Source organism: Zosterops lateralis (assembly GCF_965231275.1).
Source record: "Zosterops lateralis genome assembly, chromosome: 9".
Lineage (NCBI taxonomy): Eukaryota > Metazoa > Chordata > Aves > Passeriformes > Zosteropidae > Zosterops > Zosterops lateralis.
This window is the reverse complement of record NC_139769.1, coordinates 28,858,413-28,918,448: the sequence shown is the minus strand read 5'-3', so window position 1 is coordinate 28,918,448 and position 60,036 is coordinate 28,858,413. Positions and strand designations below refer to the sequence as shown.

Genomic DNA, 60,036 nt, shown 5'->3' with positions numbered 1-60,036 from the left:
GTGAGGGTCCTGATTGTCCAGGAGCCAGACAGCAGAGGGCTAATGGTGTCCTGGGCTGCTTTAGGGGAAGTGCTGGGTTAGGGTGATCCCGCCCCTCAGCTCAGGTGCAGCCACACCTGAGTGCTGTGTCCACTTCTGGGCTCTCCAGTACAGGAGCTCCTGGTGAGAGCACATTGAAGGGTCATGAAGATGATGAAGGGATTAGAATATCTCTCTTGTGGGGAAAGTTTAGGAGATGTGGGATTGTTCAGACTGGAGGAGGCTGAGGGGGAATCCTAGTAATGTGAATAAATAGCAGGAAGGAGGGTGAAAAGACAGCACCCGTGGTTGGACATAGACAAAATCTGGAAAAGAAGAGTTTCCCTCTGAACACCAGGAAACATCTGCTGGAAGAGTAACAGAGCACTGGCACAGCCTGGTCAGAGGGGTTGTGGAGTCTCTTTTTTTGACATATCAAAACTGCAGAACTTCATGGGCAAGTGGTTTGAAACAACCCCATTTGAATAAACTGAGCTGCCAGGAGCCTTCCACCTCAGCCAGTCTGTGAATTTGAAATATTTCTCAGCTGGGAGAGGAGCTGGTGCCAGCTTTATCCCTTCTCCTGAGTTTGGCTCTAAGCCATGTCCCTCCTCAAGGGGACTTCCAAACTGCTGCTGCTGCTTTCCTCTGCCAGTGCTGGTGCTGGAGCTCTTGCAGGTAAAGATGATGATGCAAAAGCCTGGTGGCCCCAAGCATCAGCATGGTTTTGGTCCTGAGCATCACCACGGTTTTGGCCCTCACCTTGTCCAGCTGGGAACATGGGAAGGTGCAGTTTGCCTGGAAGTCTGTCCTCATGGAATGTGAAGCTTGCTGTCCTCATCTCTGAAAATGACAGGGCCAGGCCTTACCTGCACCCCACCAACCCATCCCGTGTGTGACTGGTTTGGATTGCTTGCCCATCTCTGGTTATTCTGAGCACATTTCTCCAGATGCTGAGGGCAATATGAGCCAGGCCCAGCATGCCCATTTTTCCAGGCCCTGCAGAGCAGCCAGGACATGTCCACCTGGGCAAGGCACTCCCAAAGCTGGCCCAGAGGGTAGGGCAGGTCAGAGGCCATGCTCCCACGACACGGGCTGGGGTTTTTTGTGCCCCAGGAACGACGGCCTCCTCCTGGAATGTGGCAGCTGTGGGGTGCCTGCTCTCTTCCACCCCAACTCTCCCATATCTCTCAGAGCACACAGACATTCTGGAAGCTCAGACAGCAGGCTGGCTGACACCCCTGCCTTCCATGTAGCCCCTTCCCTGGATGCCCTTTGTACCAAAAGGACACGTGCCAAGGAACAATAAAATTTATTGATATGAGCCTTGCAAGAAGATTCCTAAAGTCGGCTGCTCCTGGCAGGAACTTTGCTGAGTTTCACAGAGATGTCTGATGCAGGGACATGCTCTGACTGTCATATTTAGGGAGACAGATTACTGGCCTTTGGGATGCCTGTGGGCCCTGGGAACACCTTTGGGAGAGGTGGCAGAGGGGACAGGCAAGAGAAGGAAGGCATAGGCAGTGGAGGAGCCCCTACCACAGGAGCCTTTGGTGGGCTGAGGCACCTTGTGACTGGTTGTCATCCTGGAAGGAATTCACTGCTGTCTGGATGAAAACATTCCAACTGCCATTGTTATCCAGCCCCTTCTAACACCTGCTCCTCTTCCAAGTGTGATCCCACCAGCCTTGGAGGTTCTGAGAACTAAGGAACCCACTGGGCCATGGGCAGGCACTGGGCACTGTCACCTTACAGGGACACATGGGCAAAATGGTCACCCATGTTAAGAGGAAAGCCAGAAATTCACAGAATTATAGAATATCCTGAGTTGCAATGGATCCACAAGGATCACCCAAATCCAGCTGCTGGCCTGCACAGAATCCCAGAATGGGTCAGGTTGGAAGGGAGCACAGAGGGTCACCTGGTCCCACCTCCCTGCTCAAGCAGGGCCATTTCAGAACATGGCATTGCTTTGTATGCAGGTGGGTCTGGGATATCTGGGAGACTCCACAAACTCTCTGGGCAATCTGTTCCAGTGCTTGATCACTGCACAGTGAAGAAGTTCTTCCTTCCATGCAGGTGGAACCTCCCATGTATCTCATCGCAGTGGTTGGCACAACAATGGTTGGCTCCATCATCTTTGGCATCTCCCCTTTAGATATTTATACACATTAATGAGGTCTCCTCATGCCCAAGACAGCCCCGGAATCACACCATGTGCTAAACTCAGGCCCACTGAGAAATGCATTACCCACTGAGAAGTGCCGTTAATCTGGAATTATGGAGGGATAGGGGGACTAGGGAAGTGCTCATCCCTTTGTACTCAGCATTGGTGAGGCTGCACCTCCAGTGCTGCCTTCAGTTCTGGGCCCCTCACTTTAAAAAGGACATTGAGGTGCTGGAGTGTGTCCAGCCAAGGGCAACAAGTCTCGTGAAGGGTCCACAGAACATCCCTGAGGAGCGGCTGCGGGAGCGGGGGGTGCCGGGCCCGGAGGAGGCTCAGGGCGCTCAGCGCTGTCCGCAGACACCGACAGGAGCTGCGGCCAGCGGGGCTCGGCCTCTTCTGCCGGGAGGACGAGAGGAGATGGCCCAGCCGAGACCGGGGACATTCAGATTAGGTATTAGAGAGAAACAATAAATCACTGTCAGGGCGGTCAGGCACTGGGACGGGCTGCCAGGGAGGTGCTGGAGTCACCGTCCCCGGCCGTGTTTCGGAGGCGCCCGGGCCCGGCGCTGGTTTAGCGGCCCCAGCGGCACCGCCGGCTGCGCGATCGGACCCGGTGTCCCCTTCAAAGGCCTCTCCCGACCCTGGCGGCTCTGACACCCCGGCAGGACCCGCGGGGCCCCGTGCCGTGCCGTGCCGTGCCGAGCCGAGCCGAGCCGAGCCGAGGCGAGGCGGGCGGGCCGGGCCGCGCTGAGGCGGCTCCGGGGGCGGAAGGGGCGGGCGCGGCTCGGCGGCGGTTGGCGGGGCCGGGGCCGCTTCCTGCGGCTGAGGACGCGCTCGGGCGGCGCTGCGGGACCGCGGCTCGGCGGTGGCGAGGAGCCCGCGCCCGGCGTGAGTGAGGGGCTCCGGGGGGCGCTGCCCGCGGCCTGGGCGGGCTGGGGCAGCGGGGGATCCACGGCTCGGCCGGGCCGGGCTGGGCCGGGCCGGGCTCGGGGTGGCCCGGGCTGGGCTTGGGGTGGCCCTCGGGCCAGGCCCGGCTGAGGGGAGCGGTGCCGGTCCCGCCGGCAGAGCCGAGTTGTGCCGCGGGCTGCAGGGCCGCGCTAAGCCGGCAGAGCCGACCCTCAGCCTGTTGCTGCCCCGCCGCAGAGCGGAGCACCGCGGTTTAAACGCCTTTATTTTGTGTATGTGTTTTCCCCTCCTCCCCGGCTTTCAGCGTGGGTTTAAGGGGATTAAATCTGATGCAATCCGGGGGGGGGCTAAGAATAGCCTGGTCCACGTTCCCTTGCATGTGCCAAGTGCTCCGAGGGGCGGCCGGGCGCTGCTGGGCACACGGGACGGCCGCACTGCCCCGGCGGGGTGCGGGCAGGGGTGCGGGAAGGGATCCCGGCAGGGATGCGGGCAAGGATGATGCGGGCAGGGATCCCGGCAAGGATCCGGGCAGGAATGCAGGCAGGGGTAACGAGCAGGGATCCCCGCAGGGCTGATGCAGGCAGGGGTGCGGGCAGGGATCCCGGCAGGGATGATGCAGGCAGGGGTGCGGGCAGGGATCCCGGCAGGGATGCGCGGCTCCCGGGGAGCCCGGAGCTCCCAATTGGTATGCGGTGCCCTAACCAGGAGGAATTGCCTTTTTTTATTTGCAGGGAGCTGTGAACCTGAGTAATTTGCAAGTGCGGCAGACAGCAAGTCTGAGCTTATTCTTCATTAGCTAGCTCCGCTTGTGTGTCTGGGGTAATGCTCCCAGAGAGTGCTGCCTGTGAAATAAGGTTCTTCACGTAGCCAAACAGAGCTATAATAGTTTCGTAGTTTGGTTTAAATTGTGCCAAAAATATTTTGCTTATTGTTGGATGCAGGGCTCCAAACTGACAGTCTCAGTCTTCCAAAGATAATCTTGTTCTTCCTAAATTTATGTTGTTGTTTTTTTCTTTTTTTTTTTCTTTCTTGAATGCTACTTTTGTTTATTTTAAGGTTTAATTCATTCTCATTCTGTCGTTAGTTTTCCCATAGTTCAGTGGTTTCCCGTTTCTCAGTCTGTTTCTGGAGGGGTAGAAGCCTGTGACTATCAGTGTGGAAGCAGAACACCTTTCTGTTCTTTTAATAGATTTATTTATTTTTTTTTTAACACAAAGTTAGGCTTATTGCTTTGAATAATAATTGAATTAAATGTATTCCTGTGTGAATAGCTATCGAAAATGAAATTGGAGCAAGCAATGCCCTTGTAAAAAGGGTTAATTTACATTAGAATTAGAGGTTGCTGATTGAATATGAAAGGCCTGTGCAGTTTGCAACTGTTATTACTCTCAGAAAATGAATATTTGGAGTGGATGTGTAGTGAACATCAGGCAGCATCGTTCATCTTTGCAGATGTAGTAGCATTATTAGCATCCCTCTTACCTCTGGGGCACAGTTATCTTCAATTTCCAGACACAAGTTTTATCTTCTATCAAATTCTGGCTCTGCAGTGTAGCTGGTGAGCAGAGCTGGGCTGTTTATTTGGTGCCAGCCTGCCTTAAATCTCTGCTAAATGTGTGAGGGAGAGATACCTCCTGCTTCTGAGCAAGGAGTGAGAGTGAGCACCCTGTTACTTCAGATATTTTCCCTTTGGTAGAATAGTTTTAAGGATTCAGGGAGGCAGGCAGTTTGCTGACTTTATAATGTGTGTGTATTCTGTTTGGTAAGGAATCTGGGAAGCCATGGTGAAAATATTTTTAATGTTGGTGATGTTTTTTTTCTGCTTTATTCTCTGTACTCCAGGTGTTGCTAATCTGGGCTGTGAATTTGTAACTGGATAAAAGCCTAAAGGCTCATTAGTACATGGTTGTGGCCAGCTCTGTTCTCTTAGAGGGAGACTGAAAGAAGGTTCTTTTGATTCAGAAATCACCTTTTTTTTCTCTTTTTTTTTTTTTTTTTTTTTTTTTTTTTGCCCATCTTGGATCAGGTCTTGAAGTGTAGGGTGAAGGTTTCTCTCCACGGTGCATGGACGGAAAGCCAATGCGCAGGTAAGACACAAAAACAATTGTTCCTCTCTTCCCCAAATAGGATAAATCATCTGAGTTGGTTGTCTACGTGCCTGGACTGTAAAATGTTGTGTGGTTTTGGATTTTTTTTAAAAAGCCTGGCTACGGGGAATTGGGAAATAAATCATTCCTCTTTAATCCTTTCTTAAATGTATTTAGTTTTCAATATTTACAAGACCAGATGTCTTTCAGGAAGAGTATGGGAGATAAGTTACTGTAATTCTCCATCCCCTTTTCCACTTCCCCCATTTACTGTCATATTTAAAATTCAGTATTTAATTACTTAGGTATTGAAACTGTGGGAAATAAACTGCCTGGGAATAAATTTAAGCTTGATTTCCAAGGGACATTATTTTTCCCTTTACAAAAGGCGTTTGGTGAGGTCTTGGGTGAAAAGGAGATTTCCTTTTCTAATTATGGATGCCAGCTGCCTCAGTTCTAATGAGCTGGAGATGCAGCTGAAGTTTAATTCAGGGGAGTTCTTGCTGTGGTTGTGTCAAAAACATTCTCTCTCATACAGAGAAAAAATTGTCACAGTAATTCAGCACGATGACAGGTTTGCAAACAGGGTTCCCTGCTAGTTCTTGTTGATTTTCCTTGCTTGATGGCAATCCCACAGCAAAATTTAACAGCAGATACATTTCTGTACGTGATAAAGGCTGTGTGGAAGCAAAGTTGCCTGAAGTTCTTTACCTCGAAATGAATTGGAGAGAACTCTTGGTCTGTTTGTGCTCTTTGGGATGTTGGAAGAAGGAAAACTTTATTGTGGGTGGATCTGTAAACACTCATGTAAGGAGAAGGCAAGGCTTTTAACCATGGATAAATACATAGAGCATTTTTAGCCACAGAAACCATTAGCCTGGGATCTGTGCAAGGAGGCAAGAGGTAAGTAGTCACTTAAACCCTTGAAGAATGGCACGATGGTGTTTTAATTAAATGAATTTTCATGAATTTAGTTTGCTGTGCTGCTGCTGTGCTTCAGCTGTGTGTAAACCTGGGACATGACAGGGGCATCACTGAGCCTGGGTGTTGTGCTGCAGTTTTGCCAAGATAAGAAATGTGGTTTGGCCGATGAGAAGCTGTATGTGACTTTTATAGTGAATTCCTTTTCCTCTAAGATGGATTAAACAGCAGATGAGCTCTCTTTCATTTTAGTGGAGATTTGTTTAAATCTTAACCAACATAAACCCACAGCTTTTTAGGTTTTGATGTTGTGCTGCATTTATCAAGGTATTTTTGCAGAATGACATAAAATTGATGACTAGCTTGGCTTGTGTTCTTGTTCTCTCCCTACTTTTCATGTCCCTGATGGGGAAATTGAGGTTCTAAACTCGTTTCTGTGCCTTCTGTCTTCTGTGTGTCTCACTGAGGCAGAGAATTCACATGCTGGAGTTCGTGTGTCTGTTTGTGGCCTTGGACTTGCTGTTGTGGAAGTTCTGTCTGCCGCTCAGACAGTTTTAGTTTTTGTGGTGGGCAGCAGCACAGAGCTGAAGAAGTGGAGAGATTTTTTATTATTGCTGCAGCCTGGCCTGACAAGCACATCTCTGCTGTGAGCTGTGGACTCCAGTTCTTGAATACACTTGCCAGTTTTAAGTGCCTCGGTGTGGGTTGTTAAAATTTCTGTTTGTTCTCCTCCTCTTGCCTGTCTTAGCAGAAAATGATAAAAGGTTCCTGATGGGATTTTGGGCACAGATCTTCCTATGAACTCCAGCTAAGCAGATGGCACAGCACTTTCTTTTATCCTTTTACTCAGGGCTCTGAAGCCAGTTTAACAGCCCCACGTGAGGGTTGTGGGGGGTCCTGCACAAAGGGGGAGTGAGGTTTGGCCAGTAGTGGGTTAATAAACATGGTGAGATGGTATCAAATGTGTACAGCATTCAGAGGGGAGGAGGAACGGCTTGAACAGACAAGGAATTCCAGCTATTCCTGTCAAGATTATAGTAGGGAACAGGAATTGCTGCTGCAAACAGGATTTACTCTGCATTAGGAATGAAGGGGTGGTTGGGGCAGGCTGTTCTTGCTCTCTCAGGGAGAAGCAAGAGAATGGCTTTGCTGAAGGGAAAAACAAAGCAGCAGGGGCCTCTCAGTGTCCCATAGCACCCAGACAAGGAGGGCAGGGCAGATTTGGTGGCCAGGGCCAGCCAGGAGTCCTGGACTCCTCAGGCAAGGAGGGGTGAGGAAGGAGGCAGGGAAATCAGCTCAGAATGGGTGGGTGCACAGTCAGGTGCAGCTTATCTTCAACACAGCTCAGGCCTGAGGGCTTGAGCAGCTCCCAAAGAAACTGGGGAAGCTCTCCCAGCTCTTTCTCACCCAGCTCTTTGCTGGCAGCCTTTTCCCAGCTTACAGCAGTGCTGTGTCAGAGCAGGCTTGAGCAGCCAGACCCAGCAGGAGGAAGGAGGCTTCAGATCCTGATCGTGCACTCAGGAGCAAATCCAACTACCTGGACATAGCTCTTGCCCAAAACAAACTGCAGAAGGCTCAGGAAGGTTTTGGAAGACTCCAGTAATGACCTCCTCTTTCAGAGCATGGGCATCCTCAGTTTCACCCTGACTGGGATGTTTTCCTCAGTCAGGGTGAAACTGAGTTCTCTTGGTCAGTAAAAATCAAACAAGCAATGTAAATAGGGGCAAGTACACCAGATCTTTGCTGTTTTCCTTTTGTGTAACTTAAAATAGTATTTCAGTCAGGTTTATCTGTTTGTTTGCATAACTTTGGTTGAGAAAGCTTACTGAAACCTTGTTAGCTAGGCAAGAAAATGAATCAGTGGTATTTGTCCTGGTAATCAGACTTTTAGCTAACTTAATTCCTGGAGTACTGATGCCACAATAAAGCATTTCCATTTACTTGGTTGGCATGTTGTGGTGGTGACTTTTGTTGCTAAAGGCTGGGCCAAATCGATGGCCCTTGTTCTTGCAGCTCTGCAATTAGTATAGGAAATATTTCTTTATTTCAAATCAAGGTGTTGATAGAAATCACTACCCATTTGGTTTGTTATTTTTACTTGCTACTAAAATCTTTGGCTACTGAAATCCACTACAGCAATGCATGACTTTTGGATTTCAGCTGATGTTTTTAGCCTGAGATGTGTGTTTCATAAGCCTCAAGTCAGCTTGTTGTTTTCTGCTGAACTGTGTTAAAGTCTGTTTGTAATCTTGTGCTAAAACACACATTGTCTTAAAAAATGCAGATTTGAAAGTTAAGATGCCGTTGTGACAGCCTGGGAGAGAATTTTCCCTAGGTGTGTGTTATTAGGTGTTTTTTTGACTTTGGGAGGAGCTGCTGTGAGGATGGATGTCTCAAGGTGCCCCTATTAATGAATGAAACTTTGAGCACTGGTATAGTGGAATAAAATGGAGGCAGAGCAGCCTGTTTATTTAGCTGACTTAGTGTTGCAGACTGCCTGTGTTCCCATTTGTACTTCTCAGCAGTGTGCTACAAAAACTGATCCTTTGTCAGCTCTTTCTTAATCCCATTGTATTTGCTGCTTTCCCCAGCCCTGCGTTTTGATGGAAGCTAATCCCAGAATATCTGCATAGCTGTGTGTGAGCGTTTTATCCCAGCACACACACATTTCCTCTGGATCCTCAGCCCTCCTTAATCACCCCGGCTATTCAGGAGCAGCTCCGAGTTCTGTGGAGGGGGAGGCAGCTCCCCTGCCATGTGAGGATCAAGTGCTGCCTTCTGTCTTTCACACCTCTAAGCCACTGACTCATCATTTCATTCTCTGTGCATATTTATGCATAATGCACACATAATGCAGTGGAATTATGATCCTTGTGGAGACACAAGCCAGCAGACGTGTCCTTTAAATTCACACTTCCGTGCCTGTGTGTAGCAGCAACCCACTGAGCTTCACATCAAGCATCTGGGTTGATCCAGCTTGGAAATTCTTAAGCCAATTGATCACTGGCTTCTGCACCACCCAGAGATAAGTTATGGAGGAATCAGGAGCGCTGGTTTGGTTGTTACTCTTTTTTTCCATCCATTCAGGGTTTTTTAATCATTAACCAGCACTTTCTCCCCAGGAGTAAGGAGGGTGGGTACAGTGCAGGCTCTCACATAAACGCTGGTGGGAACAATGCAGGAATGGCTTCAGTTCTTGCTAACCAGACACCTTTTCAGTGAGTTAAAGATGTCTTCAGCAGGGCCTCATCTGGGCAGAAAAATCCTGTTCTGTCCTGGCTAGGGAAGACAAGGGTTAGTGCCTAAATCTGGCCAAGTAATCCCCTGGCAAAGAATGGTACATCCCATTGCCCTGTGTTAGCAGGGAGTCTTGGGCTGTGGAATTGGCAGGAATATTGTATGTTTCTTCTGGCAGCATGGCCTTAATCTAATCTGTCTGTGCTTAGAACCTGTGCCACTCTGAGATCTGCTTTAGGGCTGGTTTTAGTGAGATGTCTTTGAGGAAAACCTGCAGGTGTGACAGTGCTTTCCAAAAGGATGCCCTGTCCTGGGTGTGCACCATCTCTTCTGATCTGTAGTTACACGAAATGGGTTTTTATTTGAAGAATGCTTCTGTGCTTTGACTGACAGCCTGGTCAAGACAAACTGTCCAGAACTGTAGTAGCATGTGTCTTAAAAGAGCTCTTATTGTGTTCTTTTCTTTTCCTTCCAAGGGTTGGTTTGACAGAGTTCAAAACACTTACTACACAATAAAATCTACTTAGCTTGCTTAGCAAGAGCCAAACTGCACAGGGGAATGTTTGTCACCACCTTTCTCCATCTTTTAGTAGAGGGATTAAATGATATACCTTCTGGCCTTGGCTGCTAAGGACTATGAAAATAAGCCAATTAGGTAAATTAATCTTCAGCCGAGGTTTCTTGGGGTTTTTGTAGGGATACCATTAATTGTGGTTTGTGTGTATTGCTGCAAGGGGAATTGTTTGTGAGGAACTTGGCAGGGCTTTGAGAATGATTGTCAACCCCCCCCCCCCCAAAGGTGAATTTGGGTTGTGAGGGACAGGAGTAGGTGGAGGAGAGTGAGAGGCACTGTACAGCAGAAGGATTTGTCAGAGGTGTCAGGAAAGCAGAACAGTGATGGATGTATAAAAGGTGGAGCAGGGATAAAAACCCAAGGCATTTAAGGTGCAGAGGCTGAGCAGAAGCAAGCAGCAAAACCCAGAGGGGAGCCCCAGCTGGATCTGTGTAACTAAGATAGGAGCAAGAGGCAATGGCCTAAAACATCTGAATATGATGATCAAGGAGAGGGTGTGGAGGGAATGGGAAAACAGGCTAAGATGCAAGTGAATAATTTGAATTGCTGCAAAGAGACCGGTTTTCCAGTGCTTAGAAAGTGCATTTGACATAATAATGAGGAGAAAAGATGTGAGGTGGTTTTTTTTCTTAATTCTTTCCTTCAAACCTGCTGCAAATTACATTGAGCCGTGGCAAAGCCAAGCTTGATTTCTTTTTAACTCTTAATGTGAACAGTGAGGTAGTGACAGCTCACAAATTTCAGTGCAGTAAGGGAAAACTGGTAGTGGCCAGCATGTTTTGGGTCCTTCAGAATGTCTCCAATGGCCATAAACCATCAATATTCTGATATTTTGCTCTAAGTGATGGTTTTCCTTTGATGTGGGAAGAGGCAGCAATTTCCTGGTTTTTCTTTAATTGCCTGTGGAACTGGGAATATACTATGTTTTCTTTCTGTGCCAGTAACTTAGTTTATGTATTCTTAAATGATTCTTCACCTCTAAAAGTACCATCCTGACTTCCTCTTCTTCCTTTCTTGGTAGGTTGATAGTGGTGGATACTTGTTTTATCTTCTTCCCGTTTGGTTTGTTTTGGTTCCACCTGCCTTCTGCCCTTCTTGGGCAAGATTAACCTTCTTTTGGCACGTGTCAGGGAGGGTAGATCAAGTCAGGAGCCTCCATAACTCAAAAGTAATTGAAGAGGTGATGATTAAAATGGGTATTCTGTGACCCTAAAAGGTGCTCGTGGTAGTCTGTGGGCCACCTTGAGCTCCTGAAGTCTGTGTGACACTTCAGTGTGTTCAGACATCACAGTGATGAGTGACCCCATTAGGTAAAAGAACAGAGAAGTTTGGTTAAGTCACGGAGCTGGAACTCTTTACAGTGCAAATCCATCTCCAGCTCTTGTCAAAGAAAACTCCAGCGTTTGACAGTGGGCAAGCCAGCTAATCTGTGCCTTGAGTCACTCTGTGAAATGGGGATAATGTGCCTTTACCACACCAGGCTACGGCAAGGTTCAGCTCATAAATATGTATGTGTAGCTGGATATTACAGCCATGTGTCATAGAAAATGTATAAAAATAGCAATAAATAGAAGCCTGTTGCAAGTTGGCATTTGTTTACTTCCAAGCAGGCTTTAGTTGGAGATGGATTCCTCTTTCATGTGCTCACGTGCTTGTTTCCACGTCCTGGCGTGGACTCAGGGGCACTGCCGGCGCTCAGCGCGAGCTGCGGAGCGGAGCTGGCTCTGGGCTCCCTGACCATGGTGCTGTACTTTTATCTCCTGCGCTGCAGGTGTACCAGCACTCGCCCAGGAGAGACCGGAATGGACGTGACCAGCCGCTGCACCCTCGGGGACCCCAACAAGCTGCCCGAGGGGGTGCCGCAGCCCGCGCGCATGCCCTACATCTCCGACAAGCACCCGCGCCAGACCCTGGAGGTCATCAACCTGCTGCGCAAGCACCGCGAGCTCTGCGATGTGGTGCTGGTGGTGGGCGCCAAGAAGATCTACGCCCACAGGGTGATCCTGTCGGCCTGCAGCCCCTACTTCCGAGCCATGTTCACCGGGGAGCTGGCCGAGTCCCGGCAGACAGAGGTGGTGATCAGGGATATCGACGAGCGTGCCATGGAGCTGCTCATCGACTTTGCCTACACCTCGCAGATCACCGTGGAGGAGGGCAACGTCCAGACCCTGTTGCCGGCTGCTTGCCTCCTCCAGCTGGCCGAGATCCAGGAGGCCTGCTGCGAGTTCCTCAAGAGACAGCTGGACCCTTCCAATTGCCTGGGCATCCGGGCTTTTGCTGACACTCACTCGTGCCGTGAGCTGCTGAGGATCGCTGACAAATTCACACAGCACAACTTCCAGGAGGTAAGGAGATGCCCTGCTGGAATTGGGATGGAAATGTGTCAACGTGGCCTATGAGGGCTTCCAGCGACTCTCGTTTTGCCCTTTTTTCCAAATCCTGCCTTTACACCTGCTCTGTGCCCTGATGGTGATGGGTGCCAGGTGTTAAGTGGGGAAGAAAGAGGAAAGAGGTGGCAGGACTGTGTTGTACCTGTGGTTTGTGGATGATCCACAGCATTTCTTCCCTGAAAGTTGTGTGGTGAGTGCTGTGTGGGAGGCAAGGTCGTGGATGCAGTTGGATTTGGCATTGAATCTGTCGTGCCTGCACAATGGTTTGACATTCCACTCCTCTTTCAGAAATATTCTGCGTTCTCCATTCTGCTTGGAGGGGAGGCAGGCGTTAAAAAAGCAAGGACAACACCTCAGTAGAACACAAAAACTTTGATGTTGAGCTCTGGGATTGGAAAAGTGGGTGTTTGGGGGAGCGTGAGGCTGCCTCAGGGGAGTCTTTAAATCCCTTGTTATAGCAGAAGTAGGGTTTTGCATCTATTATTCAGCAGAAGCTGTCTGAAAGTAATTCAGATGTGTAATATTGCAGATGACCTTTATAAACTCAAGTTTCTTATCCTTTGTTAATTCTGCCTAGATGATTTTTTGGTGGAAAAAAAATGCCAGCAGCTGGTTCAGAGAAGGATCAACATAATAATTAAGGATTGTGTGAGCAATAGTCAGAGAAGAGTGGGTCTTTACTGAACTGCTGCAGAAAAATCTCCTCTTCCCACCAGCTTCACAGGGAGATCCCTTCCAAAGGGAGGAACTCCAGAACTCCAGAACTCCTAGTGATAATTTAGTTTCCCCAGAGAAGCAGCAGTATGGAAGTGCTGTGAGTGATGGCAGCTTGTCTCTTTTTTTTTTTTTTTTTTTTTTTTTTTTTTTTTTTTTTTTTTTTTTTTTTTTTTTTTTTTTCCCTTCTGACATGCAAGAACCAGATTGGAATTGTATTAATTTCAGTCAGGTAGTATTTAAGAAAAATGTGAGCAGGAGAAACCCAACAGAACACGACTGTTGGACACAGTGAAGACAATTCTTGGTATCTAACTGTAGACACAAGACCAGTTTCCTCCAAAAGCTGCAATTAAATACATCTTTTCTAACCAAATAGAATGTGCTGTTTAAGATGAGTTTGTTTTTGTTAGAACTTGGTGGTTTCCCAAAAGCCCTACATTTTAGCTGGCCACTTCATGTGCTCTGTGCTTGCTCTGCACTTCTTTTCTTCTGGTGGTTTTTTTTTTTTTTTTTTTTTGTTTTTTTTTGTTTTTTTGTTTTTTTTTTTTTGGGGCGGGAGGGGGAAGGGGTGGGGAGCAAGATGCTCTCCAGATGGTTGTTTATTTTCAGTGCTTGCTTGTTTTACTGGTTATTAGATCGTGTTATTACGTGAGTAGGGCATGCTTGCAAGCCTCTAAATAACTTTTTAACAGCTTGACAGTTTTGTTTTAAAATGTTTTAGCACTAATACATGCAGCTGGCTGTTAAGAGCTGCTTGCTATGGGGCTTCTTTTCTTTTGCAGTCCCTTGAAGACAACTTTCTGTCTTCCTTATCCCTGTTAAAGCACATGAAGGCAAAAGGGAAGAGAGCACTCTTCCTTGAAGATGATGAAAATTATAATTGACTTAATTTAAACACAGCCTCTGGAAAACAGAGGCTTAGATTAGAGCACTATTTCTTTGGCCTGGGCAGGTTTTGGTGTCCATTTTGGTGCCCCAGGAGTCCTGCATCTCTTCATCCTTAATAATCACTTCTTTTGCTTGCAGTGTTTCTCTGCAGACAATGTCAGTGGTGCTGCTCCTTTGGATTGTATTCCTTTCTGGCAGTATTTTCTATCTGGAGAGTGGATTGGTGATCCCTGGGGAAAGCCAGGCACTTGTCTATTGAACCATCCTCCACTGTGGAGGTTGAAAACTGATAAAAAATTCTCCTTCCTTTGCGGGGGCTGTGTGGTCATCGTTCCTCCAAGCTGGCAGAGAGGAACGTGAGCTGGGAATTTCCTGGGTGGCAACGTGAAATATTAAGCAGCAGGCACCAGGCCAACCCATGCAGTTACTTTGAATGCAGTTTGAATTGCTTCATGTCCTCTGCTGTGCTAACCTCTGCCTCTATTAATTTTTATGTGTATTGCTGCATTACATCATTAACTTCTTGGTGAAATGTTTTTCCAGTTTTTTTCTATTCCTCCCAATTTAATTTGTTGCCTATAACCCCTAGTGGATTTTGTGTTTGTAATGTGAAATGGTTCTATTAACAACTCCACTGTACAAGAACAACCTTTGTTTTTTTGTTTTTTTTTTTTTGGTTTTTGGTGGTGTTTTTTTTTTTTTTTTTTTTTGTCTCTTGACATTTGTGTGCAGGGAGGAATTATATTTATGGGTGGACAACTTGTGCTTTTATGAACAGACAAAAATTGCACTCCATATTGTATAGTCTGACATGAATTCTCTCTGTTTGTAAAAGCACTGATGTAGAGGAATACTGCAGAGGAAATGATATCCAGCCAATTCTTTTCCACTAAGCAAGTCAGTCAAATAGATCATTAATATTAGTCAGGTAATTATGAGTGTCCTGAAAATTAAGCCTAAGCATTTAAAATAATGATTTTTTTTACTATGTAAACTAACAAGTTGCACAGTAGTAAGAATTTGGTTGGTTTAAAGAAGTGCTTTGAGTGTTTTGGATTTTGTGAGGCCAGCAATGCCAGTGGGTGTCCTGAGGGTCAAAGGGAGAGAGACTGGATGAGCATCTTTAACTCAGGAATTTCCACAGCTGCTGTTTTCAGACACTGAAGCTGCATTTAAAAACCATCAGACTAAAGTTTACGCATAAGCTTTGTAGGAGGAAGGGAGACCATGGAAAAAAGCTGATAAAGATCTTTAATGACCAACCCAGTTCCTACTTACAGGCTAAAGGAGTGCGTGGGCCAGCCTTGTTGTGGCCTGTCCCCAAAAGCTCAGGGTACCCAAGAACCGAGTCTGGTAACTGATCTCATTGTCCTCTCTGTTCTTTTTTAACAACATTTCTGCAAATTTCTACTGTCAGTAACTTGGTGATCCCTGCATGTTTGTTCAGTGCTCTTAAATAACTTCTTCAGGTAATTAAAAGGACTGTACAGCTGACTACTGTTGGGATGATTGTGTCAAAGAGTGTTTTTCTTTAATTTATGCAGCAAATCATGAAATAAGTCACGGAATTCTAATGTGGTCGCAGATGATAAGGACAAGCCAGCATTCAGTTATTTTCTGTCCCTGAACCTTTTGGAAACTGCAGGCTACAGAATGGGAGTGCTTGCAGGGAAGGTGACCTGGCAGTTATCAGTCAGGCTATTTCTGCAGTTTTAATTTTGATTCTTGCACCTTTCCCATCTACCTGGTGTCTGTGCAGGAGCTGTGGTGTTGTGTGAGCTTCCAGGGCAGTCTGACTGACTCATGCTGTGTGAGCAGTCCTCCAGCAGCAGCCAAGGCCTCCTGAGAAACTTGGTTGCTATCTTGGATGCTGAAGGAATTAATGTGTTTGTCAGTGGCTTGACTTTCACAAGAGATCAGTCCTTAGGGGGCTCTGAGGCTCTGATTCCCTCTTTAGTGCATCTCGACTACTGCATACTCCATGTGTATATTTAGAGCAAATGAAAGAGGCAGGATCAGATGAGTCTCCTGAAATATTTTCTATTCTGCCACAAATCAGGCTTTCTGTGTTCTCTGCAATGCCTCTGGTAACTTGTTTGAGATCTTATTTTTGTGCTCTGTTTTGCTTTCCTCGTGAATCTCTGCACTCCAGTGCTGCTTTTTAGTCACGTATTTGTTGTGGTATTATTTCTGCTTTATGTTTTAGACACGGCGAACGAGGAGACTGATTTTAAGGAAGGGCTTTGTTATTCTTGAATTTTGAAACCTGATCCGTGTCTTCTGTGGTTTAACCCTTTAAAAGTGTTACAGGGTGTAAAAGGCATGCCCATCTAGGAGTGTGTTGTTGTGTTGCTGTGGGCTGCATTCTGCCCTGTGCAGCAAACCCTTCACGTGTGTTGGTGTTGGAACCTGATGGGGATTTGGCTTTTTACTGGGTCAGACTGTGAAATGTTGGAGTGGTGAATGGCTCTGATGCTTTGTCCTTACTCCCTCCCTTTTTCCTCTGCCTTTCCCAGGTGATGGAGAGCGAGGAGTTCATGCTGCTGCCTGCCAACCAGCTCATAGACATCATATCCAGTGACGAGTTAAACGTGCGCAGCGAGGAGCAGGTGTTCAACGCCGTGATGGCCTGGGTGAAGTACAGCATCCAGGAGAGGAGACCCCAGCTGCCACAAGTAATCTTGGCCACGGTGACATTCCAGGCTGTTTAATCCAGGGGGACAGGAATGAGGGGGTGGTAGGGCAGTGCCAGAGCACTTCTGAATGATGTAAAGCCACTGAAATTCTTTCTGACTCCCACCTGTGTTAGGTGGCCTGCACTGTCCCTTCATCTAGGCTGGAAGCTGCAGTGGCCAGAGCCTTCATTAGGGGCTTTGTTGGATTGTTCCCAGGTAGGACTTGCCCAGCAAGCTCACTCCAGCAGTCTGTCCAGACAAACCTGCCTGCACTGCTTGGAGAGTCGTATCAAAATCACAGTGGAGAAGAAAAGGCTTGTCTTGCTTTGCAGTGTTTCTTTAAGCTCTGCTGCTTGATTTGTGCCTCAGCCCTCACGATGTTACAGTGGAGCTTGTCAGAATGGTTTTGTTGGAATGTGATGCTTCATCTGAGCCAAGGCATTTCACGGAGCAGAACCCATTCTGACAAAGCTGTCAGCCCAAAGCCTCTGAAGTCTTGGGCTGGCTGATCAAAAGAGGTGAGCATCTGCCTGCCTCGCTGTTTCTGCTTTAGAAAGAGACGTTAGATGCAAGTTTATTTACTGGAAAGCTTTTGAAAATGGTTTTAAGTAAACAAACCAAACTGGAAAAAGCTGCTCTTCCCAAGGCAGCTTTTAATGCTTTTATAACTGTTTGCCTCTTGTCTATACGTGCTTAGGCCTTCAAATTCTAAACCCTTGTGAAAGATGTGTTGTTTCTTATTGTTCATTTACTCTGCAATACCACTCAGGTTTAAGAGAGCTAAATGGCTGATAAAACCACAAACTTAATCAGTTTTCAGGCATTTGTCATTTTCTAAAGGTTTCCAGCTGTGACCTTGTTTTCAGTTGCTAATAGATCCAGTGGATGGTCCCTTTCCACAGACTGATTTTCTGCTGGGTATCTAAACTGGCATATTGAAAAGGCAAATGTGCTGTGAGACAAGCTGCATTTAACTAAAATTCTGTTGTTTTCCATTTGGCTTCTTGCATCTCTCTGGGTATCTGTGGTTTCACCACAGGTGTTCTGGTTTGTGTTTTAGGTCCTGCAGCACGTCCGTCTGCCCCTGCTGAGTCCCAAGTTTCTTGTGGGTACAGTGGGTTCAGATCCACTCATTAAGAGCGATGAGGAGTGCAGGTAAATCTCCTCAGCCATTTGCAGAATTTGATTATGTTGGATTATGTCCTCTGAAACTATGCTCATTTGTCACTGGTAAATGGATGATGCCTCACAATTTCATCTTGGGCAACTGGGAAGATAGGGGAAGCTAGAAAAATTGTTTTCTATTTGCATAATAGTCACTGGTGTGCCTTAAAAGTGGTTTTGCTCTTTCAAGTTTTCAGTGAAATAGCAAACTTTGAGTGTGCAATTTGACTGTTGATAGAATACCTTTCAGTGTATTGATTTTCATTTTGCCTTTTTTTTTTTTCCCTCTCTCCTAGTCATGGCCTTTTATTGCAGCTTAGCTCTTGCATTGGCTTTCATGATGATCTCAGTGGGATCTAAAGTAGTTTTTCTATGTAGAATGTCTGCACTGTGATAACTGAATTGGACTCTGGGATTAGAGTCTGCTCTTTCCCACAAGGATAATGCAGGGAAGTTGTAATTTCCTCCTCTTACAGTTTGAGTCTCACCTTTCTGGTTTTACAGAGTTCTGTATCGTCCACAAAGCACGTGATTTATCTTGTGCATATTATAAAGAAGTTCAAGTCATAGGCTAAATTGTTCTCTTCCTGAACAAGCATTTATACTGCTTATGTATTCCACATTTGTAGAGGGAAGGAGGACTTTTTTGTTCTTTTTTGTTTTATTCAAGGGTTTGGAATATTAGGATTAGTCCAGGTGGCAAGTCATGAATGGATGGACAGTGTGAGCTGGCCAGAGCTGATGGAGAAAATATTCATCAGAAGGGTACTATCTCCATCTATTGGTCATGTGTGTATTATGTATTTGTGTGCTTTCCAACTCCTGTTCTCTTCTGAGGCAAAACCACTGACTGTTAAGTTTTAGCTTGAGGCAGGTTGGGTTTTTCTTTTTTGCGCAGTAAGCCTGACAAATCTCTTGTCATAGTTTTTTTTTTAATCAGTCTTTTTATAGCAAGCTATATCTATTATTAACTCTGGCCAAGCACTAGTGCTGGTTTGCTGCTGTCACTGTGTCAGTGGCTTATAAACAACCAGTGAGTATTTCAGTGACAGCAAATGTTTAACCAGAGCTGTTCATGCTCTCCTCGTGTGACCTGTGAATACCTGAGGTGCATGACTAGTGCTGGCTGCTCCTCCCATCAGTTCTGATTTGCCCCCTCTCCTGAGACTGAGCTCTGGGGGTTAATACTTCCCTGTCTTGCACAGGGATCTGGTGGATGAAGCCAAAAACTACCTGCTGCTGCCCCAGGAGCGGCCGCTGATGCAGGGACCACGAACGAGGCCGCGCAAGCCCATCCGCTGTGGAGAGGTGCTCTTTGCAGGTGTGTGTCCCTGCAGGGGGGTGTGGTGTCTGCAGGAGATGCTGGAGGGTCTGGAGGGGCCAAATGAGGAGCAGCTGAGGTCACTTGGTCAGTTCTGCCTGAAGGAGAGACTGAGAGGAGAGCTCATCATGGTTTACAACTTCCTTGTGAGAGGAAGAGAAGGGGCAGGCACTGATCTTGGCTCCCTGATAACCAGCAATAGAACCCGAGGGAATGGCCTGACTCTATGTCAGGGGAGGCTTAAGTTGGATATTAGATATAAAGGTTCTTCACCCACGGTAGAGTCTGGCACTGGAACCGACTCCCCAAGGCAGTGGTCATGGCACCAGGCCTGACAGAGCTCAAGAAGCATTTGGACTACGCTCCCAGGCACATGGTGGCATTCTTGCAGGGCCAGGAGTTGGACTTGGATCCTTCCAACTCAGGATCTTCTGATTTTATATACTTCTCCCAGTGGCTTAGGCCAGGAGACTCCAGGCAGGATTTTCTGGTGGTTGTGTTCCCATAAAGTCTTCACAACCTATTTCTGATGTGACCTGTGCATTAATATTTAAAGATTTGAGTTAACTTACACTTTCTTACTTGCGTGATTTCTTTGGAGCTGTGAATTCCACAGCATTTCCAAACTTGAAATTCTCACTCTGATTTGTAATTACAAACCTCAGCAGGAGACACTTAGAGATGAGTCTGAGGGGGTGATCTGTGCTGGGAGCACAGGCAGTTTGTGGGCTCGGTGAGTGTTTTTGTGACCCTGGTTTTGGTGTTTGGCTGCAGTGGGGGGCTGGTGTAGCGGGGACGCGATTTCCAGCGTGGAGCGCTACGACCCACAGACCAACGAGTGGAGGATGGTGGCTTCCATGAGCAAGAGGCGCTGTGGTGTCGGGGTCAGCGTCCTGGATGACCTCCTCTATGCTGTGGGAGGCCACGATGGCTCCTCTTACCTTAACAGCGTGGAAAGGTAGGTCTCCATAAGGCCCCTGTGCAGAATTTCAGCTCTAAATGTTTAAACCTGAGTGCAGCCTCTTAGGAATGGGTTCATTTTGCCATTTCCTCCTGCGTTGCACACCCTTGGAGCACAACACTTTGTGTCACATTATCTCCAGCTTAATGGGACAAGCCAAAGCCTCTAGCATAAGGAAGGAATCTCTAGGAGATGGGTCTGGGTGTATTGTTGGAAGGGGTGGTGATCCTGCTTAACCTTCCTTGCAATTGCAGGTTTGTTTTTTGAGTTATTGAGGATGGTGAGGTTACAGTGAGCATTTCTTAGATGCTGAGGGAATGATCCTGGAATTTTATTGTGAAGTGGCTACTCGAGAATTAAGGAACCTTGGCACATAGACAGAAGAAGGAAAATAGGTCAGTTTTAGGCCTGTTAAAGATTAAAGTCAAACAAGTTTTACCAAGCTTCCTGTTTCTGGGAGCTGCATAGGGCAATTCCCATGCCTGAAAGCCACATGACTCAAGCTCTCCTACTACTCCAAATCTTGGCCCTGTAACAAATCCAATGAGCTGCACAAACACCTCCTCCCACCTCGAGCCTCTCCTTCTTCCCACCTATCTCCTTAAATGCTCCCAACTTCCCAAATCATGACAGTAGTGTTGTATCTCCCCTGTCCTGCACTTCCTTGCTATACACTCTATTTCTTTGTCTCTGGATTCCCAAGTCCATCTTGTTCCTCCATATTTTATCTGGAAGTCCCAGTGCTGGCTGAGTTCCTGTGTGAACTGCAGGGAAGAGAGCAGAGTTAACTCCGTCTGCTGCTCTTTGCTGCAAGTTACCACATGCCAGCCAGTCTCTGTCAGGAACCTGAACCTTTGATCTTCAACTTGATTCATCTCAACCTGCAGTTTGAACATCCCTGGAGTAACATGTACTGGATGCATTGTAGCACTTCAGGGCTTTTATCCAGCTTACAAAGAGCTGTGTTGCAGCTGAAGCTCAGGATAGGCAAGTTTTACAGCCTTAATAGAGCTCCCAGGCATGGGAGAGTCTGAAGCAGACCTGGGCAGGTAACTTGTGCTGTTTGGTGTGTTTTTTTCCAGGTATGATCCAAAGACCAATCAGTGGAGCAGTGATGTGGCTCCCACCAGCACCTGCAGGACCAGTGTTGGAGTAGCAGTTCTTGGAGGTTACCTCTATGCTGTGGGTGGCCAGGATGGTGTCTCTTGTCTCAACATTGTGGAGAGGTACTTTTTAATTACAAAAAAAACCAAGAAAAAGTGGGGCACAGCAAGAAGGAGGGTTTCTTAGAGGGTGCAACTGATGCAGACGAGCTGGGGAGGAGATAGGAACTGCACAAATCTGGCAGGGATTTTTGTTTGGGGAGAATAAAGTCAGTCTTCCTGCCCCTTTGTGAAGATGTCAGCACTTTGCTCACCTCTGGTGTTTGTTCTTTTGCCAGGTATGATCCCAAAGAAAACAAATGGACTCGAGTGGCTTCCATGAGCACCAGGCGCCTGGGAGTGGCAGTGGCTGTGCTGGGAGGCTTCCTATATGCTGTGGGAGGCTCTGATGGAACATCTCCTCTCAATACTGGTATGTCTTTTGCTGTCCCTTCATCCCAGTCAGCACTTGTCCTGGTCCTGGGAGCCCGTCATGTCCCCAGGTGGCTGTTGAGTATCTTACTGATCAGTTTGTGGAGGTTTTTTTCCTTCTTTAAATATTATCTTGCCATACAATATCTCACTCTCTAAGCTTGAGTCCCTATTACCTGGTTGTGTGGCATGTTTTGACTTTCTCAGTACTTCATTTGGCAGTATGTCCTGAATACAAGGCTTTGATCATTTGCATAGCAATTGCAAGCAGGTTTTTTTTTAAATTCCTGCAGCAGCCATTTTTGCTGTAGGAAGGAAGGTGCCAGAGGTAAAACTGCTGCAGGTCAGTTTGTAGCATTGCCAGCTCCCTCTTGTGTGAAGATCTGAGTGTAATTGATGCTGGAGACAGGAGAGAGACTAAAGAGAGTTCTTTGAAAGAAAAGAGAGAACAAATGGGTTCATGGTGTGAAAAATGAGGTTTACTTTCTTGGTAAAATTTTAAAAGTTTAAGAAAAAAGACAACAGAAGATAAAGTAAAGGGTTAAACAGTCAGGTGCTTGGCATTTAGCTAAGAGCACCCCTACTATCTTCAGAGAAAATTTTTAAATACTTTTTTATTACATTAGTTTGTTTGCATATTCATAGGCTATTATGTATATTTATATTTTTCTAAGAACTGTTTAGGATAGCTACTCCTTGGATCCTCCTACTTTTTTAGGGCATGTGTATTTTTTGGTTGTGGTTTTATTATCACTTCTAGTTTAGGCTGTGGTTTATACTTTCTTTAGATGGCAGGTGCTGATAATTGGCATATTTGTAACAGGGGTTTTATTATATGTTCACTAGAGGTTCTTTTAACTAAATAGTTCAACTACAAACATAACTATATATCAGTTATCTTACTACTATGTTTAAGCAAAAAACATGAAAGCTATATCCTTACAGCAGAGTTATTTCAACATTTTACATATAACATCTTAATATTTGCGAGAATCTTTATAATATGCAATATAATATTTAAAATATTGCCAAAACCTTTGTAATCTGCCATATAAGGCTTAAAAGATTGCCAAAACCTCTGTAATCTGCATTTCTAACAATGGCATTTTTGGTGTATGGAAATTGTGTCCAAAAGTGCTCTGCCCACTGACCAAAGCCCTCCCTCCCCCCTCAGTGGAGCGCTACAACCCCCAAGAGAACCGGTGGCACACGATAGCCCCGATGGGCACAAGGAGGAAGCACCTGGGCTGTGCCGTGTACCAGGACATGATCTACGCCGTGGGAGGCAGGGATGATACCACGGAGCTCAGCAGCGCCGAGAGGTACAACCCGCGCACCAACCAGTGGTCCCCCGTGGTGGCCATGACATCCCGGCGCAGCGGGGTGAGTGCCCTGCCTTTGCTTTTGGCTTCTGTGTTCTCCAAATTCTGTACTCTGAACTTTATCATGCAAAGTGTTAGCCAGTTCTCTTCACAGTGTAGTCAGACAAAACAATCCTGCTCCTGCTTGAGGACCAAGCTCACTGTTGCAGCTTCAGACCCCAAAGTATAAACAACAGCAAATTGTGGAGAGCAATGTGGGAGGATGGGACTTCATAACCTGAGGCTGTAATTGGACAATTAATTTATAAATGGACCGAAACTTAGAAAAGTGTGAAAACTCATGGCCTGTCGTCCATCTTGGGTCCATCTTGGGTCCAGCCTTGGCCAAGCTCTTTTACTGCCCAAGGTGCATCCTTTGAAGGCCTTTTCATAAATCCCTACTTTATTCCTTTAACTCTGTCTAGCCTCTGTTCCAGGCAGCCTCTCTAGGTGTCAAATGGGGCTTGGTGGGCTCATCTGTGCCACATGTCACTATGTGGGGACAGCACGGGGCAGAGTGTCAGTCTGCTTGTGGAGAGGGCACAGGGCAGGGTGTCATTGTCACCCTTGTTGTGGAGAGCACATGGAGAAGTGTCAGTCTTCTCACGAAGTGTCAGTCTTCTCACGAGGCTCTCCGGCTTCCTCTGCATCTCCACCTCTTTTCTGTGAGGGAAAAAGGTTGTAAAAAAACTCTCTAGCAAGATTAGAGGGTGAAGAGATAGCCAAGTCAAGCCATAGACAGATGTTTAGGATGGGGAAATGAGTCATTTGAGGGTGTTTTTAAATACTTTTGGGCCCTTATGTGTGGTCAATTAAGCCTGAAGCAGAGGAACTTTTAGGTGACATAGCTGCACTTGGTATGAGATACCATTAAAGAACGCTATCAAATTAGTACCTGGATCTCTCTGGATGAACTAGGAGGTGAAAACACCCACTTGCTCAGAGGAGAAAGCTGTGAAACAGGGTTAGCACGTGTTTAGGTACATAATGCCAGCAGACTCATTGCCTTGGGTCACGTGTGGGAACAGTTCCTGGGCTTTCACTTGGGGTGTTGCCTCTCCTCATGAAATGTACCCATCAACTGTTCCCATCAACTGCTGATTGTGCTGCTTTCTTGTGAACAACTGATTACTGCAGTGTTTTCAGTAGTCATCATGGCTGGGGAGATGTAAATGAGCTGGATGTTTATCATTAGGTGTTGGATTATGTAGTAAAGAGAGGGTTAGTTCTATCTCTGTGTTAGTGTTCCAGTGCCTGGTGAGGCAAGTATGAATCACAGTTTGAGCAACCACTGGTTTTGGAGGCAGAGAGCACATATTTATTTCTGTTCTCCAAGCATAGAGTGAGCTGTCCAACACTGTCAACTTTAGTTTCTCATTAGACATTGACTTTTTATCAGCTGCTTCTGTATTTGCTTTCTGTAGAAACTACTAAACACATGCAGCTGTATCTGCAGCTCTTCTGACTTTCTCAAAGCCAAAACAAGGGACTATTTCACATTGTGTACCTTCCCTTTTCTCTGTTACACTCCACATTTTCCACTGGAAGTGATCATGTTCCAGTGATTTTGTGCTTCTGCAGAAAGGCTAAATAAAAAGTCTAGAGGCCAAGGTGCTTAGAGATGGTCCAAACCCCAGCCTGAGATGTTTGGGGACCAGGGGCTTACCTGTGGTTCTGCTACTTTAACCAAGTGTTGTGGGCTGGTAGATATTTTTCCTGGGGAATAATTTCAGTCCAGAACATAGTTTTGTATGAAACAGGTTTAGATTCTCATCTATTTATCATCATGCAGATGGTTCTACTTCTTGTAGCTGGCAACAAGGGAACTCTCTGCTTTTTCTTTGAGTGATTCTCTATTCTGAGACACGTATTTAACTTTCCATGTCTCATTTTATTTGTGCTGTGTACTAAAGAAAAAAACCCCAACCCTCTCCTGCAGACTGCTTTTCACCAAACATGGTTATTAAATACTTTCATAATATTTGCATTTTAACCCTTCTTTCAGGACATCCCAGCTAAGTAGCTGCTGTCTGATGGCTGTTTTGCAGGTTGGCCTGGCCGTGGTGAATGGGCAACTGATGGCAGTGGGGGGCTTTGATGGCACAACGTACTTGAAGACCATTGAGGTGTTTGATCCAGATGCCAACACGTGGAGGTAACGTGAAATTGTGTGACACTCAAACTGAAATCCAGCTGGAGCTGTCCCAGGCAAATTAGGAATGGGGTAAACACCATATAGTAGAGGACTTACATGGGGTAGAACCATCACAACACTCCCATTCTGGCCTCTTGCCTTGCAGGAAAGAATTACAGCTTGAAAAATATCCCAGTATGCCCATTCTGTTCATTTTAGGCTAAGTCTCTCCTGCTTCCCAGTAAAACTGAGCTTTTCCTTAGCAGAAGGAACTCGGGGCCACCATGTAGAATTTGGCCTGTTCACTTCTTGCTCTCAAGCTGAGGCAGTGATTCCTGAATCCTTTTGGAGGAGCTGAAACACTTCAAGCACATGATGTTATTCCCCTTTAAATCAGCAAGATTCAGCCACTGGAAGAATGTCCAAGCTGAGACAAATAATATGAAATTGCTGATCAATATATACACTGAGCAGAAAAGAAAGGGGGAAAATAGCCTTTATAGTCATAACTATACTTGAAAACAATTGCTTGTGTATTTATTCCCAAATGTAATTAGCATAAAGTGTCAAGCTCCTATGGCTATTTTTCTGCTGTTTTAATCTGGCAAGGGTGGGGAATAGAAGGAAAATAATGTCCTTATTCTTACTAGTGATAGTAGTAGTTTAACCCTTCACTGATAAAAATGGCTGTCATGAGCAGCAGTGGAGGAATTTCCCCTGGTTTGGTGAGCCACAGATCCACAGGAACTGCTGTTCAAAACTTGAGGAGAGAGTAGTACATACATCAAATTCCATAGTGGAATGATTTCAGCTACTCCCTGTGACAGTCCAGAGTTAGGAGTTACTGCCTGGCAGGCATTCACAGTTTGGGAGATTAGTCAAGGTAATATTAGATTGTGGTTTTTTTTCTCCACTGAGCTCAGTATAGGTAACCAGCTTCTGTGCTCTTCCCTTTCTTTTGTATCTTGAAGGTATTTTTTATTTGTGCAGCTTGACTGAGAAACGATTCTGATGCAATTTTTAACAAAGCTGTTTGGAGAACTTGCTTCTCCTATTCCTGCCAGCAGACTCTAGTGGCACAGAGGGGAATATGCAGCTGGAGTCTGTAGGGTTCTGATATCCCTGTGAAATGCAGACACCATTGCAGTCAACAGATGGTGCTTGGGATGTGTTATATCTTGGTCAGATCAGCCGAATGTAGGGGTTTAGAAATATAAATTAGTTAAATTGTGAGGACTAAGCCTTAGTCCTGCGTTACCCAAAACGTAGCCTAAGGTCAGCTGCAGCCTATAAAGTTTTTTCCTATCTTATACATTATCAGACAGGGAGCAGGAAGCATTTATTTGAGTGACAGAAATTTGGTGTCAAAACAAGCAGCAGTTTCTGTTCTGAGAGAGAAAGGCATGAGCCAATACAGCTGTTTACTTTTGAAGTGTGCAAGATGGGTGCTCCACAACTTCTTTGTGGCCCACTCTAAACAGGCATTAATGATGGTACCATGGGCTGGTTCAGTCATTTCCCATGGCAGCTCCTGTTGCTTTTTATCTTCTTTTCTGCCAGAGTCAGGATCAAATGCTCGAGACGCTATTTTGTGTTCGGACTCAGATGTTTATTAATTCTTATCTATGTTACAGTCTCACAAGCTGTGAGTTCTACAGCACTTCTAGCCAACAAATCAAAAATGGCTCCTATCTCTTTCTCTACAAGGCCTTTTAAGGATAAACTGTCCAATTGAGAAATGACACCTAAATTATTTTCACTTTTAACCCAATAAGCAAACACCTGTGGCCCACAATGCAGACTTTTCTATCCAATTACAAAACACAACCCAGACCCCTGAAGAAGAAGGTGAAAAAGAAGGACTTAGCCTATGCCCTAAAACCTCCATCTTCCTTTACATATGTTACTATGTTCTAAAACCTTAAACTCTAAGTTTTCCACCCTATGATATCATACACTTCTGTTCAAACTCCACACCCATTATCTCAGTGCTGTCACTCAATTTTGGAAGCCTTTTCCACGGCCTCAGGTCAAATGCAGTGTTGGCTTGGGGGTCAGTGCCTGTCAGCACAGAAAGCCTGGAATTCTCAGTGCCGAGGGTTCCAACAGCTCCCAGGGGTTGGTGTCCCTGTGGAGGACACGGCCCAGTGTGTGACCCTGGAACGTTGTCTCTGCAGGTTGTATGGCGGGATGAACTACCGGCGGCTGGGCGGAGGCGTGGGGGTTATCAAAATGACACACTGTGAATCTCATATATGGTAAGCTTCCAGAGGGAGGGAGTCCCCTGCCTTCCCATTCCTAGAAAAAACTGAAGAGACTTGTTGACACTGGACCTCTTTGCAGCTCTAGTATGCACGGTCTAGATCCAATGTAACTCTTTGCCGGTGAACTCTTTCTATGGAATTATAAAAGTTGACTTCTGTGAGAGTGTACCCAGCGGGAGACCACGTTGTCAGACTCCAGGGAACCACTGGACAAAAGTAGAAGTGTTGCTTATGTCCGTATTTTTTCTAACTAGTTCTACATTTTTTGAATAAACCAAACTGTAACAGTTGTTGTAGCGTAAAGGATGCTGATGTAGAGCCTACACTCTGTACTGAGAGTCTGGCCAGGAGAAGGGATTCCTGCTTTCCCTCCTGCTGTGGGAGCAGTGGATGTGGCAGCTGTTTGGTGGGCGAAAGAGAAAAAGTGATACAGAAAACATTGCTTTTGCCTTATTTACAGAGAGCTTCAAAAAAAAGTACTTGACCTGCAAGGTGCCACCTTTGCACAGAAGCTTTTCTGTGCACAGAGTATATTTATTTTTTCATTTGATTTGTATCATGTATTTCTTTTGTATCGCTCACAGCGATGATTCCAGCTTTTTATATACATCTCTGTGTGTGCATATATATATATATGTATTTTATATATATATATGTATGTATATGTGTGATTTGCATTTCGACCAGCTGGTGGTTTGGGCAGGGCTGTGTCCTGCCAGCTACTGTGGTTCCAACCCTTGTGGTATGGTATGATTTGGGGTCTCTTAGAGGACAGGAGAGCTGTGAGGATGGGTGCGCTGAGTATCTTTTCAGAACTGGAACTCTCATCACTCAACTGAATCAGTGAAGTGCCCAAAAAAGGTGAGAGGAAAAGGTTTTCAAACAATGTCTTTTTTACTGTAAAAAAGTTCAGCTTTCCTCTCCTCTGTCCTCTGTGTGAACCTGTGCTGGTTCAAAGGTAAACCAGTGAGAGGAATTAACCCCACACAAATACCTTGTGAGACATTTCAAGTCAGAGTTACAATTCAATAGAAAGATTACAATAAATGCAAGGAACACAGGAGGACTGGCTTAAAACCAGTCCCCATTAAACGGTGGTTGTAGTCCTGTGGGAGTGATGGAAGAGGTCTTGTCAAAAGCACTAGTCCTGTGGAAAGGCTGGTCCTTCTCTGGATGGCTGATCCATCACTGGATCTGGTGATGGTTGTGTCCAAGTCCCCAAACCCCCAGATCATAGGCCCTCAAAGTCCAGGTAGGAATGTTGAGTCTCTCCCCCAGGACAAGGGATTTCACAACGGCATGATGGAATCCTATGAGTCATAGGATATTTTGGGAGTCCTTGATGGCTCATTGGCAGAGATGACCCCCCCTTAGGCTGGGTGTAGTTGTCACTTTGTGAAGACAGAGAGAACATTGCACCCAGCTCTCAGCTGTTACAAACGAGGCACCTTTAACAGTTCATCAGGAATAATGCAGCTGGGTGTGGAATACACTGGTACTTTCTCCTGCAACCACTGGCAGAACCTAAACCCTGCTAGTTCCAGCTCACTTCTAAAAGCCTTTTTCCTCCTGTTGCCTGCTCGATATCAGTCCTTGTCTGAGGCAGGGTGCAGGTATCACCTGTTTATTCTGACACTCATTTCTTGTGTTCTTGCTGGAAGGGCAGACCCACAGCCAGCTCCCTCCTGCTCAAAAAAAGCTCAGACCAGCCTCACCTCAGCTGCCCTCTTGTGTGTGTCTGTAGAATTCCTGACCACGATGGACGGTGCCCTCTCTCTGAGTGATTTTTGTGCACTTTGCCTGTGCATGGTTAGAGCATGTTAGAGTGAAAGGTGTGAGGCTCATTTAAGAGTTTGGAGGGGAAGGGCTGTTTGCTGGCACTGTGAATAACTCTCCCCCAGGGGTGGGAGGAGAGCAGGGAAGAACTCAAGACTCAACAGTTCTTTTTGTACTGTAATTTCTATTGAGTATGCACCTGATCTAACTGTGGACTTTACTAAATCTGATTTTGAAAAAGAGGACTGTAAATTCTTGAGATGAAAAAGGCTGTGCTGATATCTTAAGTTCTTTAACTTCATAGTTTGATTCATGTAACTCAGACTTTAATGTGCTTGAATATAGTAAAAAAATACACTACAGTCATAAATGGGACATTAAAACTTTTTTAAAAGCCCCTTTCCCCCTAAAGGTCGGTATTCTTTTGTTTACATATGAAGATCATTTGCACCTTTACAAGGAAAACAAGTATTCTGTAAACAAATGTTTACATGTATCATTTATGCTTTTTTCTAGCATGAGTAACTTGTATAAATAGTGCTATCTTAATAAATTTCTTCTACGCCGTTCTTGGTTTGTTCCTTGGGGTGAAAGTGGTGGGTGGTGTTTTTCTGTGGTTTAGGTGGGCAAAGATGCTGGAGGGGTTTTTTTTCCCCACATAAATCCCAGTGAAAAAGGCTTAAAACTCTATTTACTGTTACCCTTCACATCACTCAGAACCAGCTTTTCCTGGAAGGAAGCATCTGTGCTATCTGGCTAAATCTTACCTCTGCTGCCTTAACTGCATTTTATCAATGAGGATAACACAAGAGGTTAAAAGAGGCTCTAAGAATTTAGGTTTTTTAGCGATTATTTATGTAAATTTGTTGGAAAGAGCTGAGGATTAGATTTAAAATTTAACTCTGGGTGTAACAGTCCTATTTTCAAATCAAATACAGGTGGCAGTTATTTCCAGACCTTGTACTCCTTTGTGCAGAACTTTTCTGAATCCAGATAGCAAACTTTGTCTGAGATATTAAAAAAAAAAAAAAAAAAAAAAAAAGAAAAAAAAAAAAAGAAACTAGAGCACCAGAAGTGATAGTTTACGTAGCTGCTGAGCTGCCACGATCTTCAGAAGATCACTCAGCTGCTTGTACCAGGGTAAGAATTACCACAGACTTCAACCTTAACATGCAAAAATAATCCATCTTCAACTAGTAAAGAATCTGAAACCAAGTGTGTGTTTCTTTAATTCTGGAAACAGGGTAGGAACTAGGCATGCAGTTATGTCCTGTTGGGCAGTTTTACACTGGGAAAAGAAACTTTTGCACCCCTGTTTAGGAGAAGGTCATAGCACAAATCAGCTCCTGGAGATGCTGCACAAGTGTGAAGCAAGAAACCAGACTCGGAATTTTGCTGCTCACAGAAACATTTAATAAGTAACAAATGGTGGTTTGGTCAGGTAAGCTGTAGCTGGGAATAACCTTCATGCAAGGATATATTTAGACATAGGTGATCTTTCCTTAAGACAAAAGATGGAAAATATTTTCTTTATTTAGTACTACATTACAAAACTTCTTCACAGGTGCTACTTTCTGCTCCTTAAATGCCTAGCCAGACACTCTGCATGTCCCTCTGAACTCTTACTGCTCCAGAAGGGAGGGATCCAACATCACACACAGCTCCAGCCCTGAGAGCTCTCTGGCCTACAGGATTACATCCAAGATTACAAACATCAGGACAAAGCCTAGTAACAAGCTTATCCACACCTCACTTTTCTATCTATCAACTTGCCTGGGAGGACCAACAGGCTAACAAGTGCCTTGTGTCCAATCTCATGCTCAACTGGAACATAAGTGAACATTATCAATATTATACATTTCACCAAATACCCTTAACAAGCTAAAAAGGGAGTTAGAAACCTGGACTTTTCTGCCCTGGATTGCAGAGCAGGCACCCTTTCTCAGGTGTGCTGAACTTTGCATTTAGACTAGCCCAAGAGTAGTCACAGTTTGGCCAAGGCCTGTGCAGCTTAGGCTGTCCAGTGAAAACCAACTTTGAAACAACAGAAATACCTGTCAGCAAGTTGCATCAAGAATTTGCACTGTTTGTCTCTGAGCTGACACCTGCACATAAATGAAATGAGTGAGAAAACAAAGCTGCTCAGGGAGCTGTCACAAGTTTGCACTGCAGCCCTTCTTCAGGGCCCAGTGTCTGCTTGGCCTTGCTGTGCACGGCTTAGAGTTACACAGCCAAGTGCTGCAGTCACGCCTGACTTGGGACAGCCAGAATGAGAGGAAAGAAGATGCTGCAGGAGTGAGTTTTCTGGTGGTTTCTCAGCACAGATTGTCCAAACAGAAAATCTTTTTAGTACAAAGAACTGCTGGAATGGCTGTCACTGTATCTGAGAGATTGCAAGTTCAGTCAGTAGCATCAGCACTCCAGGCAGGTACTGGCTGTGTAGAATCTGTAAGAAAGAGAAAAAAGCCTGTCAAAGCAACAATTGCAGCTGCCAGATTTCCACACCCTGAAGCCCTGCTTGAAAGGAAACTACCCAGTGTTCTGTGTGTTTATTCAGCTGCTCTGTTGTTGCTTTTCAGGTGTTATACTTTCCCCATACTGAATATATATGACTTGAATTCTATCCCATTATGAAAACCTGAATTTACACAACACACATTCCACAAGAGCACCCTTCAGAAAGCCTGAGATATCTTAGTGTACTTACCTGCAATGGAAAAAGTTGTTTCACACAATTTTAAGCTATTACAGATTAAAAAAAGCAATATAACACTACCATGTGCCAAGGCCCATCACAGGGTAAATTTAAATACCTGCATTTACACAAACTGTTGTTTAACTCAGAAGAAAATACTGTATTGCTGTAAGGATTAATGTTCCATGGTTTGAAGGATATTAGAGATACCTCTGTAGAAAGACCAGCACCTTTATGAAAAGGGTTACATGTGAAGGAGTCTTCTGCCTGTGACTTCATAACTACAATGCTAGAAAGTGAGTGAACTTTTTTTAAGTTTGGGATCTTTTTAAGTCCAAAAGGAGTTCTTTTTTTATGGCCTAAGAAACTTTCCTGTTCATACCACAGCTAACACACCTATTTCTGGCAACAGGCACGTAGCTCCTGCTGCAACACAGTAGTAAAACACTGCACTGACAGCTGCCACAACTCCAGAGCTAAGCAGGACTAGTAAAAGCTGAGGGTTTAACAATTCCTTGTAGGAAATCATGCAAAATAAACAGGAGACCTTCAGTAGAGCTGTTAGGACAGGCTGCTCCTCGGGGCCTCACCTTTACAATCCCATCACAGTGTGCCGAGGCAATCGCTGTGGAAACCTTCACCAGCTTTGCAGCCGACAAGTGGATCTTGAAGTGCCTGTGGAAGTGGGCGTAAAGGCAGTCCATGAAGACATCCACCTCTTCCTGGGTGATCTCCCCTGGCGTTTTCTGCACCGTGTCCCACAGAGCTTTGGCATCCTCGGGGTGGATGGCGTAGAAAATGTCCAGGGGCTGGGCCAGGCGGGGCACGGAGAAGACGAGCTCCACGGCGGAGGCAGCTGTGTCCAGCCCGCAGCCGGCCCACATGGCCACCATCCAGCTCAGGTTCTGGGGGCTGATGGCCAGGCGGCGGAAGCAGCAGTCGAAAGTCTTCTGGAACCAGCTGCCAACCAAGGCCGTGTAGCTCTCGGCCCCGTGGCTCAGGAACAGGGGCAGGCTGGTGAAATCCTCGGGGATGTTCTCGGAAAGGTCGTCCCCAAACATGGAGCAGAACCAGCCTGACCACACTGGTTTGTCCTCAGAGCTCCTGGAGGAAGCTCGTGACCTCGATGAGAGCTGGGACGGGGAGAAGAAGCATTTCAGTGCTGCAGAGAAAGAATGGCTTTTTTTTTTTTTTTTTTTTTTTTTTTGTCAGCTAAAAATAGATTTTGATTTAAAGTTTTAAGTGTTTGGTAGAAGCAGTGTTTTTTTTTTTCCTAAGGACCTTGCATGCAATGCTATTTTCTGTCAAACACATAAAGTTATTCAGTCTATGCATTGCATCCCTAAAAGTTGAACACAATTTTGTTGAAAACAGCAGAAAAAACCCATTTATCTTCTTTAGGAACAGCCCTGACATCTGAGTTTATGCTGCTTAACTCCTATGGTACATCCTACAGCCATTGCCACAAAGAACTTGACGTTTCAGTAGCACATCTCACTTGAGGCAAAGCATTTCAGAAATATTAATTAGACCTGAGCTCTCACCAGGAAGTGGGATTATGGCAGCTTTATCCAGGAAGTTTAATAACCCATCTAAGTCCTGGCAGTAAACTGACTGCTGAACTAAATCATCAGACAGAGATTGCTCTGTATAGTCGTGCTGTGACGGGGTTAAAAAGTTGAAGTCAGACTTGCTGTATTTACTGTATGCATTGCTTGGGGATCACAGAATCAATTAGGCCCAAAAAGACCTCTGAGGTCATCGAGTCCAGCCTGTGACCCAACACCACTTTGTCATTAGACCGGGGTTGTGACTGTGTCACATCCCAACACCTCCTGGGGCAGTGACTCCGTCTCCCAGGGCAGCCAATTCCAATGTTCAATCATCCTTTCTGTGAAGTTCTTCCTAACGTCCAACCTAAACCTCCCCTAACACAGTCTAAGGCTATAAATATTTAAAAACAGACAGGATTCAGTTTCATACCACGGTACATGCCCCAGTAGCTATTCCATACAGCTAAGGTTTAATTTTGGGGCTTTCTTTCAAGACAGATCGTTTCACCACAGCAAAAATAGCCCGTAAAAGGCCGGTCCCGATGACCAGCCCCCTCACCTGCACCAGGAGGGCGGCCTGGTCCAGGTCGGTGCCGCGGAGCTCGGCGAGGCTGGACAGGCGCACCGCGATGTCCATCTCGGCGCCCACCGCCACGGCCAGCCCGCGGTGCCGCTCGGCCGCAATGAAGGCGCTCAGCAGCCGCGCGTAGTCCCTGAGGCGGGCGCGGCGGAAGCGGTACAGGGGGGTCACGCTGTACAGCGTCCAGGCTTTACGCAGCAGGAACGCTGTTTTCTGCGGATCCACGCTCTCCTGGGGGGGGAAACAAGAGGAAAGGAATGAGGTTAAACGAAAGGAATGAGGTTAAACGAAAAGGATAAGGTTAAAGCCCGCGCTTCCCGCGCGGCGAGAGCGCAGCGGCGCGGCTGACGGGACAGGGAGGAGACAGCGAAGCGCCGCCGTACCTGAGAGCACAGCGCCGACACGACGGGGCGGCCGCTGGAGCTGGCGCCGAGGCGGCCGTGGGTCCGCCCGAAGGGCAGAGCCCGGGACAGCCGCCTGAGGCTGGGCAGGGTCCGCGTCCCGCCATCCTCGGGCGCCTCCTCCGCCATGGTCGCCCGCCCCGCCGCCGTTCGAACGCCGCTCCCGTCGGCCCCCGCGCGGGCCGCGCCCCGCCGCCATTTTTGGGGCGGGCGGCGCTGAGGGGCGGAGGCGCCGGTGGTGCCTGAGGGGGATCCCGCTTTTCCCCTCCGGAGCTCTTGTTTTTTCACTTCCCGCTCATCTCTGGCGCTCCTCCCGTGTGTCTGCCTGAAGGGCGGCTGCGGGATGGCGCTCCCCCGGCTGCTGGTGCGGGCGCTGCACCGCGCGGCCGCTGCCGCCGCACCCGCGGCTCCAGGTGAGGAGGAGCGCTGGTCTCACCCCCTCCTGATCTGGGTTCCTTTTACCCCGGGACACAGGTCGGGGTAGTCCGCACAGCCGATTAATATCGCGCTTGTGGCTAGTTCATTTCGCTGTATCACTTTATTTAAAGTATCTTCTCTAAATCGCTTTTAATTCTAAAGGCTGTGGTGAAGGTAGTGAGATTCGCTCATAAAATTATTTATATATGTCCAGGTAATGGTGTCCTTCAGACTTATCCTTACAAGCTGAACCTCTTGCACATTCTGTATATGGTGTATATATAACTTAGGCCGTGATTACAGGCACAGGAGGGTCTGTGCAGAGCTTTATCCGTGGTTCGGGCTCTTTTCCAGTCGTTTCAGGCAGGAACTGTTCCATTTACACCTGCTCGGTGCGTGTGCTCCCTGTGTGCTTCGTTTTGGGGCGTTAAGCCCGGTTCTGCGCTGTCGCTGCCAGGGGCTGCAGCGGCAGGACAAAGGGGAAGGAGGGCAGGTTTGGATTGGATATTTAAAGAAATTCTCCCCCGTGAGGGTGGGGAACAGGGTGTCCAGAGAAGCTGTGGCTGCCCCATCCCTGGAAATCTCCAAGGGGAGGCTGGATGGGGCTCTGAGCAACCTGGGATGGTGGAAAGTGTCCCTGGCCGGGTGGAATAAATGAGCTTTGAGGTCCTTGAAACCCAAACCATTCTATGATTCTGGATTTGGAATCCAGAATCCCATCACAATCCCATAGAAATATGGGATTGTGAGCATCCCTCAGGACTGATCTGTGACTTTTGCTCCTCTTGCTCCTGAAACTTGCAGGGCAACAGTTTGCAGCAAGGCTGTGGTCAAGTATCTTTATGAAAGTTTAACTGACAACCACAAATGATCCCTGTCTAAAACACATTTAGACTAGATTAATTTCATGTTTATGACATAATATCTTATCTTCATATATAGATTATATATATTATGTATATATGAAGTAACTTTTTTGTATATGTGTAAGTTGTATTGAGGAGAAAACTCTATTATTTATTCTGTCTCATCTGCAAAAGCCATGAGAGATATTATATATATATATATGTTTATTTATTTATTTTAAATTTAAGATTTCAACAGTTTTGTCACTCGGACCAACACATGTGGAGAGCTGCGTTCTGCTCATGTGGGACAGAAGGTGACCCTGTATGGATGGGTTCAGTATCAAAGGTAAGGACAAACCATGGTGAAAATGGAGATGATTATTTGCCAGATCCAGGCTAAGCTGTGTTTCATCCAGCATTGCTCTCCTGTGATGGGTATGCAAGAGTTTTTTGATTTTAGGAGGTCTTGAGTGTCTCATCTTTAAGCAATCGTGGATGGAGACCTAGGAAAAGGAGTTGGGATTATTGCAATGTGATCATGGTGATCTTAAAGACACCAGACATGTCCCATTGGGCAGTTTTTTGATGGATAAAACACAGTGGCAGCTGTCCCTGCTGCAGCTTGAAGAAATCAAGATTTGTGGTTCAGTGTGAATTGTTCATGTGGAATTTTTTGTTGGACAAGTGTTCCCCTTCTTGACTTATGATTGGATTTTGTTGTTGTTGTTTTTATTCCACGTGAACTTTAGTTTTATTGCTCATTTAATTGTTTTTAGCTGAATGATGTTTCCCAGCAGGAAAATTCACATGTTCAGAATCCCTGCTCTGCTTGCATGAAAACTCAGATTAAAATCCTGCCTTCTCTTGGTGATTTGCATGTTGTCTGAGGCTGGTCACAATATGAAATAAATTGTTTAGGTTGGGTTCAGTGTGGGAAAAGTGTCTATAATTGAGTACTTGGAAGTGCTTTGGGATGAGTGGCAGGGTACTGAAAGTGTAGCCAGTTGCCATATGCTTTAAAAAGTAGAAACTTCTAAATTGGTGAAAAAAATGTTCTTCCTTTTGTGCTTTTCATGGATCAGACAAGGCCTGTTTCTGGTTTTGAGGGATTTCCAGGGGCTGACCCAGGTCATCATTCCTCAGGATGAGGTAAGTGCCACCAAAACACGAGTCTGTGTTTTTATTTTTCCTTTGGTGCTTGGCTTCAGCAGCCTCAGAGAGCACGAAGGGCTTTGTCACACTGAGTGCTCTGACTTACAAGGAGATTGAAGTGTCGTGAGAGCCCTGACCTGGCACTGCAACAGAAACATCAGTGCTGTTTCCCCTGCCTTAAGGGTGATTTTGGGTGGAGGTGCTTGGCCAAGGTGCCTTTGTCTCGTGTTTGGATTTCTGTGAGGCTCTGTGCTCTCCCTGCAGGCACATTCCCACCTGAAGGAGCTCCTGTCCAGTGCCCCACTGGAGTCTGTGGTGAGAGTGACTGGGACAGTGTCCCCTCGGCCCCTGGGGCAGGAGAATCCGGTGAGGATGGGCTGGGAGGGGCTCTCAGGGCTTTTGTTCCTTGAAGGAAACAACCCTGGATCGTGATGGGATCATGGTGGGCTTTGTGTCAGAGCATCACCCTGGGTTCTGGTTGTGTGACAGCCCATTCCCAAATAGCATGAGGTGAAATAAGTGCTGTGTCAGAAAACAGATGGATCTCAAAGCACATTACACAAATTAAACTGCACCCCAGCCCTTTGCAAGGATAATGCTGGCTTGTTCCAGGATTTCAAAGTGTGGTGGGAATTCCTTTTGCTTGAAAAGAAATATTGTCATTTTGAGTTCCATGGCATGTGGTGACCTGTTAATTGATTTTGCTGGCCTCCTTGTATAGGAAACAGAGGTTGAATGAATTTTTATTGTTCTGCATTGCTCAGCTGTCATTTTAATCAGCTGTAGATTGATTGTTCAGGATTGTACACATAACTTGCAGGTCTAAAAAGAGGACTGTATTTATGGTCATAACCCCTTCTTGGTCCATCTTGTAGGTGTCCACTTAAAATCCAGGCTTCAACAATGCCTTTGTTTCTTTTGTTCATTTCTTGTTTTGGGGGAAGGTTGTGTGTCCTTTCCCTGGTAAATAACAAGAGTCCTGCAGGATGAAGTGAACTTTGCTGTGCCTCAGAGCTACGTGAGGGGAGCTGCCTGCCCTCCCTCGGGAAAGAGTCAAAAGAAGATCAGTTCTGAGAACTGGTGTTTAGAATTGGGAGTTCTCAGAAGTGCCTCATGATTTGCCTCTTTTGACTCATATGAAGGGCTGCTGCTGCTCGTGCTCACTGAAACCTACACTGTGGGTTTTGCTGAGGCTTAGAGACCAGTGTGCTACTGGGAAAGAAGGTGCCATCTTTGGTGAGGTGACTTGTGTTTCCCTGGACAGTTTCCTTGTGTTTCTGGGAGAAATCTGTCCTTGGGAGAAGCTCTCTGACTTATACGCTGTGTTAGAAGGCAGGGAGGATAATCATTGCTTCTTTTTTTTCCCTTTGATCATCTGTGAATTACCTTTGTCCAACTGTTTTGAGTTTAATTTTTTTTCTTCCCTTTTTGTTCTAGAAAATGCCAACAGGGGATATTGAAGTGAAGGCAGAGACTGCAGAGATCCTAAACTCCTGCAAGAAGCTGCCTTTTGAAATCAAGGATTTTATCAAGGTGTCTGTGCTTTTCTTTCTCTTATCAAAGTAGTGGCTTTTCATTGAATTGGGAATTTGCCCAGGATGATGGCAAAACATCTGAGAGCTGAGTCTGGTTCTCCCCACTTCACTTTGGAGAAATGATGATATTTAAAACAGGGGTGCTGTTTGTTTGCTAGGAGGATTTATTTCTAATTAGAGCTAAGCAGAAAACAGGGCTTGAATGATTCTAGATTTCTGGAAGAACTGATGATAAAGGAAAGAGTGAAAAAAAATGGGGCTGTGCTGGGTTTTTTTTTGAGTGTGAAATGAGGCTGTTTTATTTGACTTGTGGAATCACAGAATGGAATCACAGAATGGTTGGAAGGAGCCTTAAAGATCATTTTGTTCACCCCCCCCTGCCATGGGTAGGGATGCACCAGGTTGTTCAGAGCTTCATCCAGCCTGGCCTTGAACACTTCCAGGGACGGGGCAGCCACAACTTTTGTGGGTAGTTTGGTTTTTATTTCAAGTGATTGCCATATTTGCGTAGCTCGTGTGTAACAGGCACGTTGTGGCAGTCGAGCACCATCCCTTTTCACCTTCTCCCTTTTTCCCCGTGGCTTTAGGAGCACCTTCACTGTAGGTGCAATTTGAATTTTGTCTCTTACCCTGCTCCTCTCTCCTCTGCAGAAGTCGGAGGCACTGCGGATGCAGTACCGGTACCTGGACCTGCGCAGCCCCCGGCTGCAGTCGGCGCTGCGCCTGCGCTCCCGCCTGGTGATGAGCATGCGCCAGTACCTCTGCAACCTGCACGGTGAGGGGGCTGCTTGGGGTGCAGCCTGCTGCAGGCACTGCACCTCTCCCTGCTGCTGGTGCTGTCAGACATTCCTAACCAACTCACTGGTCACGCTTTATAAGGACATCTGCTTGTGGTGGGGTCTTCAGTGGGATGTTGTCAGACCTGAAGAACAAAGTACGTCAAAATCTCTTGGCATGCTGCAAGCCAGTTGTTTCAAATTAGCTGCTTCCAATGAGAAAAGACTCTTTGCAAGGTGGTTGCCCTCTTTTGGTCACCCAGTTGAGGCATGTCAAGAGGGATGGATTTTGTTTAGGGCTTTTGCTTCTCTTAAAATCAGGGAGTGCTTTTTGGAAAATCACTGCCTGGTTCAGAATAGATAGAGAATACATTTTCAGCCTATTTGAAGTCCTCTGTCATCAGCAGTTCTGGCAGGACATCAGAGTAGCTCTGACCCTTTAGATCTGTCATTAGAGGAATAATTATTAGAAGTAGTAATGTGTGTTGGTTTTGGAGAGCCTCCATGGTATGGTAGATGACCTATTTTGCTGACTAACCCTACTCTATTCTACTCTGTCCTGTTAGTTCTCTGTCCTCTCAGTATATTCTGTGTTTGTTCTCCAGGGTTCGTGGATGTAGAAACTCCAACTCTGTTTAAAAGAACCCCAGGGGTATGTATGTGATGCTTTTTGGCCTCCTGCAGCTGCACAGTCAGGGCTGAATAATTTCCAATTGCAACTCAGCCTTCATTGCTTTTCCCTTGCTAAATAACAGCTTGTGGAACTTCTGATATCATCCACAGATCCTTTTAAAAGTAGAGAGAGAGAAAGGGAAGAGGTGATAACTTCTGTCCTGGTTTTGAACCTTCAAACAAAATAAGCTTCTGCCTTGTAGAGCACATGTTGAATGCAAGTCTGTCCTGGAATTATAAACCCAAAACACTTTGAAGCAGTGTTTTCAGCATTTATCTCTTAACCAGTAGGTTATTGTAGAGGTCATACTCAAGTAAATTTAATTTCTGATCTTATATTCCTTTCTTTCACTTCAAAAATAGTCAGAGAGAAGAGAGCTGTAGCTGAGGAATTGTTGATGCAGCTGATGATTTAAACCCCAGTCTTGGATGGTCTGTTATGCATTAGTCTCTCAGAGAAGAAGGTAGAGAATTCTCCTTTGGGATATTTTGGACCAAGTTGGTTAACAGATGTTAAGCATAATGTACAAACAGCCATTTCCTCACAAGTGGGATTTCATAATGGGGGAAACAGGTCCTTTCCTCTTGCACTTCCAGTGTTTGCTCTGTCAGGAATTGGGGCCACTTACTTGCTGAACTCTGTAAATTTTCTTTCTAATGCCAGGGAGCCAAAGAATTCCTTGTGCCCTCGAGGGAACCAGGCAAGTTCTACTCCCTGCCACAGAGCCCTCAGCAGTTCAAACAGCTCCTCATGGTTGGAGGCCTGGACAGGTAAGGGTTTCTTGGACTCCTGTTCTCTGCATGTCCTGTCTAGGGTTTGATTGCTTTATCTGTGAAGTTTTAGAAACTTCCCCCAAAAAAACTTACTGCCGAGGATTTGTGTCTGGAAGAGGTATCCTTAAATACTTGGGACTTTATAATCAGGTGAAATGTGTCCTTCTGGAAAGCTGAAATCTTTACTGCTGTGTTAAAACACAAACCTGATCTGAAGCAGATCCTGCCTGAAGAGCAGAAAATCTAATGTGTGATAAAAGCTGCTCCAGGGGTAACCTACAGAGCTAATTGAGCTGAGGCAGGGCAGCTGAGCATGACTGAGACAAGGAAAAGCATGTCAGGGTGCCCAAGTGCAAAGCTTTTAATTGAGTTTGCTTCTCCAGATCAAATGGATGGACAGGGAGACAGACAATTGTTCACACAGTGAAATGCAGGCCAGGTGTTGTCTGAGAGTTCTGCATGGTTGTTAGGAGAGCCCTGGAGTGGAGTGGAAGGTGGAATAAAGAGTTGAGTGTGCTGCCCTTGGGGGACAACTCACCTGGCAGTCTCCATGTGCCTCTGGAGGATATGGCTGTTTCCATTCAAAACTCCATTCTTTTGAAGGGGTGGGAACAAAGATCATCTGCTGTGGGAACAGAGCATTCTCTCTCTGGTTTACTTCTCTTTCCCTTATCTTTTGTATCGTCAATTCTATAGTCACAGTGCAGTTGAGGATACTTCATATTGTTATCTAAATCCAAGTGTCACTGCAGGTACTTCCAGGTCGCTCGCTGCTACCGCGATGAGGGTTCACGGCCTGACAGGCAGCCGGAGTTCACCCAGGTAACCAGCCCGTGCTCCCTGCTCCTCAACCCAAGTGCCTCATAGCTTCTGGAGGCTTACTCTGTGCTAGTCTGGTGCTGTTTGGGGGGTACAGAGTTGTTTGGGGTGTGTTTCACAGACACAGCCCTTGGAAATTGGTGTGGGATGGCTGTGTGATTCCTGTCCTGGGCTGTGCCCCAGGTGCAGATGTGGGAATTGCAGCAGTGATTTTACTTTGATGGTACAGTCTTGTCCTGTTGGGTCAGACATCCCATTCCTCAGCCTTGAAATCCCAGGCTGAGTTAGCCTGGTTCTCTCAAGGCTGCTTCTCCTTGCCATCGTGTCCTTGTCATCATTACCTCATTCACTCTCTGAGGAGGCTGTTGCCTGAGTCATCAGCCTGGAGGGTGCTCCTAAGCACTGTTCCCAGCCTAATGCAGTCGTGCTGTGATGTCATTTCGTGTATTGTTTCTTGTTTTGCTGGCTTTGTACTCACCAAGTGTGAGTACATTGCAGTGTGAAAGCACAACCTGTAGCTAATGTGGAATTCCCTCCCTTGTTCTCTGTTTTAAGATAGATATAGAGATGTCGTTTGTAGATCAAGCTGGGATCCAGAGGCTCGTAGAGGGCCTCCTGCAACATTCCTGGCCTGAGGAAAGAGGGTCCATTATGACTCCTTTCCCTTCCATGACATACAAGGAGGCACTGGCTGAGTATGGGACTGACAAACCAGACACTCGCTTTGGGATGAAGGTGAGGGTTTGCCCATTGGAAACTTGCAGCTTTTCCTTTCAGTCAGTGTTTTAATAACCTGGATCATGGATTCATGGTTGGCTGGAGTTTTGAGTGCTGTAATTTACCCAAGGTGCCTGTCCCATTGTTGCTGCTTTGTGCAGTCTGCTGAAGAAAGAGAGCATTTGATCAGTTGACTGTGAAAAAATGTATGCTCTAATAAGACATTATTTTAAAGGTGATGTAGTGTTAGAGAGCAATGCATCTTGACTGTTTCAGGAGCAAAAGCTCTAAAAGGGAATAGTGTTGAAGGTGTTAAGACACAGGTGCAGGAATTTTAGCTTTGTATTCCTACCAGCAGTGCTTTTTCCTGTGCTCTCTCCTTTGTCAGATTGTGGATATCAGTGATGTTTTACGAGGATCAGGCGTTCACTTTGTGCAGAATGCCCTCAGTTACCCACATGGCTCCATCAGAGCCATTTGTATTCCTCAGGGAGTGGTAAGTGGTGCTCTTACGTCCTGTTTATGATTTATGTGGAATAAATAAAATGCCAATTTGAATTCTTTTGTTGGTATGGAAATGTTCCTTGCTATTATTGGTGTTCTTAAAGGAACTGGGGATTGGTTGTAATCCATGTCAGGTTGGGCTGAGCAGTGTTAGAATGATAAGGCAACAGGAAGAGTATTTTATTCTTAGGAAGAGGAGGAAAACAATAGAGCTGCAGGATCCCATGAGGATAGGGAACCCTCTTGGGGTTTCACCTTGCTTTTTGTCACCTTTTTGATGTGGATGTCAACAAGGAATTGCGCCTCGTGACGGGAGATTGAAACAGGACTGGGCATGGCACAGCTCTGGGATAGGCAGAGAAGGATCAGGTGTTTCCATGTCCTGCTCCTGTTTGCTTTAGCTGCATTTTTATGTACAATTCATGTCTTGTGATGAGAATGTCATGGACCAAATCCAAGGCTGACAATAGATGTGGAAGACTTTTGACACAGCTCTGCATTTTGGCAAGGAAACAGATTTAATTCTGGCTATAGGCATCTTTGTAGCTTGGACAGTATGGAAAAAACGAATCCTTTAAATACTGAGTTTTATTTGGGGAGCAGGGTTTTGTGGCCATGGTTTCTCTTGGGATTCCTTTCATTTTGGCACAAAGTGCAAGTTATGGCTTCCCACGAGAGGGCACAGAGGTGTTTGTTTGTGCAACACAAAAGTGGCACCCAGACCCACCCTAAACACTGGAGTAGATGAAAAAAAAAATAATCAAGATCTTGATGCAAGTCCTCATTTACTGCATGCAAGAGTCAGCCCAGTTGTTTTTTCTCTGTTCTTCCTCCAGTTTGAGCTCTGCATTCCCCATCCACAGTGTGGTGGTGTAACCTTGTTTCTGCAGGCTGGAGGCGGTGATCTGACCCTGCTGACCAGAAACATTTATCTGTGAGAGGAGGAAAAAAATGTAGATCTAGAGGGGTCTCTTCCTGAAAGGAGCCCTCAGAGCAGACACCCAGCCCAGTGGAAAGGACCCTGTCCTGTTCCACAGCCCTCATAACAGCTTGAACTAGAAGCAAAAGAATTGAGAAATTTGGAACCAGCATAGATTTGATACCTAGTCAAGTTTTCCAAGCTGATCTTTGCTGCGTCTTCTCTTGCTCTTTCCCCAGAAGTATCTTACAAATAAAGACTTGGAGTCATTGAAGGAATCTGCAAAATCTGAGTTTAACCAGGTGAGACAGAAACTCTCCCGAGGCTTTGGGAAGGGTGAGTGACAAAGTGTGATAAAGGCAGGGGGAGATGGGAGAGCAGTTTTCAATAGCTGAGAGTCAGAACCCGAGCATGTAATGCTTCAAGGCGAGAGAGGGCAGCACTGCACTGATCATGCCCTTACCTTTTCCCAGGAAATCATGGAAATTATCCGCAAACCTGATGGAAGCTTGAAGTCTCTGCTTACCAAGTTCCTTGGTGAGAAGGAGAAGTCAGAGCTTATCCAAGCACTGAACATGCAGGAGGATGATGTGGTGCTGCTGGCAGCTGGAGAACACAAGCAAGTGGTAGGAGGCATTTCTTGGGTGGCTCTGTGAGTTGAATGCTGCTGATGATGGTTTTGATGTTATCTGACCTTAGTCTGATTCTTCTTATTATTAAAATAGGTCATCATCTAATTTTCTGTTTCTCTGGATCGGCAGCTATAGCAACAGCAAATAAAGCATGAAATGTACCTATTACTTTATGGCCCCCAGCCAAATTCTGGGCAGGACTTGTAGCTGAAATGAAGGCTGAAATATAAAAAATTCTGCCACAAATCAGTGCCTTCTTTTCTCTTAACTTCATTTTTAAAGCATCAAACAGATTGGAAAATAAGGTCAGCTGGGTAATTGTGTCTCCCATAAGAGCATGACTTATTAGCAGCAATGGTGGGAGATTCTATCCCTTCCTTTTTCTCTGTTCTTGCCAGCAGCTGTTGCCTTCCAAGCATTGTTTTATTGCAAGGTGTCAACGCTTTGCTCAATACCAACATTTTGTTGTATTCTTTTCTGTGCTTTCATTTCTCTGTCTTGCAAATGTGTTCCCCCAGTTAATCCACATGTGTGGAGCTGGAGGTTAGTCTAAGAAAGTTCTGGAGATGAAACAGCTGGAAAAACATGAACTTTCTGGCTCCTTACTTGGTCTCTCTCAAACCCTGGTGCTGCTGCTACCTCAGCAGGAAGGTTATATATTTTAGGCTATGAGGCAAAAGTGTTCAAGGCAGCAATGCATTCCAGCTGGTGCTATCTATGGTACTTCCCTTATGGAACACTGTTTCCCTGGTTGGTGTTAGAGTGACTTTCCTGCTGGTGAAGCCACCCTGTCCCATCTCTCCCTCCTCTGTTGCAGTGCTGTGCATTGGGAGCCCTGCGGCTGCTGAGTGCCAACCTCCTGGAGGCAGCTGGGCTGGCACTCCGTGATCCCACAGCCTTTCACTTCCTCTGGGTGGTGGATTTCCCCCTTTTCCTCCCCAAGGCTGAGAATCCCACTGAACTGGAATCTGCTCACCACCCCTTCACTGCCCCTCATCCTTCAGATGCCAGCCTCCTGTATTCTGATCCCACAAAGGTAACCAACTTCATGCCTGCCCTGCTGGCTCTTTCACAGCTGCTCCCATGGAAAACCAGGCGAGCAGCAGCTGGGTTTAGAGTAAGAAGTGATGTTGTTTCATGGGACTGACTGCACAAGGAAGATGTAGATCTGCTGGAATGAGTCTAGAGGAGACTGCTAAGATGATCAAAGGGTTGGAGCACTTCTACTATGAGAAAAGGCTGAAGGAGCTAAGGTTATTGAGCCTGGAGAAGGGAAGGCTCAGAAACAACATTAGAGCCCATTCCAGTGCCTAAAGAGGCTACAAGAGAGCTGGAGAGGGACATTTTGCAGGGGCGAGCAGTGATAGGACAAGGGGAAATGGTTTTAAACTGACAGAGGGTAGACTTAGATCGATTGGTATTAGGAAAAAAATCTTCCCTGTGAGGCCCTGGCACAGGTTGCCCAGAGCAGCTCTGGCTGACCTTTCCCTGGCAGTGTTCAAGGCTGGACGGGGCTTGTGGCATCCTCGGATAGTGGAAGGTGTCCCTGCCCACTGCAGAGGGTTGGACATAGAGGATCTTTAAGGTCTCTCCCAACCCAAAGCATTGTTTGATTCTATGATCTTCTGTGTCTGGAAGAGATGGCTTCCTGATTACTGCAAATAGCAAGTATTCATGTGTGCCCCAGCAAAAGAAGCTTATAGCAAACAGAAATCTTATATTCTGACCCATCCCATGATGAACTTTTCAAAAGGATTTGTTCTCCCCACATCAGTGAGAGGCAGTCCATGCCTCCAGCATGGATTGCAATGTACCCCTGAGTGAAAAGTTTTACAGAGTTCCATGGCTTCATTCCCAGTGTCTCTGCCATGTCTGTGCAGGCTGTTTTTAGGTGCAGCTGTGCCCAGGCTCAGCAGGGTGCCTGTCCCTGTCTCCCTGCAGGTCCGTAGCCAGCACTATGACCTTGTGCTCAATGGCAATGAGGTTGGAGGGGGCTCCATCAGGATTCACAATGCAGAACAGCAGCGTTTCGTGCTGGAGAAAGTGCTGAAGGTAACACCTGCTGATGCCTCTAATGCTTTCTTGATGATTTAAAAGCACTAATTAATTGAAGTATTAGTTGCATATTCTGAAAGAAACACTCATGTGCTTCTCAGAGAGAGACATAATTCCTAGCCCTGAGCAATGGATGATTTCATTGTACCTTCATCTTGTGATGCTAATAGCTAGAACATTGCTTGTCCAGTGACACCTCTTAATGAAATATTGCAGGAGGACTCCGAGGTGCTTTCCCATCTGATTGAGGCTTTGGAACTTGGAGCTCCACCTCACGGAGGAATTGCTTTAGGTGAGTGATCTGTAGCTCTGCACATGCAGGTCTTTAGTGATTTTTGCATACTAGATCCCAGGAACAAGGCTCATGTTTGTTAGGAAAAGCCTTGATGCTTCCATCTCTGCACAAGCTTTGGGGAAAGGAACAGAGGTCTGGTCACCGAGAGCAGAAAGTTGGGATGTTCCTCCCCAGAGTCACAGTGGGATTTAGGTCTTAAGCAAGGACATTGGTGGCTCTAAGCATGGTGCTTATCTGCTGATCTGCAAACCCTGTATTCATTGAGGTTGGGTCAGCTTTGTTCCCATTCTTGAGCAGCCAGAGCAGGATCCCTGTGCTGCCTGCCTGGAGGCATGGGACAGCAATGGGACTTTGTGTTTCACATCCTTCCCGTCTGCTGCCCTCTCACTTCCCTTCTTCCTCACCTGTTATGCTTGTTAATTCAGAAAATATCAGGGTTTGGTTTTTTCCCTTGAACAATGCAAGTTTCTTGTTTAAAGAGGGAAGAAACCCAACCAACCAACAACACCTTCCCTACACTAACCAAAATAAAAAAAACTACAAAAAACAAAGGTACTTTAACCCGTGTTTTTTCAGTTTGACTTTTCTCCATCCAGTCACCCAGAAGCTTTTGTTCCTCTTGAATTCTTCTTAATTGGTTGCAATCCTTCCAAACTTGTTGATGCAGAGCTCTGAGCTGTAAAGCAGAGCCCAGCCAGTGTTCTGCCATTCAGCTGCCCAGATTTTGTTATGCTGTGTTTGCTGTCTGTGTCCTGCAGCCCTTAGAGTGTTACAGAACTTCCTGCAATATTGAAAAGCTTTATTTTGGCAGACATTTCTGCTCTCCAGGCAAATCTGTTTCTCTGCTACCAGCTGAGATTAATTTTTTTTCTCCCTTACTTGCTTCACTCTTTTTCTTCAAGCTCAGCAATATTACCTCCTCAATCTTTCTGATTTTTCTGACTCAGGGGAGGTAATACAGAGCCATAACTCAAGTGTTTCACCAATTTGTTTTCTGCTTATAGGACTTGACAGGCTGATCTCTCTCATTGTTGACGCTCCGAGTATCCGGGACGTCATTGCCTTTCCAAAATCCTTCAGGGGACGGGACCTGATGGGCAATGCTCCAGACTATGTCACTCCAGAAGAGCTGGAGCCATATCACATTCAGGTTTCCTGGCCTCTTGAAGAGAAAGAGGCAAAGAAAAACTGACTTCATGCCAGTGGTGTAAGGTGATCTGATCAACCAGAGGTGGTTACAGCTTCTGAAGGCCGTGATTCAGCTCAGAAAATGTCAGCTCTTGTGGCAGGGTGGGGGGCAGTCCAACTCCACTGTACTGGGGCAGTTGCAGGATGGAATGGGAAGTAGATAAGAGGTCTCTCTGATAGGAATTCACCTTTGGGATGTAATGGGAAGGACATGCAAAACAGCAATAGAAAAGAACATAATTTTACCATAGGATATTGAGACTGCTTTAGGGTGTCATACCAGAGGGAAGATGGGATCTGTTTTTTCCCAACCCTCAGTTTTTACATCCCTTGTAAAGTATTCCTCCTCCCATCTGGAGAAGACAGTCAGCTTCCCTGGCAGGAATTTAATCATGATCCTCATTAAATCATGTCAGCTGAGCACTGTGACAACACAACTGTGCTGGACCAGAAGCTCTGGACACTGCACAGCCAAACTTCTGTGCAGCCAGCAACTTGCCTGGTGTTGGAGGATACCAGATCATCAGAACTTTGCCATGGGGAGTTCACACTCAGCTGTGTTTTTCCTTCAAAGGAGAGGGAGAGAAGCATCCATGATGATTGCAACAGTTGTCCTTGTAATACTTGTCAATGAGGTGTTTGGGGCCTGTGGTCCTGGTGCTTTCAGCACAGTCATTCAGGAGTTTGTATGTTTATAAATAAAGTTTACCTGGCAGTGTGGTTTTGTCTGAGTGTAGCTTTGGGCTTTCTCTACAACAGCCAAACTGTCAGTTTGGCTTTGTGACCTCTGGTCCCTCCAGGAGATGACAAGAAAGCTGTTGGAGCACAGCACAGTTCTCAGTCTTCTGTGAGCCCTGTTCCTGAAAGGGAAGGTGGAGAGACTGAAGAAAAGTTTCCTTGATGAAGGTGAGAAGATGGTGCAAAGGAAGACAAGGCAGAGCTCTTGTGTCCAGCTGGGAAGGACAGCAGGAGGCACATGCCAGAGGAAGTGCTGGAGGACAGAAGGAAGATTGCAGTTCTTGTCTGAGCTGATGCTGAGCTCCAGCCTTCTGCCAGAGAGCCTGTCCTGCAGATTGTCAGATCCTGGTCTGCTCCAAGGGTTAACCACCCTTTCTGCATCATGGGATAACACTGCCTGGTTGTTTTTTAAATACCGAACTGTCCTGCTGATAAGAATCAGAAATGCAGGCAGCTCTTCTACTTAAGGGTGGTTTTGATTTTTTTTTTTTTTTTTTTTTTTTTTTTTTTTTTTTTTTTTTTTTTTCTTTGAGTACTATCCATAGAAAATGACACTGGAGCTGACTTGCTGCTGCTTTGCAGATTATAAAATGGTGGAGTTACATGTGTAAAAGAAAAACGCTTTCTTTGCTTCTGGCATGATTGTTATTTTCAGTCTCAGAGCTGGTTAAATATTATTTAAAACAAAACAGAACAATCCTGGATTTGTATTCACATTCATTTTAGCCAAACACTGAATTCCTTCATTTTTCCTCATATAGGCTATTCATTCCTACTTGAAATCAATTCATCTGTAGTTAACCATTTTTTTTCCTTTCTCTGAGTAGAAGGTGTCAGTAATGGAGTGAGGATAAGTTTTCAGAGAGAAGCTAATCTGAAAAATAGATCCCTAAGCAGATCCATGGTAAACTTTATGATCCTCATGAGTCCTGTCCAATTGAGGACATTCTGTGATTTGAAAAACAATTACTTAATTTTTGCTGTTGTTTTTGCAGGGAGGAGAGTCACCCTGGGGCAGTTATACCAGATATTTTTGTTCTCCTGACTTGTCAGTGGTGATGTAAAATACAGTCACTGCAGGCTATGCTGGTTTTAGAGGATGCTGGATTTTCTGATTTAGTTTCTTTACTGGTAGTGTGATTAGGATTTGCATGGAATTTGCTTGAGGATCATCTGTGTTCCCAAAGCAGGGATGTCATAGGCTTGTTTTAGGTCATGGAACATAGGAAATAAGTTACTCTCAGAAGTTCCTCACTCCCTCCAGGCTTTTATTTATAGTAACTGTAAACAAAATGTGCTGAACTTTGCTTTTAAATTGTGAAATCAGGAGTAGTGTATCACTTGCTTAGTACCTGCTTGCAAAGGCAAATGCTGTTTACCTCTGCTGAGTCCCAAATTAGGATTATCGAGTGTTCAAGGGGAAGCTGATGCTCTGGGAGGCTTAGGCAGAAATATAACCCTGCCTGGAACATGCTTTTTGAGAGCACTTGTTAAAACATGTGAGTGAGCTGTCTCCCAGCCATGCACATCCCTCTTGTGCAAGCAGCTTTGGGTGCTGGTTGTTTACCCACTGCCAGATGAGGGACTCGCTGCAGTTAGAGACAAAAAGTGCAACAAAACACCTTGTCTGAGCTGCCCCTGTGCTGCCACCATTAGGTTAAGTGTTAAAAGGTGTGTCCCAAATCCAGGCAAGCTATTTGTGATTGGATTGGTGAATGAAGGTGGCTTCTAAGGCAAGTGTGAGTTTGCCAGGGTTGTGGGGATGTTGCCCCAGAGAAGATACTGATTTGTTTGTTTGCTTGTTTTATAGAGCATTGTGTATGATTTTGCTTGGGCTTGTGGAAGCCAAATCTAGAGAAAATCCCTGAAACCATGATCTGCTTCGCACGCTTAGCTGCATATTTTGGTGTGAGCAAGAGTAGACAGGCATTACAAAGAAATCCATGGAAATCAGGGCTGGTCATATTGCAGACCAGTATCTCCTGCTTGCTAGAGAAGAGATGCTGGCCTGTGATCCTGAAAAGAGATGTTGAAAGCATTACTTCAGCACAGTGTTCATCAAAAACACTCCCTGCTGATAATCCAGACTGCAAACTTTCACAAACCCCTTGTTGCTTCTGCTCTTCCTTATTTTCCCTGGATGAGACAAACCTGTGGAGAAATGCTGCTCTGTCAGCTGTGCTAGAAGATGCCAAATCTTGGGCTCTTCTGTTAAGAATTATTCTTTAGGTAAGAATGTGAGGTTAAATGTTCCCTGGCATGATCCTCTTCACTCCTGGAGCTTCATGGCTGGCACAGATGGGATGTGAAGATCAGAGAGGGCAATAGGATTGTACAAGGAGTGCTCCAGCAGGAGCCAGGCTTGGATGTGAGGCCTCTGCACTCTTTGACCCCACTTCTTACTGATTTTCTTCTATTGGATCTGAACAAAACATTGGTAAAATGAGGAACAGTTTATTCCCCACCTCTAGGAGAACCTACTCTGTATATTTTCAATAGATTTGACCAGAACAACCCTCTAGTAAAATTATAGTACCCCTTTGTGGAAGCAGAGATCAATTTCTGGTGTGCTTCAGAGCAGGAATATAGCATGCTAGTGGGATTCTCAGCAGCCAGAGTGTGAATTGTTATTTTAGTTATTTTTTTTTTCTTAAAAGTTTCTAACCCTATCCAGAATATTTCAGGTTGGGCCAAGCTGGGGAGAAATTGCAGCCTTAGATTTCAGCCACCCCAGGTGGTTTGGATGAATTTAGCTGGAAGGGTTTTGCATAAAGGGCCACAAAGACAGAAAGTGTTCCCAGAATTTAGGATGGAGTTTAATCCTGTGTTGTGCTGGTATCTCTCTCGAGATTAGCTAAATTACAATATAATTTACTAAATTGCAATGTATCACAGCAGCTTTGTGTAATCCCGTGCTAGAGATACCCAGAGGTTTAGTGTGCTGATTAATTCCCAGTTCTGCTGCAAACAGAAAATGCTATCATCTGTAACAAGTCAACTGAAATATTCCAAGAGTGGTTTCAGCTGTTTGCAGCTGGATTTGTACTCACTGTTTTATCCTGGATGTGAGCAGGAGGTGGGGCTTTGTACATTCCCAATCCCAGGATTGCTGCTCTGGATTCCACCAGCACCTCTCCCACTGCGAGGAGTGGAGGAGTGATGCTGCTCCAGAAAACAAATCTCTCTTGGTAAAAGGAGATGGATAAAGAGAATTTATGCTTTCAGATGCCTGGATTTCTATTCCCCCCCCCAGTTATTTCTTACCTTTGTTTGCACTGGGGTGTGTTTGGAGCACTCTCAGTGCATTCTTGAGCCCCTGTGCTCACAGCATCAGAACAGACACAACCACAGCCACCTAAACAGTGCCAGATGGAAATCCCCCGTGTCAGCTTCACATGACTTCACCTCTAAATGTTTGGGCTATGATTCCAGGCCTGTGCTCTAATTTGTTGTGTTCCTTTGAAAGCATTGTTTTCTGTAATTAAAAAATGATGATTACATGCGGTCACCAGCTGTGCCAGGCACAGTTCTACAGCTCCGTGACAGATTCGTTCAGATGGATTGGTCACATTTTTCTCCTACAGCCCATCAGGAGGCAGCTTGCTTGTTATGTTTTCATAGTCTTGGTGTTCTCTGCAGAGCTGAAGAAAAGTGTTGTGGATGGTTCCCCTATTAGTTTTGTTTTATTTTAACCATACTTGTATTTCATATAATCACAGAATCCAAGAGTGGTTTGGGTTGGGAAGGGTCTTAAAGACCTCTAGTTCCACCCTGGGACAACTTCCTCTATCCCAGGTTGCTCTAAGCCTGATCCAGCCTGGCCTTAGATACTTCCAGGGATCCAGGGGAAGCCACAGCTTCTCTGAGCACTCTGTGCCAGGGCCTCACCACCCTCACAAGGAAGAATTTCTTCCCCATATCCCATCTAAACCTGCTCTCTGTCACTTTAAACTTCTATCCCCTTGTCCTGTCACTACATGCCCTTGCAAAAAGTACCTCCCCCTCTTTCTGGTAGACTCCCTTCTGTATTTTTATAGCCTTGAGTTCTGTTAAATTATGTGTTATTCTAAAAACTACTTCCTCATGCTTAATTTAAACCTCTCACCTGATCATTGCACAAGGCACTTTCCCATGTAGCTTATAGAAGTAATGATATTCAAATTTCTTATGTGTTTTCTGTTCTGCTTATAATTTCATGAATTAATATCCTCTCTTTTTTCCCATTCACATCTATTTTAATCTGTACAGTTTTAGGCAATTTCACCTACTTTCCTGGGGAAATCCCTGCATGCCTTCTGTGCAGTGACTTTCCATACACCCCTGGACAGCTGGATGGCCAAAGATGAATGTTCTTGTTATTTTGGTGGGGGTTTTTTTCCCCCACATCTTGCTGTTGGTATTTACCAACCTTCATTTCCAACTACTAAGTACTTTTTTGGCGCAAAAACTAGTATAAAATCACAAATATATATATTTAAAATATTAACTGCTCAAAAAGATCCCAGTCTACCTGAAAAAGCAAGAAGCAAATTTGGACAGCACTTTCTACTTGCCCAAGTGGCAAAGTAAACAGTATAAAAACATTTCTGAGAACAGTTGGTACAAGGAGTCTGTTTGGTGGCAGTTTTCTTTGGAACAGCATTCACAGTGTACTCTTGGTTTTTTTAATAATACCCTCTACTTGGAGAGTGATAGATTTAAAACAATGTCAGTCCTGAGAATTTTACTTGTTTACTAGAGCAATTTGAAGGGAATTGTAGTTGAAGTCTCCAGCTCCTTGATGGTGTCCCTTGAAATGCAGGCTCCTTGTTTGTCATCTATTCAATATTCCTTGCCATTATTTTTATTGGTAGTAAAGGGAAAAGACATCCAGGGTGGTTCTGGGAAAGAAAAGCCTTCAATAGATTTTTCCTGCAGCATGAACAGAACTAATTTGACAGCAATTACAGCACCAGGGCTCTGAGGAGAACGACTGAGTGACTCCCATCCTTTCACACAGCATCATTTCACTCTCAGTGCAAAACAATAATGGCCAGAGCCAAACACTGCCCAGAGCTGGGAGTTCTGAGGATGACACAGCCCTGGGTAACTGTGGAATAGCCCTTTTTTTTGCAGCTTTGTACAAAGCTACCAGAGAACCATGAGGAGATGTGGGTGGATGACAGGCTGAGTAGTTCACGAGTATTGTCCCAGAGATTAGCCTGGGGAAGAGACCTCATTGTGGCCTTCCAGGACTTTTTTCCCTGTGAGGAAAAAAGGATGCCCAGAGAAGCTGTGGCTGCCCCTGGATCCCTGGAAGTGTCCAAGGCCAGGTTGGACTGGGCTTGGAGCAACCTGGGATAGTGGGAGATGTCCTGCCCACAGCAAGGAGGTGGAATGAAATGTTAAGATCCCTCCCAACCTAAACCATTCCTGCTTCTCTGAGCTTCACATAGGAAGCTCACTGATCTCTAACCTCCCATGCTTCTTTACAAGGAAAGAGTTCAAATAAAAGCTACCCTGTCATATTCATAGTAAAAGATTAAAAAAGCAATTATGGAAGGCGAGAGCTTGATTTGGATGTTTAAGATGTCTTGTAAAAATCCTGAGAATTCTCTAAATAGAATTTAAACTGAAAGCATATTGAAGCCATGAATTCTCAGCTCCTATTTTCACTGTTAATATTGTATAACTAAAGCCAGATCCAGCAGAAAAAGGATTCTTTTAATGGGAGGAGCATAATTTTAGCACAGCTGCCACAGAAACACACAGGGCCAAGCTCTGCCCACAGTTGCCTCTGGAGATAGCTGGGTTTAATGCATTTGCAGGAGCCATGTGGAGAAAATCTCTGGCATGCTGTTACTAATTTCATTTGTGGAAGATGAGATAAATATTAATGAATATAAACACCTATTAAATGTAGACTCACCAGTTAAATAACTGTGCTGACTGAATTAATGTGCAGAGAGGTACTTTGTAGGCAGGAATGTTCAGCTGGAATGACACTTTCTGAAAGGCAATTTCTGCCAGTTTATCATTTTGTTAATGCTACCTGAAAAACCTCCTGTTGAAGTTGGGAGCCTGCAGACATTTTTTTTTCTTCACATCAAGGTCATTTCCATCCCTTTTTCCTGCTCCTTGCTGCTTCCTTGGCAGCACTGATCAAAGCATCTGAGGGGTGCCCGATGAGCAGCCCTTCATTATTTCAGCCAGGACCAGATTTTGGACCCAGAACACTGCATGGCTTCCTAAAACAACTGCTGCAGTTCTGGTGAGGAACAGGACTAAATAACTGAGCTTTGGGGGATATAGAAATTAGCTGACAGAAATAAAATAAGGTGCAGCTAATTCGTGCTGCCTCCCTATGGCTCCTGCTTAAAAAGATTTAAAAATACTGAAAAGTGTCAAAATAATCAGAATCTATTATGCAACAGTAGGAAATACTGAAGCTGTTCTTTAAATAGCCAGTGACACAGAAGATTTTTGTGTGCTTTCCTGGGGGTTACTGTTCCTTTTGAAATCACAAAAGAGGTTGCTGCTTTTTTCCTTAGCCTTTCACAGTAGTGGGAACTAAAAGGTGGAGGTACAAATCGTGTGTGGATATATAAATTCAGTGATACTATGCATCCTACAGTGAAGAATAGGCATCATATAATGTGCAGTTATAGAGAACCGTAGTCATTTTAACAAATTCATAATCAGGAAATGTCATTTAACATAGAAGTCAATGTATGGTGCTCATTTATTTATTAGGTATACCAGCAGGATAGGGAAAATTGAGGATGAGAATTCTGCTGGAGGCTGTGTTGATCATAAAAGAGGATTAAAGCCCTCAGGAGGGTGAGTTGCTTCACTCACCTTGCTCCCAACAGACAGGAACCTAATGCTGTGAAAACATTTGGATGTTTCTAATTGAGCTGAATTTGAATTATGACCTCTTTGGCAACTCTTGCATTTCACTTGGCTTTGCTTTTGAACTGCTGCAGGTTTGTCTGGGGATTTTTCTCCCTCCCTGGAGCTGGAGTTACAAATTTGCCATGTAACATTTCATGATAGATGGAGTGTTGGACTGTTGGGAATGAGCTTTTTGTGACACCGACCTAAGGTGCTGCTACTTAGTGAATAAAAACACTTCTCCTTTTGTAACCCTGGGCTTGGTTTATTCTCTAAACCTGCAGGAAAAAATGTGTTTTGCTTCATCATGATCCATTAATGTGAAAAATACTTGTTCTGATTCTGACAACCCTTCCTTTCAGTGGTCCTGGTAATCACAACAAATGAGGTCAGCATTTCCCTTGGCCCTCCTCAGGCTGTTAATGTCCATGTGGGATAACCATGGGCACAGAAAGACCTATCAAAAAATGTCAGGAAGGCCAAAATGGTTATTTTTCGTAGTTGTCATTGTTAGAAAGTTCAAGAGAAAGAAGTGCTGAGTAGCACTGCTGGTGATAATGACAAACAGTGAAGGCTTTGCTTAGGATAGAGGAGGGAAAATTACATTCAAGAGGGCTCTTGGGAAATCAGGCAGTCTCAAGCTGCCTGGGTGGCAGGAATTTTGATAAAGAGCTTTGAAGTGATTTCAGAATAATTTGTGGTGTTTCCTGATAAATTTGGGTGGATAGGTGAGGGACCTGACTGCTCTCTCATTACCTCTCTCTGATCGGAAGAAAGGGCACCCGGGTAATTACAGATCAGTGTAATTTTCACTTGCAGGAGGAAAAAAAACCTGAAAAAAGCACAGGTTTGGAAGGTGCTGGACAGGTAAAACCATGTGGTTGTTTGGGGAAATGTCATCTCAAACCAGAGTAATGTCATCCTCTGACAAGATTGAAAGTTGCTAGGGGAGAGGCATTGTGTGACAAATACCAACTCTTTTGGGCATGGTCATACTGTGCCAGATGGGTGAAAAATGGTTGGATGATCGTGGAATAGTGGAATGGTTTGGGCTGGAAGGCACCTTAAAAATCATCTCATTCCAACCCCTCTGCCACAGGCAGGGACACCTTCCACTAGACCAGGTTCCTTAGGGCCCCATCCAGCCTGGCCTTGAACACTTCCAGGCATGAGGCAATCTTCACCACCCTCAATGGGAAGGATTTATTCTCAATATCTAATCCAAATCTATCTTTCTTCAGCTTAAAGCCATTCTCCCTCGTCCTGTCACTACATGCTGGTGTGAAAAGTCCCTCTCCAGCCTTACTGTAAGCGCCTTTTAGGTACTGGAAGGCTGCTTATAAGGTAAATTAATTGCCTATTTCAGGTCATTTAATTCAGTCTGGGATGGTGAATAGAAAATGTTGATTCCTACATTTGTGAACAAACTAGTACAAATCTGTAGAGAATCTGTAGGTTATTGGGAGAGGTTTCAAGCCTTGATAAATTGAGAAATGGTCACGGAAAGCCTGGGAAAAGCAGGCAGTGAGTGTAAGATGCTGGATTTGGAGGAGCAGCCCTGCAGTCAGCAGCAGGCAGCGGCTGTTGTGCCAGCAGAAGCTGCTGTTGCTGACGCTGGGTCACAAGCTGAACATGAGTCAATAAACTCGGCCCATTGTGCAAAGGCAAACACCACGCTGGGTGTAAACTGTGGTGCAGACAGCAAAACACACACTGCTGGCTCCTCCTGCTGCTCTCATCCGGAATACCCAATTCTGGGGTTGGAGCTGTGCTCCTGAGGAGACCCTGTGTGCTGCCCCAATCCCGGTCCGTGCTGGGCCAGAGCAGAGCTGATCACTGCTGCCTTGTGACCTGGGTGCTGCACGGGCCTGTCTGACACACAAAATCTGCTTCCTTCTGCCAGCAGGGAAGGCAGAGACTGATGTAGGGGAATGAAAGGGGTTCTCTTTTGGGAACTGTGTGTGGTGCTGTCCTGGGCCATGCAGAGGTGATTGCTATGTGACACTCTATGACCACTCCAGCTTCTTTAGCAGGTGTCCAAACTCATACTCAGGTAGTTGTGGAAGTCCATTATTATTATTTTTTTTTTCTTAATCTCATTGCCTATTTCTCTTAGTTTTAACTGTTCAGTCCCATAGGATGACCATGTCCCCAGTACTGGATTTTTAGGGAGATGTTATTCACACAGTACCTTGTTGCATTTTGTGGGTGCTCCCTGAAGTCCACAGCACTCCTGGGAATTAGATCCACCCTATCTTTGCAGTCAGTCTCAGCTCAGAATGGATCTAGATCAACTCCTCTTGTCCATGCAGCTGTGGAATCTCAGGAACATCTCATTTGCCTGCTGCTAAAGGCAGGTGATGGAGCACCCTGAAATATAACCCCCTCTCTGGGGGTCACCTTGTTTGCACATATTTGGGGGACTGCAGGATATGCAGAATTTGGGCAATAAATACAAATCTATGGCTTTAAACCACAGTGAGGACAGGTAGGTTCTAACAAGCTGCTAGACCAGGCTTTAGAATGCTTCTGCCTTCCTCTCCTAAAGACATCCAAAGAATCTCTCTTGGCTCTGTAGCATTGCCAGGAGCAGAAGGGTTGGTCTCCAATGCTCCCTGCAGCAGATGCTCAACAGTGCTCAGTTGCTGTCTTCTGTCTCCACGAGCATTTCCTGGAGAGTTTTCAGACCTTCCCAACTCATGGCTATTTATAAGAGGCTTTCTGCCGGCTGCCAGCATGGCTCTGGGTTTGGCTGGGCTGCAGTGATGGAAATGTGAAAGATAAATTAACCTGCAGGTGCTTAGTCAGAGCTGGCATGTGGTTTTCCAGGCACGGGAGCCAATTCTCAGGGTCAAAGTGTCTGGACTGAGTTTAGCCAAGTGTCTGGATGGTGGCCAGTGTCATGAGAACAGCTAATTACAGCAGGCTGGGCAGGGGACAGACATCACTTGGTTCTTGGCCTCTCCTTCTTTGCCAAATGGTCACACCGACTTCCACAGGGGGGAGAGGCACACATGTGTCCCTGCTCTTTGAACAGGGGCTCAGCAGCGCTCCCAGATGTTCCTTTAGTGGTGCAAGGGCTGAACAAACAGCAGCAGATGGGATGGCCCCTGTTGTCGTGCCCCACAAAGCTGCCAGACGACTCGAGGACACGTTTTGTGGAGTTGCTGCTCACAGTGGGTCGGTTTGAGTGATGGGGGAGGAAATGAAGGAGCAGCAGGATCGCTGTTGGATCCTTCTCAGTTCTGATTAGGAAGGAGCACTGGAAGATGATGGCTCACCTCTGAGCTCTGTGTGCTGCTGCAGCGAGGGTAAATACAAAATCAATAGCACGTTTTAGAACACTTTTTTTTTTTTTCTCCCCCAGAGATGTTTTGCCAAGACAGTTGCTCCCAGGGGCATTTATTTTAGGAGAGAGGTGATCTCAGGAGTCATTTCCCAAGAGACTTCTCTCTTATGTGATGTTTTAGCAAGAAAGACCTTCTACAGAGACTGTGCTTTCTCTCAGGGGATTCATGTTTTGCAGAGCATTTCCTTGCATGTTTCAAAAAGCCAATTTTTGTTGCCATTTATTTGAAAACAACACCTCATATTAGTCATAGCGTTCAGTCTGTGATGTGATGGCCTCCCTCACATCCCAGGCTGGACTTCAGGTGGACAGGAGTCATCCTGCTGTCTGCAGCCAGTGCCTGTGATCAGTGCTGCCCTTGGCTACAGGTACTCTAAGCCCTCAGTCACTATCCTTTCTGGAAGTCTCATCCTTTGCTGCTTTAGGATAAGTGTCCAGGAATATGGCCCCAGGGTCAGTGAATAGTGGAGCTAGAGGCCACAGAAGCTTCCACAATTCAGTCCTTTTTCTCTTGGTTTCCCCACAGGAATGGTTTTGCCTTTGCTGCCACTTGCAAGCCCCAGTTCAGCCCTTAAAGGGCTTTCCCAGAGTCCCAGGGTGACAAATACAAAGCCAAACAAGAAGCAGTGTCGTGATGTTTCCCACCAGTGCCAGCACTGCCACATGATGATTTCTGGAGCTGAAAGACCTCTGAAATGTAGGTTTGTCTGAAAAACCCTGGAGTGACTGGCTCTGGGGTGTCCATTTCCAAGGCTAGGGATTGCTGGATTCCCAACCTGGTTTAAGTAGGGCAGAGAATGTGAGTGGAAGGGGAAAGAAATGTCACAGGCCGGCGGGGAGCTGTCTGCCCCTGCAGGGACCAGGCTTCCCAAGGTGGAGCCGAGCCATCAGGCTTCACAGCCAGGACGAGCTGCTAATTTCAGCTGTGGCACTGCCCCAGCCACCCTGCTTGGAAAAACGCTTGGGTTTTGTTTGTGCACAAGGGAGTCGTGTTTTGCGGGTGCCCTGTCCGCCACGGGGGACGTCTCTGTGAGCAGAGGGCCAGCACTAATGCCATCCTGTGTGGCTGGGGATGAATTCACCCTTTATTCCCTGCTCTCCATCCCTGCTGGGCCCAGAGCCCTGGCCCGCCATTTGCAGCTCCACACCCTGGTGCCTCTAATCCCGGACAAAACCCAGCCCATGGAGCAGCAAACACAACAAGACCTCTATTCTTAGCCTGGAAAGCCTCAAAGCTGGTTCTTTTGGGGTGTGGGGCAATGAATATGCAGTTGCTGGAGCTCTCACAAAGCCCTGAGCTGGGAGCAGATTCTCCCATTGGATCTGTAGCCTTTGCTGCAGCTTTTCACAGTTACATAAATATGGCCTATTTTCCCCTCACAAATTAACATCTTGCTCGCTAAGTTTAG

The 60,036-nt window shown here is 45.8% G+C and overlaps 3 protein-coding genes across 7 annotated transcripts; 2 read left to right on the top strand and 1 right to left on the bottom strand.

Annotated features, from left to right (window-relative positions):
- Positions 1–3,018: 3,018 nt before the first annotated feature.
- On the top strand, positions 3,019–29,331 carry KLHL20 (kelch like family member 20; the record flags this gene model as incomplete). Of its 5 annotated transcripts, XM_083867882.1 has the most annotated exons (13): positions 3,019–3,073; positions 5,118–5,178; positions 11,682–12,255; positions 16,422–16,580; positions 17,641–17,735; positions 18,950–19,065; positions 19,840–20,023; positions 21,109–21,252; positions 21,468–21,601; positions 22,775–22,983; positions 25,010–25,116; positions 27,273–27,353; positions 27,439–29,331. In XM_083867882.1, 12 exons carry the CDS (start codon positions 5,156–5,158, stop codon positions 27,467–27,469), a joined length of 1,857 nt encoding a protein of 618 aa, XP_083724008.1. In that variant the 3' UTR covers positions 27,470–29,331. The 5 variants fall into 5 exon arrangements, 4 of the variants coding, with proteins under 4 accessions (XP_083724008.1, XP_083724010.1, XP_083724009.1 ...); XM_083867884.1 differs by having other exon boundaries at positions 27,273–29,331; XM_083867883.1 differs by lacking the exon at positions 3,019–3,073 and having other exon boundaries at positions 4,798–5,178.
- A 1,205-nt stretch (positions 29,332–30,536) lies between these two features.
- CENPL (centromere protein L) lies at positions 30,537–34,559 on the bottom strand. The gene is made up of 4 exons (XM_083867277.1): positions 34,347–34,559; positions 33,943–34,194; positions 32,421–32,963; positions 30,537–31,581 (listed from the first exon to the last, which is right to left on the bottom strand). The coding sequence occupies exons 1-4, from the start codon at positions 34,491–34,493 to the stop codon at positions 31,510–31,512; spliced, it is 1,014 nt and encodes a 337-aa protein (XP_083723403.1). The 5' UTR covers positions 34,494–34,559; the 3' UTR covers positions 30,537–31,509.
- Positions 34,560–34,707: 148 nt separating this feature from the next.
- Positions 34,708–48,935, top strand: DARS2 (aspartyl-tRNA synthetase 2, mitochondrial; the record flags this gene model as incomplete). Its single annotated transcript, XM_083867522.1, has 17 exons — positions 34,708–34,777; positions 35,876–35,975; positions 36,712–36,778; positions 37,046–37,147; positions 38,219–38,314; positions 38,968–39,091; positions 39,698–39,744; positions 40,429–40,535; positions 41,291–41,360; positions 41,913–42,092; positions 42,463–42,570; positions 43,737–43,799; positions 43,971–44,123; positions 44,947–45,165; positions 46,071–46,181; positions 46,401–46,476; positions 47,484–48,935. The coding sequence occupies 17 exons, from the start codon at positions 34,708–34,710 to the stop codon at positions 47,669–47,671; spliced, it is 1,881 nt and encodes a 626-aa protein (XP_083723648.1). The 3' UTR covers positions 47,672–48,935.
- Between the last annotated feature and the right edge of the window lie 11,101 nt (positions 48,936–60,036).

Coding starts and splice junctions, on each gene's coding strand:
- CENPL (XM_083867277.1), bottom strand. CDS start 34,493: ATGGCGGAGGAGGCGCCCGAGGATGGCGGGACGCGGACCCTGCCCAGC. Junction 32,964..33,942: donor AGGCCGCCCTCCTGGTGCAG/GTGAGGGGGCTG, acceptor TCCCCGTCCCAG/CTCTCATCGAGGTCACGAGC. Junction 31,582..32,420: donor ACTGTGATGGGATTGTAAAG/GTGAGGCCCCGA, acceptor TCTTTCTTACAG/ATTCTACACAGCCAGTACCT.